At 45.5% G+C, this 72,089-nt stretch overlaps 1 protein-coding gene across 1 annotated transcript; it reads right to left on the minus strand.

The window, feature by feature from the left end:
- Positions 1-31,417: 31,417 nt before the first annotated feature.
- Positions 31,418-56,970, minus strand: LOC120045153 (protein sprouty homolog 3-like). The gene is made up of 2 exons (XM_038990080.1): positions 56,165-56,970; positions 31,418-33,975 (listed from the first exon to the last, which is right to left on the minus strand). Exon 2 carries the CDS (start codon positions 33,964-33,966, stop codon positions 32,596-32,598), a length of 1,371 nt encoding a protein of 456 aa, XP_038846008.1. The 5' UTR covers positions 33,967-33,975; positions 56,165-56,970; the 3' UTR covers positions 31,418-32,595.
- Positions 56,971-72,089: the final 15,119 nt, after the last annotated feature.

Below are 72,089 nucleotides of genomic sequence, written 5' to 3' on the forward strand. Positions count from 1 at the left end.
TCATGTGTACTCTGTTTGCATAGACTGTTCATTTTATTTAAAACTTTTCATTTAGAATTCACTTATATCCAGTTGTTTTCATAGAGCAGGACAGTTTTGTATGGAAGTCGATGGGCCTTGTAATAAATGAAAAGAGCCCATTCACTCTCTCAGCCTTAGAACGTTCGAAAGCTCCTTTGAGATGAAAAAGTTATTCTGATTCTGCTGATAGTGCGAAGAGGATATGTGTGGTGTGATTTCTGGTACACAGTCTCTGTACTACAAGGGTATGGCACAGGCTTTGGCTGAGACATCTGAGACTACTCAGTAAGAAAACACCACAGTCTGGCTCACAGCATGATGGAGACAAAAATGGCCAAGGAGTCCGAGCATGTCAAGCTTCCAACTAGTGGCAGCACTTCAGAATTAAAATGGTGACCCACCCCACTATCAGCTAATTATAAACATCATACTGCTGTCTCCCTCTGTCTCACTCCCACCCTTCCTTATCTCCCCCGTCTCCTTGGAGGAGCCAACCTAAGATCTTCTGACATGTGAAGGAGCAGCACCATCTGGTTCAATCGGGGCAGTGGTTAGAGCAGGAGGCTGGGTGGTTTTGAAGCAAGATCAGACTGGATCCAATTCTGGGTTTAGGGGTTTCTGATAAGATCCGGCTCCAGGTTTTGGGAGAGTCCGTTCTGGGAGCCTTGACGGGGTCATCCTGGCGCATGAGGAGTCGGCTCAGGACACCACTGGGCTGGCACTTGGCAATGCTGTTTATCACACGTCTTGTAAAAAGTGTCCCTGATCTGGGGACACACTGCCTGCCTCCGAGAAGCAGTCCTCTTGATTGATGTGTGTTTTCTTTCTCTTGATCAGTGATTATCTGAGATAAATCATTTAGAGCACTAGAAAGTTAATAAAGAATAATATCTAAGAACTCTTTGCATTTGAGACCTGTCTTCTGAGAAGAGGAAAGCATGATTGACGACAGATGGATAAAGGTGAAGGAAGGGTGTGTATGGGGAGATGGGAGGGAAGAGGATGAGTAGGAGGAGGAGGAGAGGTGTGGCTGCAAGGACCAGGGGAACCAGGGCCCTAATTGGTACTTCAACACCCCGAGCTGAGCAGCGCTGAGCAGAACTGTTGCTATCATAAGAAATTGATGAATTAACTGAGAGAGAGAGAGTAGGAGAGTGTGGGAGAGGCCTCTAAATCTTTTAAGAGGATAACTTACTTGGGCAAAACAGCTGTTTATGCATTATTTGTGCTGCGAGCCATTTACCAGCGTTTAGGATGAAACCAAGGCCTGGGTTGCAGGAGTTGCCCGCAGGGAGAGAACTGGGTCTGGGAAGACCCACAGCCTATCATTTACAGATAAGAAAAGATGAAAAATTAATTTGCTGTTAGTCATTTTAAAGACTTCAATATTGGCCTGTCAGTCTGTGGGTTTCATTTAGTGACAAACAGCCAAAGAGGGACCAGAGAGGAGAGGAGGGGTGGAGGGATGGAGAGGGGAAATGAGGGACGTTATGGACAGGATACCATCCCCTCCCCAAACTTCTTTCTCTTCAGGACTGTTGATGTGATGTTGGCTTCACTTTGATCTGTTTAAAGTGGGCTCAACTGAGACATATTGACGCAAGAGAATTGTGGTGTTCTGCCCAACCCCTCACACACAACCACACATACACACTTCTAAACACAAACACCCGTCATTCAAGTTTGAAGAAACATCTTGTTCTGCGAACACATTTTAAATACCCATAGATAACCTAAGATGAGCAAATGGGATTAAATAAGTAAGGCACAAAAGTAAACTAATACTGGCAAGTTTACAAACTTGATGTGCTTGTGTGTCTTTTTTTTCTCCAGCCATAGTAACTTCTTGTTGTGTGTCTCCTGATATGTCACCTGCCTCTTCCCTGTCTCCTCTCCTCTCTCCTCTCTCCTCTCCTCTCTCCTCTCTCCTCTCTCCTCTCTCCTCCCTCCTCTCTCTCCTCTCTCCTCTCTCCTCTCTCCTCTCTCCTCTCTCCTCTCTCCTCTCTCCTCTCTCTCCTCTCCTCTCTGTCGTGCTGCTGAGTGCCTGAGGGCTACAGTCAGCTCGTTGTCAGATACCTGTGATCCTGATAGAGGCTGATGGGGAGAGTTTTGTCTCTGTTTGTTCACCTAAACCACTGGAGGGGTCTCTCACAACCACATGGGAGGGACCAGACACACACACACACACACACCTGAGAAGCTCTGCAGGCGCTCGCACCTACAGTAGGGCTTAGACACTGTGAGGCAGAGGAAATACAGCTACTGGACTGAACAGATTTTGATTTCTTTGAAATAAGGACCAACAAGTATGCATTGATATTATATAATTTCTGATCAAATACTAGGCGGATACGAGCTGGAAGAGGACCGCCAAATATATAGATACTGGGAAATCATAGCAGTGTCACTGATGTGTATTACTTGGTGATACCTTAGATTGTAAACTGTCATGGTTAAAACATATAGATTCAATGGTTGTAAAGATGGCGAGAGGTCTGTCCGTTAATAAAGAAATGTTCTGATTTTTTGACACCACACTCCAAAAAGCAAGTCCTGCAGTCTCTAGTTTTGTCTTATCTTGTTTATTGTCCAGTCGTGTGGTCGAGTGCTGCAAGGAAAGACCTAGTTAAGCTGCAGCTGGCCCATAACAGAGCGGCACGTCTTGCTCTTCATTGTAATGAGAGGGCTAATATGCAAATACTAGGCATGCCAGTCTCTCCTGGCTAAGAGTTGAGGAGAGACTGACTGCATCACTTGTTATTTTTATAAGAAACATTAATGTGTTGAAAATCCCAAATTGTTTGCAAAGTCAGCTTACACACAGCACTGATACACACACTTACCCCACCAGACATGCCACCAGGGGTCTTTTCACAGTCCCCAAACCCAGAACAAATTCAAGAAAGTGTACAGTATTATATAGACATTATTGCATGGAACTCTGTTGCATCTCATATTGGTCAAATAAACAGCACACCTGGTTAAATAAAAACAGATAAAGCAATGCCTCTCCCTATTTGACCTAGATAGCTTGTGTGTTTGTATTGATATGTAGGCTACGTGTGCCTTTTTTTTAATGTAGTTATGTCCTGGAGCTGTTCTTGTCTATTAAATGTTCTGTATTATGTCATGTTTCATGTTTTGTGTGGACCCCAGGAAGAGTAGCTGCTGCAATGGGGATCCTAATAAAATACCTCGAATTGCTGAGGGATTGTTGATCGTAGATCTTAACATAGAACCAGCGCGCACTGGTTCTCCCATAGTTTGCTAAACACACAAAACAGATCAAGTTGTTAATAGACCAAACTGGGTTATAGACCGATAGATGTTGATCAGGTTGAAATAAACAGACATGTCCTGAGCTCTTTAAGGACATGGATTTAGAGGACATTGTTGAGTGAATTTCAAATGTCACATTTCCATCTCTCCTCACACGTTCCTCTTCCTCCTCTCTTTCTCTCCGTGGAAAGACTCCTCATAATGAGAGTCCTAATGGCCCCTTTGTCTGGAATATCATCATTCCTCTCGGAACACTCGGACTGTCAGAGAAATCCGGGGTGAGCTGTGATTAGCCAGCAATTTATTCTGTGGCTGCGATTGAGAGGAAGGGGCTGAAATGGTAATGTGTTTAAATGTCAGTGGAAAGGTAGGGATCTCATCAACCTTTGGTCACCCAGCAGCTTTGAATATTCTTATTGGCGCCATGTATTAGTAATGAGATTTGAAAAGTAAGTAAAATTTAACCTTCGCTGTACCTGAAAAACCATGAATATTAACAAGGCTTATTATGTGTACATGATCTGAAAGAGTTTAACCCCCGCAGGGTCTCCCCCACCCCCCTCCCGACCCAGGTTGGGGACAAGGAGAAGAGGCTGTTTGCCAAAAGGAGATGGTGTTTGCCGAGTCTCGGGGCTGGCCGTGTGGCTGCCTGGCGTGATTAAGGCTTTATCAAGGAGCAGGGCCCCTGAGATGGACAGGGATTGACACATCTATCCACATAGACAACAAAGACAGGGACAGTCAGGGGATGTTTGCTCTCTCACACACTGAGCTGTCACCACTTACCATATGCACACATCCAATCTGAATACCTTCTGTGATTGGGTGTCAGACCGCTCTGTTTTGCTCATACACTGAATATAGGAATCATCATATAAAAGACCTTGGAGATATTGAACCAGGTCCGTGTGTGTGAGTGCGTGCATGAGTGTACTAGCGCGCATGTGGCATAAAAGAGGACTGAGGGCCCCATGCTCCCGGGGGACCCTATCCTCCTCTTATCCCAGATAATGTCCACCAGCTTGGGCCTGTCTTCATGAAAGCCTGGCCTTCCTCTCTCTGCTGTGATCCTGTGCTAAGCCTGTAAAGGCCTGGGCGTTATTATCTGTCTGTTTATTGATTTGGAGAGCGATTCACTGCTGATCCTCTCTCATTAGCTGGGGATAAAGTCATAATCCTCCAACCGGGGGGTCATTCCTGTTCTACACTCTGCTGCTTTAGGGGGTTTCTCTTTTCATGGTGATACCTCATATCCTGCTGTGTCTCGTCCACTTAGAAACTTACACTGCTGGGAGACTGACACGCTGTCTGTCCCGGAGAAAAGACAGATGTAACCAGTCAAGATGCATTGGTCTAAGAATCATGACTAGTGGCTTGTTTCTGTTTCTCTCTTCTTTTTTTACTTTCTCTTTTTCCCTCTCTCTGTTTTGTTCAGTCTCCGTCTCTCTCTCCCACGCCATCTGCCCATCCCTCTCTCTCTCTTTCTTTTTCTCCGTCCAGTTTCTCCACCTGTCAATCAATCCATTTACTCTCTCTGCCTTTCCTTTCGTCATCCCAACCTTCCTCTGGAAGTCCCTGTAAACCTGCAGTTCATGAAGATGGGGATTTCTCCCTTTCCTCCTCTCCCATCCCCTCCTCTCCTCCCCCTCTCCTCCTCCGGGGGTATTGATCGTTGAGGGGCTGCACTCACAATGCGGCTAGGCTGGCTGAGCTAGGCCTGCATCTTTCAGAGGGCCAATCGATACGCTCTTTTTCTCCTCTTCAAAGCTCTTTATTCGTTGAAACAAATGGGAGGGGATGAGACGTGAGGTGGGAGAGACAGAGAGAAGGGAGATAGAGAGAGAGGGGAGGAGGAGGGAGTGGGACGTGAGGCAGTTCCTTCCCTCTTTATTCATCTCTCTCCTTTACATGTGCCCTCACTTCAGGGTTGAGATGGGGAGGGGTGGAGAGAGGGAAAGAGGGGGTGAGAGGAGTGGATGGGGGAAAGAGTTTAGGGGTGTACGAAAGGGTTGAGTGTTTTGGGTAAGAGAGTTGGGGTAGATTCAGCCTAGCACAGACAGGAATGGAGGGAGCTCCTGAGGAGAGGAACACACTCACCTGGGCTCAGCAACGGTCACGGACCACTCTCCACTCCCCTTGTCAACGTACTTCAAGCTAAACACCTTCCACTCTCAGGATATTACAGTCATTTCCATTCTTCCGCCTCCTCCTCCTCCTTCCTTTATCCTCCTCCTTTCCTCCTCTTCCACATGTTTGAAGCCAGGGGCTGCTTTCAGTTCTACTATGAGTGCTGGAATGAGACAGAGGCCCCTTTCCCCCCTCCTTTTCTCCCTCTCCATCTCTCTCTCCATCTCTCTCTCTCATCTCTCGCTCTCCCTCTTGTGTGTCTTTCTGCCAGAGAAGTGGTGTTTGGATCAAAGAGGAGTGGCGATGCGGATGCCAGCGGAAGCCTCGTGTCACGTCAGTTTAATGTTTTTATTTGGCTGTTTGAGAGCTGTGTCAATCCCCCTCTCTCGCTCAAGGACGAGAGGAGAGAGGGAATACAGCAGACAGAGGAGAGGAAAAGACACAGGGATATGTGTGCTGCTGCTGAAGATGGATTTGTAAGGTTAAACCATAACCATTAACAAACAGGCAAAAACAAAGCCCTCATTATTCTCTCTCTCTCTCACACACACTCACACACACACACACACACACACACACACACACACACACACACACACACACACACACACACACACACACACACACACACACACACACACACACACACACACACACACACACACACACACACACACACACACCACTGTACGGCCTCCCCTAGGAATAGGCTCAGTCATCAAAGAAACCCTGTGTGTGTTAGTTACAACATAGGACTACTACACAACACAACATATTCACTAATAATTGACTGAATACAAATCTCCAAAGGGTAGCACCTACACTAATGAGAGTGGTGTACAACAGAAAATGATTTTCAAATAATGTATCGCCATTAAAATCAACTGCAACCCCCTTTTTAATTGTTTATGTAAATGACTGTTGACAGCACTCAGGGTTTACGATAACACTGGGAATCATGTTTGTTGGGTGAGTTATAATAGGACCATAAAAGACAGGAATGCTTTGTGCTTTCTGTGCAGTGTCAAAACACTCAAAACCACAACTGAATCCTTCTTTCTCAGAAAAATAAATATAAAATCTAACGGCTCAGACACACCAAAAGCATTTGCCGGCCGAGAGTACTTACCACCTCTGAACAGAGTGCCGGCCTTAATTTGTGAACCTAGTGCAATTCGATTTTACATGTAGAATCGTGCGAAAATGTCAGCAGTCAGACGTCTACCAGTGGGTAGTCCCTTAAACACAGTGTGCTGAACAATCGGTAGATGAACGGGGGTTTTGGTGCGACGTGTGCGACCCTTGACAGTGATCATAATGTTAAAATGATATGTGTATTTTACTTTGTTGGCGTAGGCCTCTGTAAGATCTTCGCTGGGATTTACAGCATCAGAAACAATTATATTTTTGTGACATCTCTTCCTTTTTTATACCCAAGGTTTTCAGTAATTTGATACTCAAGTGAGGGAGATTGTTGGCTTTAATACAAATCATGTTAGAATCGTTGCTTTAAGACCTCCAGCCCCCCACCCCCACCCCCTCTACCCACCGCCTCAGGAGGACGCAGATAATGAGCCCAGTTGGGGATTCAATCATTTCTACATCTGTTGAAAAAGAAAGAAAATAAAAAGAGAGAAATCAACTATTTCTTTCCCTCCACCCCCCAAAAAAATCTAATTCATTTTAAGGATTGATAGTGAAAAAAAATTTTTTTTCACTCTGACTTTTTTGTGCTTTTTAAATTCATTGGCCTTGAACTCCCTCAGTACCTCCATGCTTAAACTCACCCAACAATTTCTCCCCCTCCCTTGTTGGAAAATAAATAAATCCTTCTGATATTACACTTCTTTATCACACTCACACACTCTTCTCCCTCTCCCCGTCTTCTGTCTCCAAGGTTTTGGTCTCTCTCAAATGTTTCTGATTTCTCTAAAACAGCCTCCTCTGAAAAAACACACATTTCTTCTTCTTCATGTCTTGTTGTGTGATGGGGTAGTGATCATCAAAATAGAGTCAGGAGGACAAAGACTCTAATCACAGGAAAACAACTCAATGAGAGGACTTCAAGTGTTAGTAGATGAAACAGTACAAAATAGACTATCACTAACAGTGAGATAAGCCACTATCACACAGCTCTTTGAAGGATGTTACATTTATGATTATGTATGCACTTGAACCATATTTCTGTTTGTGGGCTCTACTGTATGTCTTCACAATTAGAGGGTTAGAGAGCTCCTCTGGGTTGTGAGACGGATGTCTCCAAAAGCAAAAGTCAGATGGTCATCAAAAGTGTTGCAGCTCTGATGTAATGATTACAGCCCTTTGATGGAGCTGGACACGACTGAGTTACCCATCCATCAAAGAGAACCCTGTCTGTCTGTCTGAGTTTCTAATCCCAGCAGAACCAGACCCACAGAGGCAGAAATCAACTTGTTTTTCATTTTCAGATTCCACAGGAAACATCCATAGAGCTACATTACATTGGCGCGGCCATCAGGAATAATAACAATGATGATGATACTAATGCTAACTTTATTTATAAATCACATGTTATACATTACAGTACAATAGTAACTTGTATAGTAATAATAACTTAATCAAAACTGTGTGTTTGTTATCAAGAAGGTATCACTTGATCCGTGTACATGTATGAGTGAGTAGGATTCAGAACTGTCCATGAATTATTCACTCTGCCTTGTAAAAAGCAGAGGGATGGAACTGGAGAAAGGTAACAACTCTGTCAAATTCAAAGACAGACGTATAGATACAAGCACTGACCATCCATGATATCCAAATTATAATCTTAACCATGTTTTGAAGCTATAAAGTATTTGTTTACAATTACATTGTTTACAGACAATGGAGTAAAACAAGTTTATATGTTGGGTTCCGATGGGGAACAACAATTGAACGAAGCTCATTGGACATTTATAAGTTATATTCTTAAAAAATCAATAGGTAAATTACATAAATATATCATTATTGCAAATCCAAAATGGATGTAGCAATGACAGATTTCCCCTTTGACCAACTCAGCACAGGTCTGCTGAATTGATGTGTGGATGCTGACAACACAACACCAGGAGATCAAAGGAACCCTGTGGGGCTGTCTTGCGCTTCATAGAGGCTCAGTTCGCCATAACATCAACACACTGACTCACTGAGCTAATGGAGCCTACATGTGACAAGGAGAGGCAGGAGGGATGATTGAGTGAGAACAGGTATAGAGTACTCAGCTGTGTGTGTACATGTGTCTAAATGTGTTCTCTGTCATTCTTATAAGAATGAGTGCTCTCTATCCACAATATCAGAAGCTTGCTTTGGTGATAGAAATACAGTATAAGATGATAGCGCAGGAAAGTGCTATCGTGTAGCTATCATCGAGCTCTAGCCTTGACTGTGTCTAATCATCACCAACAGAGAGTTACCCGTGGCCTGGCCCTGGGTCATCCTACCAGAGAGGGCCTGTCTCCTAACGCTCCAATTCCTGTAGTCCCCCTTATCGACCCGCTGGTCTCCCTTGCCTCTGTGGTCCTCTTGGGGATAATAGGTGGATAGCACACTCTGTGGAACTACACACACAGTCTCTCTCTCTCTCTCTCTCTCTCTCTCTCTCTCTCTCTCTCTCTCTCTCTCTCTCTCTCTCTCTCTCTCTCTCTCTCTCTCTTTCTCTTTCTCTTTCTCTCTCTCTCTCTCTCTCTCTCTCTCTCTCTCTCTTTCTCTCTCTCTCGCTCTCTCTCACACACGCACACACACACACACACTCTGGGATGTGGCATCTGCTGTCAGAGCCTGTGCCTGATCAATAAGAGGCACTGAGGGAGGCTAGCTGTCACTCACACAGTGTGACATCAGCTGAGGAGGGGGTAAGGTCTGCGATACCCTAGCAGCGTCTGGAACAGGGACAGTGTAGGACAGCACACTGCAGTCCCTTAGGGCCCCACCAACTTCACTGATACTATAGGTCACACACATAACTTACTCATTGAGAATTTCACATTCACAAAAAAAGTAACATTCTGAAACAATGTCACACACAGACATGGTCACATTAATAAACACTATTCTGCTACATCAATACTGTTAGCTTTAACATTTTTATTTTGCATATACAGATAGAAACAGAATATATATAACCTATACTGTGGCAATAAAAAGTATGTGAACCCATTGAAATTACCCTGGATTTCTGCATAAATTGGTCATCAAAATTGATCTGATATTCATCTAAGTCACAGCAATAGACAAACATAGTGTGCTTAAACTAATAACATTTTTCTTGTCTATATTGAATACATCATTTAAGCATTCACTGTGTAGGTTGGAAAAAGTATGTGAACCCCTAGGCTAATGACTTCTCTTAAAGCTAGTCAGGAGTCAGCCAACCTGGAGTCCAATCAATGAGACGAGATTGGAGATGTTGGTTAAAGCTGCACTGCCCTATAAAAAACACACAAAAAATTTGAGTTTGCTTTTCACAAGAATCATTGCCTGATGTGAACCATGCCTCAAACAAAAGAGATCTCAGAAGACCTAAGATTAAGATTTGTTGACTTGCATGAAGCAGGAAAGCGTTACAAAAGTATCTCTAAAAGCCTTGATGTTCATCAGTCCACGGTAAGACAAATTGTCTATAAATGGAGAAAGTTCAGCACTGTTGCTACTCTCCCGAGGAGTGGCCGTCCTGCAAAGATGACTGCAAGAGCACAGTGCAGAATGCTCAATGAGGTTAATAAGAATCCTAGTGTCAGCTAAAGACTTACAGAAATCTCTGGAACATGCTAACATCTCCGTTGACGAGTCTACGATACGTAAAACACTAACCAAGTATGGTGTTCATGGGAGGACACCACGGAAGAAGAAAGGGGTTCACATGTCCAAAAAAAACATTGTTGCACGTCTGAAGTTTGCAAAAGTGCACCTGGATTTCCAGTAGTGGCAAAATATTCTGTGGACAGATGAAACTACAGTTGAGTTGTTTGGAAGGAACACACAACACTATGTGCGGAGAAAAAAAGGCACAGCACACCAACATCTAAACCTCATCCCAACTGTAAAGTATGGTGGAGGGAGCATCATGGTTTGAAGCTGCTTTGGTTCCTCAGGCGGACAGCTTGCTATCATCAACGGAAAAATGAATTCCCAAGTTTATCAAGACATTTTGCAAGAGAATATTAGGCTATCTGTCCGCCAATTGAAGCTCAACAGAAGTTGGGTGACGCAACAGGACAACGACCCAAAACACAGAAGTAAATCAAAAACAGAATGGCTTCAACAGAAGAAAATACACCTTCTGGAGTGGCCCAGTTAGAGTCTTGACCTCAACCTGATTGAGATGCTGTGGCATGACCTCAAGAGAGCGGTTCCCACCAGACATCCCAAGAATATTGCTGAACTGAAACATTTTTGTAAAGATGAATGGTCCAAAATTCCTCCTGACGGTTGTGCAGGTCTGATCCGCAACTACAGAAAACGTTTGGTTGAGGTTATTGCTGCCAAAGGAGAGTCAACCAGTTATTAAATCCAATGGTTCACATACTTTTCCACCCTGCACTGTGAATGTTTTCATGGTGTGTTCAGTAAAGACATGAAAACGTATAGTTGTTTGTGTTATTAGTTTAAGTAGACTGTGTTTGTCTATTGTTGTGAACTAGATGAAGATCAGATCAAATTTTATGACCAATTTATGCAGAAATCCAAGTTCTTTTCAAAGGGTTCACATACTTTTTCTTGCCACTGTATATACAAAAGTATGTGGACACCCCTTCAAAATAGTGGATTAGGCTATTTCAGTCACACTCGTTGCTGACAAGTGCATAAAATCGAGCACACAGCCAATCTCCATAGACAAACAGTGGCTGTAGAATGGCCTTACTGAAGAGCTCCGTGACTTTCAACATGGCAACGTCAAAGGATGCCACCTTTCCAACAAGTCAGTTCGTCAAATTTCTGCCCTGCTAGAGTTGCCCCAGTTAACTGTAAGTGCTGTTATTGTGAAGTGGAAACGTCTAGTAGCAACAACAGCTCAGCCGCGAAGTGGTAGGCCACACAAGCTCACAGAACGGGTGCTGTCGAGTGCTGAAGTGTGTAGCAACACTCACTATCGAGTTCCAAACTGCCTCTGGAAGCAAAATCAGCACATGACAATGCCCCCATGCACAAAGCGAGGTCCATACAGAAATGGTTTGTCGAGATCGGTGTGGAAGAACTTGACTGGCCTGCACAGAGCCCTGACCTCAACCCCATCGAACACCTTTGGGATGAATTGGAACGCCGACTGCAAGCCAGGTCTAATCACCCAACATCTGTGCCCGACCTCACTAATGCTCTTGTGGCTGAATGGAAGGAAGTCCCTGCAGCAATGTTCCATCATCTAGTGGAAAGCCTTCCCAGAAGAGTGGAGGCTGTTATAGCAGCAAAGGGGCGACCAACTCCATATTAATGCCCACGATTTTGGAATGAGATGTTCGACAAGCAAGTGTCCACATATATTTGGTCATGTACTGTACATTATACGTTCTAAAGGTACAAAGAGCCGGATACATTTTTTTAAACATGACAAATGTGTTTCTGTGAATCAATGACAGCCTCATGCTAAGCTAACACTCCAAGGCTGCGTTTACACATGGAGCCCAATTCTGACATGTTTTCCGGCAGTTGTTCTTTGACCAATCACATCAGATCTTTTCATATCAGATCTTTTTCAAAGCTGAGCTGATTGGTCAAAAGACCAATTAGTGAAAAAATGATCTGCCTGTGTGTAATGGCAGCCAAATAGGAGACTATATATATATAAATGATTTTACTTTACCACTACTGATTCTACATCTCTATAAAGTGGCAACTTATTCATTAAAATGGCCAACAGCCTACTACTGCTTTCTGAGCTGCTTGTTGATGAGGTTAAAGTGCTGCAACACTGCCACCCTGTGTTCGTCTGAGGTATTATACCCACTCAAGGCCAGTCACCATCAACACTGGCCAGAGGCAGTAAAGCAATTTCTAATGACAAATTCATCATTAACCTTAACATGTATACTAGCCCTAACTCTAAACTAAGAAAAAAAAGCCAATGCATTTGTTGATCAGTTCCGACAATAATCGACAATGTTGCCCTTTCTGTCAAGGTGCTCTAGTGCCTACAACTACATTTCCCAAACTCTGTCCTGGAGACCCCAAGAGGTGGACATTTTGTTTTTTGCCCTAGCACTACACAGCTGATTAAAATAATCAACTCATTATCAAGCTTAGATTATTTGAATCAGCTGTGTAGTGCTAGGGGGGAAAACTATTTTGGAAACGCTGGCCTACAATGATAGACTCCTGACCATTCTGTAAACTGGAGCTTCTGTCAGTAGGCCTCATAGAGAATTATAGAGGCCCCTAGTGACCAAAAGGCAGTTTTAGCATAGGCAGCGCGTGGGGCATGGTCAACTGCGTGGGGATTCCTATGGGTTGTAGCCTCAATGGCGCTCCTCATGCAGTTACAGACGCGATAATGCAGGGTTCCCCAACTAGTGGCCGGCCCGCGGGTGGTTTTATTGATTTTTAGCAAATAAATAATAATGTTTGCATTTTCATTGTTGTACATAAAAGACAGATCTGTTCCCAAGTATTCCCTTACATAATAGAGAGACACGTGATCGTATATGTTTTAGTCAAATAATAGATCTGTTTGGGGTTCTTGCGGTCAATTTACAGTCTACAAATGATTTGTAATTATGTTCCGGCCCCCCGACCTTCCACCCAAGAACAACATCGGCCCGCGGCTGAATCTAGTTGATGATCCCTGCTATAATGGCACAGATATAAAGATGAGTCCTCTATCTAGCTCTATGGCAGGCCAACATTATTGATGGGTCAGATCTGTGGTGAATGGTGGTATACACTCTGTTGCTGTCTTATATAACACCTGAATCCATGTTTATCACAGTGGTAAAATTATTGATGGATGTTGTTGATGATTTTAAAATGATGTCAATAGGCTTTCAGCACCCGTACGTCTTCATCTGTCCATTTATCAATAGTTATCAATAGTTATCAAAGTTATCGGTTGAACATTTCACAAGTTTCTGGTCCATCTGACTGCCATTGTTTTGAATTGTCAACTTGACTTCCAGATTTTTCCCACTCTAGCCTCGCTTTCGTTTATGACCAAATCCAATATGTCTGACAGCTATGGACAGAAGTGACTTTATGTAGCAAGTTAGGAGAACTAACGCAGCAGGTTATGAGAATTAACGTAGCAGGTTAGGATAATCAGGTTGAAGTTAGGAAAAGGGTTAGGGTTAGCTAAAATTCTACAGTTGTCCTTGACTTAACTAGAACATGCAACTTTTGGCCAGGTGTACTCAATCCAGACACAACCCTGACTGAAGCCTATTATCATTATCAACAATGTTCTTAACGTTTCACCTTTGGAGGGAAAGTATAACTAATTTAAAATGTTACCTTATTTATTCCCATTCTGAAGTCCAGGATTATGATGAAAACTGAGTCTGGGCAGTTCTCAACCCCACCAGGGGGAGACATATCCCACTAAAAACTTCTGTCCCGTACATGAGCTGAGAGCTACAGAAGGCAACTTCACTTCCTGGTCAAAGCTGCATGTCAACAGTCTTAAATTGACTCTCCTAATTTCCTCTCCCCAAGACCTGGACAGGTGAAGAGAGAAGGCATCCAGCACATTTCTTTCACCCATCCTGTGTTTTCAGATCAGTGCAGATAGTAAGAGGAGAGCAAATAACACCTGTAATATCAATTCCTTGAACCAACAGAGACTGTGGACAATGGTCAGATGATACTGTATTTATCCAGAATGGTTTACATGTATATTTGTTAACATACAAATATCCATGTCCAAAGAATAATCAGTGTGGGACAGACAGCAGTGATTCCCACAGTCCTCCTCTGCTCCCTCAAGGATGCAGTCCTGGAAGAAAACGCTTCAGCTGGCCTGTTAGTGTGTGTGTGTGTGTGTGTGTGTGTGTGTGTGTGTGTGTGTGTGTGTGTGTGTGCGTGCGTGCGTGCGTGCGTGCGTGCGTGCGTGCGTGCGTGCGTGCGTGCGTGCGTGCGTGCGTGCGTGCGTGCGTGCGTGCGTGCGTGCGTGCGTGCGTGCGTGCGTGCGTGCGTGCGTGCGTGCGTGCGTGCGTTTGTTTGTTTGTTCTCGCACATGCATGAAAAAATCATCTCTGCATCTTCTCTGGAACAGAATGAGGAGAGAGAGGAGAGGGGGAAGGGAGGAGGAGGGGGAGTGCAGCATGATCTTTCCTTCCTCTGGGGCCTCAGCGGTCCCCAGACAGGCAACCCCGGGCCCTCTGCGGAGCAGCTGTCAGACCCCGTGTCCTGGCTTTTCCGGCCTGGACTGTGGGAAAGTCGGCCTCCCTCTTATCCTGCTTCCTGACGGGACGCTAAATATACCCAGGCCTTTTGTTCCCCACACTTCCTAAAATACGCCACCACCACCACCACTGACATCAAACATGTTCTTTCAGTGTTCCTCCCACCAGCCTTTCGATGCTGACGCTCTTCCCTGGCTGGCACAGAGGAATGTTTTCCTGTATGGAGAGAGAAGAGGAAAGGAGAGGACAGGAGAGGGGAAGGGAGGGAGGGAGGGAGAGGAGAGGACAGGAGAGGGGAAGGGAAGGGAGGGAAGGAGAGGAGAGGAGAGGAGAGGAGAAGAGAGGGGAGGTCTGGGGGTTGGGGGGGTTAATGGGGTGGAGCGGTGGGGTAGGGGGCTGAGGAATGGAGTGGCTAGTTGAGTTGGAAACAGAGAGCAAAGAGGACCTTGTGAATTGAAGTGAGAATTGAGTTCTGATTTGGACTAAGATTTCTCAAGTGCAAACCACTTATCATTTGCATTAATGATGAATGCATAATCCAAAGACATTCTATATCAACATGGCTGGGTGAGCTCAATGGTATTTACTTTAATGACTGGGATTTTGAGCTGGTTGACTGCTATGTCCATCTTGTTAAGACTATGTTGGTCTACACGACCTTTCTGTGGGTCAGGACATGTTCCACTGTAGGCCGGTTACAGCCAGATTCTCATGGGTTAGAGTTACGCACTGGCTTCAAGCTAGAAACACACACACACCATTGCACAAACAAACACACACAAACACATAGACATAGCACGCACGCATGCACACACACCATTATACAAGCACACACATACGCACACCATTATACAGTACAAAAACACTCACATGAGTGCACAAATAACCACATTTCCTCTTCCATTTTCCTTTCTTGCCACTTGCCATAACTGGGCCACTGAACTGAGCATAGAACAGAGAAATGGAGGAGAGGAGAGGTTGAGCGGAGGAGAAGACCATGGGATTATAGTAAAGGAGAAATGACTAAATGATTTACTCTAACCCTTCCTCTGGGTGGTCAGAGAGTCTCAAACATTACAGACAAGTGAGTGTCTATGAGAGAGAGAGAGGGAGAGAGATGTGATGCTGCTTGGTGGACATCATCTAAGACATCAGTCAGTCATTCAGTAATTTGATCCGCCTCCCTGTGTTATCTCAATTTCTATTGTATCTCTACCGGACCTTTCTGCCTCCTTCCCTTCTCCCAGAGATGACTGGGTCCATTCAGATAAACCCCCTCTATATGTCAATGGTCTGTTTCACCATCTCCTTATCTGTCTCTCCCATTCACAGAATAAAGGATGCTGACTGAGTTTTCTGATAAGTAACAGTCTGGGGTTCTGGTGACTAAACCCCAGTCACACGCACACATGCACTCATTTTAAATACTTTATTTGAATCCATCAATTCAAATTAATATTAAAAAAGGATCCAAATATTTCAAAGGTCCCTGTATGCATAGACATTCAAGGTGACAGGGGAATGGAAGCTTATTGAGTGCAATAGGGAGTAGCATTTGAAAGGAAGCTTGTCTATCTATGGAAAAGGGAAAGGGGGATACCTAGTCAGTTTTACAACTGAATGCCTTCAACCACATTTAACCCAACTCGTCTGAATCAGAGAGGTGCAGGGGGCTGCCTTAATCAACATCCACAGCGCCCGGGCAACAGTGTGTTAACTGCCTTGCTCAGGGGTAGAAAGACATATTTTCACCTTGTCAGCTCAGGCATTTGATCCAGCAACCTTTCAGTTACCAGCCTAACACTCTAACCACTAGGCTACCTGGGTAACAGGGTTGACGTGTTTTGCTTGACCAGCTCGGTTTTCCACCACAAAACACATGAAAATGGCCAAAAAGATTAAAGCAGCTCACCTGCTTATACTCTATGATTTGACAATATAGATGTTCAATGTTTTAAAAAACTAAAAAAGGAATAGTTTCATCATATTAAAACGAGAGCTCAGTTCACGTAACAGGGTTGACCTTAAAATGACGGAAATTAATCACTAATCACATTAAATAAATAATCATCTTCCGAAATGACTTTGTCAAAAAAACTAAATAACTAGGACTTTACAATGATGGTGAAATATAGAGACATTTTGGTATTAAGTGGTTTAAAATCTTTCTTAAAGTGACACGGGTGATGGAGGGATGTCAAAATGCTGAATTTGGGCACTTTAGAAAGCCTTAATTCATATAAAAAACAGATGTATTGAATTCTCAATTTGGTCTATATTATTAAAGGGCACTTAATTTAATATAACAGGCTTTTAAAATGCAATATTGGTGCACCATATCTACTTAAAATGTTAACGAATCGTAAAAGGCACTCTTTTTGTGGAACAACCCAGCAGCATTTCCTGTTTCCAGCCGACAAACCACACAGGATTAGAGATCACACAGAAACACACACACACACACACACACATTCTTATAAATGTACAAAAATTCACAAATACCCACCCCCACATACACGCAGACACACACACACACACACACACACACACACACACACACACACACACACACACACACACACACACACACACACACACACACACACACACACACACACACAAACACAAGAAAACACAGAGCAGAGTACAGCCTAATTGTGGAAGAACAGAACACAGTTCCACTGAACAACATGAACATCTGGGTCTATCATAACGTCTCCGGCCTCCAGATAGGCCACCACTCCAGATAGAGGCCAGGGACTAAGCAAAACAAACTGGTTCAGAAATACTGCAGGGACCCTCAGAGGACAAGACCCAAGATCAGCTCCATCACTGTGAGAATCATCCCTCCCCCAGCTAGCTCTCTCTCTCCCTACCCTATCAGACCTGGGTTCAAATACTAGTTGTTTTCTTTAAAACTACTTAAAGCGTTTGATTGAGGCTGCCCAGAGTGGGCAGATGGGCAGGGTTTGCATTTTTGGGATTATTCCATTGGTTCCATTGCACCAGGAAAGCTTGATCAAACAGATAAAGTATGTGAAAGAAAACAAATATTAGTTGAGCAGACACAAAGTCTGCTCAACAAGCTCTCACACTCTCATGTCAGAATTAGACATTCATTCATGTTTCTCAAATGTCAAATTTCGAAGATGTTCCAAATGTCAAATTTCAAAGTGTTTAAGGTTAAGTTTAGGCATTAACTCTGAATGGTTAAGGTACGGGTTCAAGTTTGGGATAGGCTTAAAACAACACCAACAAAAACGTTATATCATGATTCAAACATGCAACCTTCTGCACCAGGTAAGCAGTTGCTTACATCCATCCATTAGCAAACCTGAAACCTACTTGAAGGTAACAAGAGCTCACTGTTGCCACTACTGGCTGTTTTTTTACGTAATCTGCTGACATCCTCAAACATGGATGGACGTCTAATCCCAATTTGTATCACGGGTGACCTGGCTGGGTCTGTTCCCTATCCCCCCGGCCACCCCAGGCCTCCACAGGCCCCGACGACAGAGAACATTTTTTTGGTGTTAGTCAGGGAGGATATTGGAGAGACACAATCAAGAACATCTGTGAGGAGTCGATACACACAAAAACTTCCTCTCACTGTTAGAGAGACACACACACACAAACACGACACACACCAATACACTAACAACCTTTAACAGCAGTCCATATTTACACCTTGTTCCAGTGAATCTCAGATATGATCCACAGGATATCATCCACATAGTCTGTGTGGCCTTTCTGCCTGACTCACAGAGCCCATCTGGGCACACACTCAGTACACTCACTGCTGGGGCTGGGGCTGTGACTATGGTGCCTACTCAATATACTTTGAGTTAGATAGATCTCCCTGTAACATACTATACGGCTGAGAAACTCACCATGAAGCATTTCATTATGGCACCCATTCAATACAATATACTGTAGAGCTGGTCCCAGTAAAATGTTACTAAGGTACCCACTCGATACAGTGTGGGACTGCACACTAAGGCAGCACTCACTCAATACAGCACTGGGCTGGGGCCAGGATCTCTGTGCGCTCCCTGTGGCAGTTCCACTGTGGAGAGGCCTGCGAGGCCAGGCAGCATGGATCAACAGGACAGATCTATGGAAAGAGCAGGATGGACCTCGATGCTGCTCTTTGATTGACTGGGGGCACAGAGACAGGTGGTAGTGCATTATGGAGAGAGGGGTAGAGGAGTACTGTACTGTACTTTGCTCTGCATAAAGAAAAGGTGTGTGTGTGTGTGTGTGTGTGTGTGTGTGTGTGTGTGTGTGTGTGTGTGTGTGTGTGTGTGTGTGTGTGTGTGTGTGTGTGTGTGTGTGTGTGTTCTTGCACATGCATGTAAAAATCATCTCTGGAAGAGAAGTGTGTGTGTGTTTAAGAGAGGGGGGGGGGGGTAGAGAGCGAGATGATAGAGGAATACTATAGAGATGAAAAGAACAAGAGATATGAAGGATAGATGAGAACAAGAGACAGAGGAGATAGAGAGATAATGGATAGAGGCCAGCAGAAAGCAAAGATGCAGAAACGGCATGAGTGATAGAACAGAAGGGAGTTGTGAATGGTGGAGCAGAAGAGAAAGAGACAGGGAGGGAGAGGAGAGTGGTGTTGTTATCCAGGCAGACGCAGCAGGAAGTGTGTTAAACCTCTCTGCTGACCCCTGACCTCTGCAGTAGCGGTGTGTGGGTAAAATAACTGGGAAAGCAAAGCCAGGAAAAAATATTACAACATATGTGTTGTGATAATTTCATTGTTTGCTCTACAACCCATTAGTTCATACGTCACGTGATATTTAAGGCCAAGAAGACAACAGTCTCACGGTGGCAGAATAAATTCAACCACACATTTGTTTCATCACAAAACCAGATAGCAACATCTGTCTGCTGCAGTCCACAAAAAATATTGCATGTAACAAAAAGTTACATGACCTACAGTATGGTCAAGCAAGTTAATGTGTCTGACATTTTCGAACTACTAAACTATTGATTTAGAACCACAGAGAGTACCCGCAAGTCGCAAAGAAAACAGAAGATGTCTCCGCTATCCCAGCACCATTTCAACTTCAACATTTCAACATCATCAAATCATCTAACCCTATGTAGGCTATCATGACGGTCACACTTGGCCAATAAAACATTGCAACCTAAATATAATTTTACTTATACTAAACAAAAATATAAGCACAACATGCAACAATTTCAAAGATTTCACTGAGTTACAGTTCATATAAGGAAGTCAGTCAATTGAAATAAATTCATTAGGCCCTAGTCTATGTATTTCATATGACTGGTAATACAGATATGTGTTGGTCACAGATACCTTAAAAAAAGGTAGGGGCACGGATCAGTAAACCAGTCAGTATCTGGTGTGACCATCACTTGCCTCATGCAACGTGACATGTCCTTCGCATAGAGTTGATCAGGCTGTTGATTGTGGCCTGTGGAATGTTGTCCCACTCCTCTTCAATGTCTGTGCTAAGTTGCTGGATATTGGCGGGAACTGGAACACACTGTCGTACACGTCGATCCTCAGCATCCCAAGCATGCTCAATGGGTGACATGTCTGGTGAGTATGCAGGCCATGGAAGAACTGGGACATTTTCAGCTTCCAGGAATTGTGTACAGATCTTTGCGACATGGGGCTGTGCATTTTCATGCTGAAACATGAGGTGATGGCGGCAGATTAATGGCACGACAATGGGCCTCAGGATCTCGTCAATTCAAAATGCCATCGGTAAAATGCTATTGTGTTCGTTTTCCGTAGCTTATGCCTGCCCATACCATAACCCCACCGCCACCATGGTACACTCTGTTCATAATGTTGACATCAGCAAACCACTTGCGCACACAATGCCATACACGTGGTCTGCAGGCGTGAGGCCGGTTGGACGTACTACCAAATTCTCTAAAACAACGTTGGAGGTGGCTTATGGTAGAGAAATTAACATTACATTCTCTGGCAACAGCTCTGGTGTGTAAGGACAGACGCCGGGGACGGGAAGCAGGTACAGGGAGTGAACATTTAATGAATAACGGACATGAAACAGCACAGGAACAGAATACGGACAGCGTCTGGACAGGGGAAAAACGGAAACGACAACAATGCTGATACAGGGAACACACCTGGAAGCAGACAGAAATAGGGAATCAACAAATTAAAGGAGTCCAGGTGAGTCCAATGATGTGCTGCTGCGTATGATGGTGACCGGTGATGAAACGCAGGTGACGTAACGATGGTGACAGGTGTGTGTAATGAAGGCAGTCTGGCGCCCTCGAGCACCAGAGAGGAAGAGCGGGAGCAGGCGTGACATGGTGGGCATTCCTGCAATCAACATGCCAATTGCACGCTCCCTCAAAACTTGAGACATCTGTGGCATTGTGTTGTTTGACAAAACTGCACATTTTAGAGTGGCCTTTTATTGTCCCAACACAAGGTGCACCTGTGTAATGATCATGCTGTTTATTCAGCTTCTTGATATGCCACACCTGGCAGGTGGATTGATTATCTTGGCAAAGGAGAAATGCTCACTAACAGGGATGTAAACCAATTTGTGCACAAAATGTGAAAGAAATACGCTTTTTGTGTGTATGGAAAATTTCTGGAATCTTTTATTTTAGCTCATGAAACATGGGACCAACACTTTACATGTTGCGTTTATATTTTTGTTCAGTATAGTTAATTACATGCTTCAGATGGTGATGATCACTGACCATTCAATAGCTTATTTCCAGTTTCAGTGTTTTCATATGCCTTCAAATTATAAGGGCAAATAATAGGTAACAAGTGTGCAAAACCCTTCAATTACCCACTGGGCACACACTGGTTGAACCAACATTGTTTCCACAGCAATGAAATTAAACCAACTTGGACTAGATGTAGAATTGAAGTGTGTGCCCAGTGGGTATGCTAAGTCATTTCAATGGGCTGGAAAGAAAGGAGCCTCACAAGCAGTCATAACTGAATGATGCATGTTTAGGATGCAAACCAAATAGGCTACACTTTGTTCAAACTCACAGCCAAGCACCTGCACCATGAAAGGAAGGGAATGCAAATGTATTGTGCATGATTTCCAAGAGGCTTCAATGTGAACAGGTGCAATGATAAACGCTCATCCCTGCGCCAGGTATGTGAACATCTTGTGTGATGTACCCAACCAGATACAGCTACAGTGCCTTGCAAAAGTATTCATCCCCCTTGGCATTTTTCCTATTTTGTTGCATTACAACCTGTAATTTAAATTGATTTCATGTAATGGACATACACAATATAGTCCAAATTGGTGAAGTGAAATAAAAAAATTACTTGTTTCAAAATATTCAAAACAAATTTAAACGGAAAAGTGGTGCGTGCATATGTATTCACCCCCTTTGCTATGAAGCCCCTAAATAAGATCTGGTGAAACCAATTACCTTCAGAAGTCACATACAGTAATTAGTTAAATAAAGTCCAACTATGTGCAATCTAAGTGTCACATGATCTGTCACATGATCTCAGTATATATATATATATACCTGTTCTGAAAGGCCCCAGAGTCTGCAACACCACTAAGCAAGGGGCACAATCAAGCAAGCGGCACCATGAAGACCAAGGAGCTCTCCAAACAGGTCAGGGACAAAGTTGTGGAGAAGTACAGATCAGAGTTGGGTTATAAAAAAATATCAGAAACTTTAAACATCCCACGGAGCATCATTAAATCCATTATTAAAAAATGGAAAGAATATGGAACCACAACAAACCTACCAAGAGAGGGCCGCCCACCAAAACTCAAGGACCAGGCAAGGAGGGCATTAATCAGAGAGGCAACAAAGAGATCAAAGATAACCCTGAAGGAGCTCCAAAGCTCCACAGCGGAGATGGGAGTATCTGTCCACAGGACCACTTTAAACCGTACACTCCACAGAGCTGGGCTTTATGGAAGAGTGGCCAGAAAAAAGCCCTTGCTTAAAGAAAAAAATAAGGAAACACGTTTGGTGTTTGCCAAAAGGCATGTGGGAGACTCCCCAAACATATGGAAGAAGGTACTCTGGTCAGATGAGACTAAAATGGAGCTTTGTGGTCATCAAGGAAAACACTATGTCTGGCGCAAACACAACACCTCTCATCACCCTGAGAACACCATCCCCACAGTGAAGCATGGGGGTGGAAGCATCATGCTGTGGGAATGTTTTTCATCGGCAGAGACTGGGAAACTGGTCAGAATTGAAGGAATGATGGATGGCGCTAAATACAGGGAAATTCTTGAGGGAAACCTGTTTCAGTCTTCCAGAGATTTGAGACTGGGACGGAGGTTCACCTTCCAGCAGGACAATGACCCAAAGCATACTGCTAAAGCAACACTTGACTGGTTTAAGGGGAAACATTTAAATGTCTTGGAATGGCCTAGTCAAAGCCCAGACCTCAATCCAATTGAGAATCTGTGGTATGACTTAAAGATTGCTGTACACCAGCGGAACCCATCCAACTTGAAGGAGCTGGAGCAATTTTGCCTTGAAGAATGGGAAAAAATCCCAGTGGCTAGATGTGCCAAGCTTTTGAGACATACCTCAAGAGACGTGCAGCTGTAATTTCTGCAAAAGGTGGCTCTACAAAGTATTGACTTTGGGGGGTGAATAGTTATGCACGCTCAAGTTTTCTGTTTTTTGTCTTATTTCTTGTTTGTTTCACAATAAAAGTATTTTGCATCTTCAAAGTGGTAGGCATGTTGTGTACATCAAATGATACAAACCTCCCAAAAATATATTTTAATTCCAGGTTGTAAGGCAACAAAATAGGAAAAATGCCAAGGGGGGTGAATACTTTCACAAGCCACTGTAGACAGTTTAAAGCAGCTCTGGTTCTATGTTCATAACTAAAACTGATAGTTATTTGCTTTGATGCGATGACAACCCACTGGAGAAAAAAAACTGGTTGAATCACATTGTTTCCATGTCATTTCAACCCAAAAAATCAACATGGGACATCAATGTGGGAAAGTAACTGGATTTGTAAAAAGTAATCAATGTAAGGGAATTTTGTCCTTTTTTCACCCAACTTTTGACCTAATTCCAATGACAACTACCTCTGACAGTCTCATGTCAGAATTAGACATGCAGGGCCTCCCGAGTGGCGCAGCGATCTAAGGCACTGCTGTACATTGCAGTGCTCGAGGCATTACTACAGATCCGGGTCCATTCCCGGGCTGTGCCACAACCGGGCCGTGTCCGGGAGTCCCATAAGACGGCACACAATTGGCCCAGCGTTGTCCGGGTTAGGGGAGGGTTTGGCCGGGGGGGATTTACTTGGCTCATTGTGCCCAGGCTACTCTTTGTGGTGGGCCGGGTGCCTGCAGGCTGACCCCGGTTGCTAGTTGAATGGTGTTTCCTCCGACAGATTGGTGCGGCTGGCTTCCAGGTTAAGATAGCGGGTTTTAAGGATCGCGGTTAGGCGGGTCATGTTTCAGAGGATGCATAACTCCATCTTCGCCTCTCCTGAGCCCATTGGGGATTGCAGCGATGAGACAAGATCAAAAGGGGGGAAATAAAAATGATTTAGACGTTCAACCATGTTTCTCAAACTTCAAATTTTGATCAGACTTAAAACAAAAAAATTTAAACGACTTTCTATCACTGGTTCGAACTTGCAAACTTTTGTAATCAGAGGCAGATGCTTACCTTTGGAATCAGAGGCAGATGCTTACACCCATCCATAACACCCTCCCAAAAAACGAAACCTACTTGAAGGTAACAGTACTCATTGTTGCCCATTGTGGCCAGTTTCCACATCATCTCCCGACATCCTCAGACATGGATGAACGTCGAATACTGACTTGTATCACGGGTGACCTGGCTGTGTAAATCAAAACTAGAGGTTGAACTGACATCTGTGCACAGTGGGAATATGATCACCTGGAAATGAGCTAATTGCCAGGCTAGGGTAGATCGCTAAAGACATCCTCCGGAATGTAGATATAGAACAGCTAAGGTCATGAAGCAGAGCCAGAGTTCCTTCCTGCCTAGGTATTAGAGTGCATTGTTGCACCATATTTGCACCTTGAGTGGTTTTGCACGCCCATTACTGTTATTTGCCCTTATGATTCAGAGGCATATGAAAACACTGAAACATCCTTTCTTGGGCAATGATGAACCAGCTAATTAATATTAGCCTACTACATCTAGATACATATTGAACTTCCGTCCTTTCAGGCCAAGTACACAATGTAGGAATTTATGGTTGGATCAGAATTGTTGTCATAATCATTGGCCAGTAGCCTACGGAGTATTAAGTATGCTTCTCCGGTGAGATACATTCAGCCACTTGTGAATTGAAGGAAAATTATGAAACACAAAGAGACGAAAGATTATTGTATACGTTTTTTTTCATTTTTTCTTGGAAGCCTGGCTTCCCTTGGCATCCATGAATACACACCTCTGGACCTCTGAGATACCATTCCCATCATCTCCTCCTCCAGCTGTCTGCACTCACACTCACACACACACACACATGCGCTGCACATGCACACCCGAACGCTCGCTCGCTCGCACACACACAAACACACACACACACACACACACACACACACACACACACACACACACAAACACACACACACACACACACACACAAACACACACACACACACACACACACACACACACACACACACACACATACACTGTCTCTTCTCTCTTCTCTCTCCTCTCAGTTCTCTGCCACAAACACATTTACTTCTCTTCCGTTTCTCAAATGCTATCATTTGGCATCCCAGTTAAAACAAATCTGTTTCTTTCCACACCTTTTCTCGCTCTGCTCATCATTCCATCTCAATATGACTTTTCTGTTCCTACACAGCCTGTCTCCTCCGTTCCTTTCCATTAAATCAACTACCAAAGTTCTGAGAATTACCATAATTATTCATCCACGTCATTATAATAATGATCGTTACACTGATTTTACACTGGAATCTCCTCGCTGCAATTATCTATTATGTTCTGTATGTGTTATTTATCTAAAAACATTCTCCCTGTGATTCTACACACACACACACACACACACACACACACACACACACACACACACACACACACACACACACACACACACACACACACACACACACACACACACAGAGAGAAAGAGAGAGAGGAGCATGTAAAAGGGAAGCTGAATCCTCTCCTGGGGTTGTGTCTCCTGATTACAGAAAGTACTGAATGAAATTAATAAGATAAACATCTGAGCTGCTGTAGAATATTTCCTGTGGATCTAATCACAGCACTGGCACAGAACAGAGGGGGGAGAGTTGGAGGGAGGGAGAACAGTTTATAAAATCAGGAGTTAGAAAATCACCCATCTCTTCCACGCACACGCAGGAGAGGGGGGAGGGATCCGCAGATGTGCAGCGACCTCTCTGCAGTTTAATCCCCCCTCCCTTTCTCCATCCTTTCTTCCCTCCATCCCTCCCCCCTCCCTCCCTGACACACATTCCACATACTCCAACTGCCAGGCACAGCAGAGAAGTCTCTTCCTCCCCCCAAACACACACACACACAGAGAGAGAGAGAGAAGAGTCTGCAGAGCTTGTCCTGTCTGATTCCCATGATATCCAGGCTAATGGGGGTGCTGTGTTGAAGGGTCTGGTTAGCCACTACCACACTTAGAGTACTGTCCAGTTATATGGTCGTCTGCAGCAAAGAAATATATTTTTAAAAAGCTCCAAATTCGAAAGGAATATTATCCAAATGCATCAGAATCTCTCATGGCTTCACGTTGAAAAATAATTACTATCCAGTCATATATTTTTTTTAAACACAGTATTTTTCAGGCCAGTACATACTAGCAACACGCATAACCACCAAACCAGACAGGCAAATTCAGGGCAGCTAAGACAACCCAAGCCAAGGACAAATTGCCTAAAATCTACAGTTTTATGTAGAGCCTTAGCTGAATGGAACTCTTTACCAATCCATATTTCTCAGGCAAAAAGTAAATCCACCTTCAAGAAAAAAATATGCGATAGACCATATGACTGGAAAGGAATAGAAAGCATCAACTGAATGTTAACTGTGTTTCCTGTCAGATATTTTAATTGTCTGTATTATCTACTTGTTGAATGTTTGTGAAGTCTTGATTTGTGGCTGTTTGTAATGTCTTGTTAATTGGTGTTGGACCCCAGGAAGATTAGCTAGCGTTACGGCATTAGCTAATGGGGATCCTAATAAAAATTACAGAAATTACACTGGGGCCCATCCTTCAGCCCCATCTCATTGCGTATTTGAGAAAATGATCCAGTGATTCTGGTGTCTGGATGACTCCCATGTCTGAAGCACTTCTCAGGGACACTGAAGGGAAGAAGGTCTGGCATGGCCATGAGAACAGTCCTGATTGAAGATGTGAATGAGAAAGATATGGTTTCCTCGCTTGGCAGTACTATTTTAGTGGAGGAGAGTAGCCTAATCAAAATGGACTGTTTCCGAGTGTCTTCCCACTCTTCCCTCTCTTCTCCCACTCTTCCCTCTCTCCTCTCTGCCCCCTCTGGGTCCTCTCTGGTGCCTGCCCCTCCACGACACCTCCACCTGTCAACAGCTCCAGGCTGCAGCCCTGAAGCTGACACACACACACGCCCACGACGCCAGGCTCAGGAGCTTGCCATGAGGTCCAGAGCAGCGGGTCGGAGGGCTGGGGTGGTAGGGGTGGAAGCTAGAGGGTTATTCCATTCAATTCAATTTCCTATACATTATTTGTACCCAGGGTGCAATTGAGCGGGTCTGAGAGTAAAAATGCAGAAAACCAACAAGATACAACAATAATAGACTACTTTTACTCAATACATACTTTACAATAAGTGAATGGGCCTGAATGAACGGACATCAATTAAAGGGATAGTATACTTTTTTAATTTTATTATAAACAATATTGTATACATAAAGAAGTGCAGTCACAACTTATATAGATAGTGTGTATGTCCATCCTAGAAGCTCCATCCACATGCCAGGTTCAGGAGTGACAGACAGGGTCTCTCTCCAACACACACATAAGGCTGAGCTATGGTCCACTGCCTGCTCTCCTCTAATAACCTGTTAGATAGTTGCTAACTGCTAACTGCACGCATGCACGCACACACACACACACACACACACACACACACACTCACACTCACACTCACACTCACACTCACACTCACACACGCACACGCACACGCACACACACACACACACACACTCACACTCACACACATACACTGGTTTAGTCTTCTAAGCAAACAGAGGCAGTGAATGTTGTGTTTGGGCTCCAGATATGCATTATTTGTGTCTGACAGCTGTATGGAGATTTGACAGACAGGTGCTTTTGTTCCTCTGTGGCTTTGAGACTGACTCCCTGGGCATCCAGGACAGTGCCTGTATAGAAACAACAAGGGACACATAGAAGATGCACAAGCAGCCGGGGTAGGGGGTCGCGCAGGGAGCAGAACGCCCCTGACCCCTAACGCCTACTCCTTTAACACAGAGGTCAAAGGTTAAGGATGGAAGTAGCATCACTCATGAGCTTGTCTCCTTACTGGCAGAGCAGAAGAGAGGATGACAGATCACAGGGGAAGCTGGTTTGAGGTTGTGGAAGTACAGCCATAGGAGAGAATGAAGGATGTTATCAGACGAAGGTACACGTTCCATGACACCGATCTTATATTTGAGAATTGTCTATTGTGTGCTTTGGTGTAAGTGTGTGTGATATGCATGTTGGTTTCAATGTGTAAAGCAAATTATCTTTCCATTAATGAATGTCTTTCTTTCCATCTAAATACAGCACGCTCTTTTACAATATAAATGACCAGTAAGCAGTACATTACTGTTTTTCTAGTGGATTATTACAGCTGTTAGCCATTGCTGTATTTGTGATATCTTTCTGGATGAAACTGGACAGTCTAGAGTAGAGAGGAGCATGTGTCTGCTTGACCAGTGTCATTTGGGTAGTCTCAATCTAATACAGTAGAAATACACAAATGGTAAAAGTGGGACAGAGGTAAGCACTTTTGTATGGAAACATTACTTATCTCCATCAAAACATCAAAAACGGTGTATGTGATGGGGTTACTATCCTCAAAAGGATTGTAAAACAAGGGAAATTGTGGAGACATTTCAGTGGGGACATGCAGGTGGGAGACGCTAAGGTCTGCTTTAATGCATTTCTATTTGTCATGATGAGCAGAAAGGAAGTGTTTTTCTCAAGTGCATGCATACTAACACACACACAAGTATTCACTCCTATAAGAAGCCATTAGTGTGAGCTGGCCTTGATGACTTATTTATGGGGCCAACAGAGTGACGTGAGGGAGTGGAGTGAAGAACCACAGACAAAGACCTGCTCCCCTTGACCATACAGTTTGGTCCATACAGCGCACACACACACACACACACACACACACACACACACACACACACACACACACACACACACACACACACACACGCACGCACGCACGCACGCACGCACGCACGCACGCACGCACACATGCACACACGCACGCACGCACGCACCAAAGAAGAGGCAGCGAAATGCAGGCCGTTTGGAAACACCTTTTATTGGTTATCTTTAGCCATGAGGGCTGCAGCCGCCACACCACTCCAAGAGATACCAAACCAAAAAGCCAACAACAGTCATCATCATCCTCGCAACATCCACCGTTAAATAAATACTTTTCTCTCATCGCAACCATTAAATAAATATCTGTGACGCATCTGTAATATCAGCAACGGAAAAGAAATATGTGTGAAATGTATATTTAATATATATATAATATATTCATTTTGATAAATTTCTATGTGTCCATATATTCTCCTTAAATTCTTTTACAACATACAAGATGCCAATTGTACCAAAGCAATATTTACTAATACGACATGGGGAGGTTTAGTGGTTAACCTGTAGCCTGCATACAGCACCCTAGAGGGTTAGTTGTTATTCTGTAGAAATGCATGTACTGTACAGTACAGTACCTACACACTGAGCCCTTCCACTCAACATCTGACCACCTGGGAGAGCTCTACACGGGCTGGACTGTGGAGGAGAGACCATTAACCTGGGCCTTGCACAGTGGCCGTGAAGTGTGTGCGTGAGTGTGTATTTGTGTGTGTCTGAATGTGTGCGTGTGAAATGAATCCCAGAGGAGATAGTGAAGTTGAGGTACAAATAACAGGTTTGGCCTATGGTCAGTGAGCTTCTCCTCCACAGTGAAAAACCTCTAAAACGGTTAGAAGTATTGACCAAGTCTGACTCAAAGTAAATGTTCAATATAATAGAAAATAATCATAGAAACATTGATCATAATAAAAAGGGAACAAAAGCAGGAATAAACATACACACATGAATAGGATAACAGTCAGTATGTACATACAAAAATATAGCAAAGCAACTTTAACAACTCGGATGAGTGTGTATGTGTGTAGGTGAATAAACGCCCAGACACACATTACATACAGTACAAGCACACACACACAGACATGCTTGACATGGCGTGTTACTTTTCACATCCCGGGTTTTGGATATCAGTGCATAAGACAACCAGACCTCCCAGACTCAGTCCCTCCCTATCCCTTTATCCCTCCATCCCTCCCCACCTGTTCTTCACCTCCCCATGTTGCTTAGTTCTGACCTCACTTCCACAGGTTAACATCAGTCTTCCTAACCTCCAGCCCCCTGTCCCCAATCTCCTCTGTCCTTTCCTTTTCTCCTTCCTCCACTTCCACAGATCTCTCCCACTCTCTCTTTTCCTCCATTTCACCTTCCACACACACCTCCCTCCATCCCTCCCTCTTTCCCCATTAGAAGCTAATTGCCTCCTGATCAACTCAGAGGAGGAGGACTGTAACCTATTAGTTCATTGAGTGGGTGGGTATGTGACTAGGGGTCGGTGGGTGGGCCTGCCTGGGGTTTATCAAACTGGCCAGAGGAATCTGTCAAGAAGAGAAAAGCCCTGTCAAGGTATATACTGTATGTCGTTGCAAAATGCCTCATGTGTTGTGGACGAAGTGGTAAGGATTGAGGACGGATCTGTAAAGAAAGTGAAATTTCTTATCTGGCTTCCTGTCCTAACTCCTGTGATGTCCCTCTGTATTTGGACTGTGGGGTAGCGCTGTCTCTTTGGTCCCTTTGCACGGTGGATAGCAGCAGTCCAGATGGAGGGAGGAATAGAGGAGGGGGGAGGCTTGGGGAGGGTAACTGAGGGAGGCTGAGGGATGGGTAGACTAGAGGCAGCGGGTAAGGAGGGGTGAGGCGGGGGAGATGAAGGCGGTGAGGGGTCGGGGAAGGCTGGCGTCAGCCTGCCGTGGAGAAGAAACCTGACCAGACTCTGGGTCCTCTGAAGCAGCTGCTCTAAAAATAAAACAGGAGGCTTCTGCTGACAGCAAACACCGACAGGCCAGACACACACTGCTGCAGGAAGGGGACATGTGGTCCCACACACACATACACACACACACACATATATACTGTACATACACAGGCAAGAACACACACTAACATACACAGACCCACATACACACTTACACGTAATCATTAGTGTACATACACAAACATGCGCGTGCATGCACACACACGTATACACACACACATGCCTACACACACTACCTGGTCATAACAGAGCCCCCCCCCCCCCCCCCCCCCCGGGTTAGTCTGTTCGTATGACAGACAGCTGGGGAACACTACAGACGATCCACCTCTATATCTCATAGTGCCTTCCATATCAAATGTGTTTAATCACTTTAGATTCACCTAGTACATCATGGTCCGTTTTTGGTGTGTCAAACAGTAATAAATTTTTCAATTTTAGAGTTTTGTTCCACCATTAGGATAGGGTCTTTGCATCAGCCTCACACAAAATGTCAGCCATGGGCGCTCATTGACACATCTTGTATGTCCATTCTGTTGGTCGGCTCCAGGATGCCTCTTCAGAGCGACAGGGAGGGAGGGAGGGGATGGAAGGAGGCACACCCTGTAGACTCCCTGTAGACCACCCAGTCTCTGTATATCTCATGCCTGGAATATACATTTGCCAGAGACTCCTTTTATTAATGGCTGTGTTGGGATTTGTTCTAGTAGCTTACTCACTGTACTCAGAGTCACACATGGTCCGCTCTCTCTGTCTCTCTCTCTACCTCACTGAGGAGGAAGTCCAATAAATAATAAATAGGTCAAGTCTAACAGAGCGAACCCCAGTCCATCACACAGCACAGTGAGGATCCCCAGTCCATCACACAGCACAGTGAGGAACCCCAGTCCATCACACAGCACAGTGAGGAACCCCAGTCCATCACACAGCACAGTGAGGATCCCCAGTCCATCACACATCACAGTGAGGAACCCCAGTCCATCACACAGCACAGTGAGGATCCCCAGTCCATCACACAGCACAGTGAGGAACCCCAGTCCATCACACAGCACAGTGAAGAACCCCAGTCCATCCCACAGAGCAGAGCCACAGTATGTACGCTATGCTGGCCCACAAAGTAAGAGGAAGGTAGAGGCAGTATGCCCACACTGTAACACAGTAAGGTTAAGGTTGGCAGTCAGTTCAGCAAAAATCACCAGGCGGTTTTCAGGTTTCGGCTCAAGTCTCCACATGTACAGTACAGTACAGTTACAGTGAAGTACAGTAAAGCTTTTGGTCATTTCTCCTCAGGCAGGAGGAGAAGTATGGAAGGTACGTAAGGTGAAAGTTCACGGTAGGTAGGTCACGGGTGGGTGGCGGGTCGATGGCGTTGTCATGGCAACAGTGTTTGTTGTCAAAGTAATGTTGTCATTGAGACTGCGTTGTCTAGGCGATGGCTGACTCCCGCTGCAGCCCTGTCATACAGGCTTTTCGAGGGACTTGCTGCAGAAGGGGGTGTGCCCAGGGTTGGGGTTGGAGGTGGATATCTTGCGGCACACGGTGTTGGTGTTGCTGCAGCGGCAGCCGGGGCGGGTGGCTCTGTCGTGGGCCCGCTGGCACAGGGCGAGGCACAGCCTGGCAGGTGGGTAGCAGCAGAGACAGGGAAGGCACAGCGACAGAAGGCCCAAGGTGCCCCAGCGGGTGCAGGCGTGGGAGGATGTGCAGGCGCAGGGCCGGTCAGCACAGTTGTCCTCGTCATCCTGAGCGGAGCAGTGGTAGAACAGGCCCTTGACGCAGCACAGACAGGTGCCATACTCCACAGCACTCTCAGCAGAGCAAAGGCAGCGCTGCCCACAGGCCCAGCAGGACGGCAGGCTTCGCGGGGCGCAGCACTCCTGACACTTACACCTCCCACAGAGCTCACAGATAAACACGTGCAAGCCCAGGTCCTCTCCCTCCACCAGGCCTTTACCCAGAGAAGTCTCAGGCTTGAGTTCTCCTTTAGGCTGGGAGCGCACCACCGAGGCCAGGCCAGAGTGGGAGGGCGTCAGGCCCACCAGGAGTCTCTGGTCGGAGGCAGCACTGATCCGGGACATGGCTGAACTGGTAGTACTGGAGCGACTCAGATGGGCAAGGTGGGCGTGTTGCTGCTGGCTCTGGCTCCGGGGGAGAGGGTACCCCTGAGGGTAACCATGAGAGTAACCTTGAGGAGGGTATCCGTGGGTGATGGGGTAGCGGTCATCGTGGGCGTAGAAGAAGCCAGACTGGGAGGCATGGTCCAGGGTCACGGGGCGCTCCACGTAGTCGTTGTTGGCGCGGATGGAGCGGATCTGGTCCAGGGAGAGGACAGGCACCTGCTGGAGGTCCAGCCCATCAACGTCCCTCCTGACTGGTGGAGGGCCATGACCCGGGAGAGGGTCCATCCTGATCCTGGGAGAAGGAGCACCAGGGAGGGGGTCGGGACTGGTCCTATGAGAAGGAGCACCAGGGAGGGGGTCGGGACTGGTCCTAGGAGAAGGAGCACCAGGGAGGGGGTCAGGACTGGTCCTAGGAGAAGGAGCACCAGGGAGGGGGTCGGGACTGGTCCTAGGAGAAGGAACACCAGGGAGGGGGTCGGGACTGGTCCTGGGAGAAGGAGCACCAGGGAGGGGGTCGGGACTGGTCCTGGGAGAAGGAGCACCAGGGAGGGGGTCGGGACTGGTCCTGGGAGAAGGAGCACCAGGGAGGGGGTCGGGACTGGTCCTGGGAGAAGGAGCACCAGGGGGGGGGGTCGGGACTGGTCCTGGGAGAAGGAGCACCAGGGAGGGGGTCGGGACTGGGGCGGGGGGCTCGCACCTCTCACGGCACATCAGAAAGACCTGGAATAGAAGAAGAGAGGCATTTTAGAACATTGTTACGTTTTATCTCACAACAAATGAAAGAAACGTAGACTTCTTTACCCCTTAAAGACAACACATGAACCAGCTAATTACTCTTTATAACCTTCTCTTTACCACCCCCAACACATGACCCAGCTCATTACTCTTTATTACCTTCTCTTTACCACCCACACCACATGAACCAGCTCATTACTCTTTATTACCTTCTCTTTACCACCCCCAACACATGAACCAGCTCATTACTCTTTATTACCTTCTCTTTACCACCCCCAACACATGACCCAGCTCATTACTCTTTATTACCTTCTCTTTACCACCCACACCACATGAACCAGCTCATTACTCTTTATTACCTTCTCTTTACCACCCACAACACATGAACCAGCTCATTACTCTTTATTACCTTCTCTTTACCACCCCCCAACACATGACCCAGCTCATTACTCTTTATAACCTTCTCTTTACCACCCCCCAACACATGACCCAGCTCATTACTCTTTATAACCTTCTCTTTACCACCCCCAACACATGACCCAGCTCATTACTCTTTATTACCTTCTCTTTACCACCCCCAACACATGACCCAGCTCATTACTCTTTATTACCTTCTCTTTACCACCCCCAACACATGACCCAGCTCATTACTCTTTATTACCTTCTCTTTACCACCCCCAACACATGACCCAGCTCATTACTCTTTATTACCTTCTCTTTACCACCCCCAACACATGACCCAGCTCATTACTCTTTATTACCTTCTCTTTACCACCCCCAACACATGACCCAGCTCATTACTCTTTATTACCTTCTCTTTACCACCCCCAACACATGACCCAGCTCATTACTCTTTATTACCTTCTCTTTACCACCCCCAACACATGACCCAGCTCATTACTCTTTATTACCTTCTCTTTACCACCCCCAACACATGACCCAGCTCATTACTCTTTATTACCTTCTCTTTACCACCCCCAACACATGACCCAGCTCATTACTCTTTATTACCTTCTCTTTACCACCCCCAACACATGACCCAGCTCATTACTCTTTATTACCTTCTCTTTACCACCCCCAACACATGAACCAGCTCATTACTCTTTATTACCTTCTCTTTACCACCCCAAACACATGACCCAGCTCATTACTCTTTATTACCTTCTCTTTACCACCCCCAACACATGACCCAGCTCATTACTCTTTATTACCTTCTCTTTACCACCCCCAACACATGACCCAGCTCATTACTCTTTATTACCTTCTCTTTACCACCCCCAACACATGACCCAGCTCATTACTCTTTATTACCTTCTCTTTACCACCCACAACACATGAACCAGCTCATTACTCTTTATAACCTTCTCTTTACCACCCCCCAACACATGACCCAGCTCATTACTCTTTATTACCTTCTCTTTACCACCCCCAACACATGACCCAGCTCATTACTCTTTATTACCTTCTCTTTACCACCCACAACACATGAACCAGCTCATTACTCTTTATTACCTTCTCTTTACCACCCCCAACACATGACCCAGCTCATTACTCTTTATTACCTTCTCTTTACCACCCCCAACACATGAACCAGCTCATTACTCTTTATTACCTTCTCTTTACCACCCCAAACACATGACCCAGCTCATTACTCTTTATTACCTTCTCTTTACCACCCCCAACACATGACCCAGCTCATTACTCTTTATTACCTTCTCTTTACCACCCCCAACACATGACCCAGCTCATTACTCTTTATTACCTTCTCTTTACCACCCCCAACACATGACCCAGCTCATTACTCTTTATTACCTTCTCTTTACCACCCCCAACACATGACCCAGCTCATTACTCTTTATTACCTTCTCTTTACCACCCACAACACATGACCCAGCTCATTACTCTTTATTACCTTCTCTTACCACCCCCAACACATGACCCAGCTCATTACTCTTTATTACCTTCTCTTTACCACCCCAACACATGACCCAGCTCATTACTCTTTATTACCTTCTCTTTACCACCCCCAACACATGACCCAGCTCATTACTCTTTATTACCTTCTCTTTACCACCCCCAACACATGACCCAGCTCATTACTCTTTATTACCTTCTCTTTACCACCCCCAACACATGACCCAGCTCATTACTCTTTAGTACCTTCTCTTTACCACCCCCAACACATGACCCAGCTCATTACTCTTTATTACCTTCTCTTTACCACCCCCAACACATGACCCAGCTCATTACTCTTTATTACCTTCTCTTTACCACCCCCAACACATGACCCAGCTCATTACTCTTTATTACCTTCTGTTTACCACCCCCAACACATGACCCAGCTCATTACTCTTTATTACCCTCTCTTTACCACCCCCAACACATGACCCAGCTCATTACTCTTTATTACCTTCTCTTTACCACCCACACCACATGAACCAGCTCATTACTCTTTATTACCTTCTCTTTACCACCCACAACACATGACCCAGCTCATTACTCTTTATAACCTTCTCTTTACCACCCCCAACACATGACCCAGCTCATTACTCTTTATTACCTTCTCTTTACCACCCCCAACACATGACCCAGCTCATTACTCTTTAGTACCTTCTCTTTACCACCCCCAACACATGACCCAGCTCATTACTCTTTATTACCTTCTCTTTACCACCCCCAACACATGACCCAGCTCATTACTCTTTATTACCTTCTCTTTACCACCCCCAACACATGACCCAGCTCATTACTCTTTATTACCTTCTCTTTACCACCCCCAACACATGACCCAGCTCATTACTCTTTATTACCTTCTCTTTACCACCCCCAACACATGACCCAGCTCATTACTCTTTATTACCTTCTCTTTACCACCCCCAACACATGACCCAGCTCATTACTCTTTATTACCTTCTCTTTACCACCCACAACACATGACCCAGCTCATTACTCTTTATTACCTTCTCTTTACCACCCCCAACACATGACCCAGCTCATTACTCTTTATTACCTTCTCTTTACCACCCCAACACATGACCCAGCTCATTACTCTTTATTACCTTCTCTTTACCACCCCCAACACATGACCCAGCTCATTACTCTTTATTACCTTCTCTTTACCACCCCCAACACATGACCCAGCTCATTACTCTTTATTACCTTCTCTTTACCACCCCCAACACATGACCCAGCTCATTACTCTTTAGTACCTTCTCTTTACCACCCCCAACACATGACCCAGCTCATTACTCTTTATTACCTTCTCTTTACCACCCCCAACACATGACCCAGCTCATTACTCTTTATTACCTTCTCTTTACCACCCCCAACACATGACCCAGCTCATTACTCTTTATTACCTTCTGTTTACCACCCCCAACACATGACCCAGCTCATTACTCTTTATTACCCTCTCTTTACCACCCCAACACATGACCCAGCTCATTACTCTTTATTACCTTCTCTTTACCACCCACACCACATGAACCAGCTCATTACTCTTTATTACCTTCTCTTTACCACCCACAACACATGACCCAGCTCATTACTCTTTATAACCTTCTCTTTACCACCCCCAACACATGACCCAGCTCATTACTCTTTATTACCTTCTCTTTACCACCCCCAACACATGACCCAGCTCATTACTCTTTAGTACCTTCTCTTTACCACCCCCAACACATGACCCAGCTCATTACTCTTTATTACCTTCTCTTTACCACCCCCAACACATGACCCAGCTCATTACTCTTTATTACCTTCTCTTTACCACCCCCAACACATGACCCAGCTCATTACTCTTTATTACCTTCTCTTTACCACCCCCAACACATGACCCAGCTCATTACTCTTTATTACCTTCTCTTTACCACCCCCAACACATGACCCAGCTCATTACTCTTTATTACCTTCTCTTTACCACCCCCAACACATGACCCAGCTCATTACTCTTTATTACCTTCTCTTTACCACCCCCAACACATGACCCAGCTCATTACTCTTTAGTACCTTCTCTTTACCACCCACAACACATCTGGGAAGCTGGAAATCAACATGAGCTACTTTCTAACAGCCAGCCTCAATATTTCACCTCCCTTGTTTGGTGGTGGACATACAATACAGTGTACCTATACTGCAGTCAGGTAAACCAGGTAAACCTGGTCTGAGCACTGTGAGGGAGTTATATAAACTGGACATAAATAGTCCCAATATCCACATCCACATGATTATCCACACCATCATGACCATTGAGATTCTCCAGTGCTGAGTGTATAACTATTATTAGCCAGCCAGGACCAAATGGACAAAGCCATTAGCCTGGCCTGTAATTTAGCATCTGTTCACTTACACAGCTCTCTGGCGCGCACTCACTCACTCACACACGCACACACGCACACACACACAGCTGCTGGCTCCGAAGATTGGCATCGGATTCGCCTGTCTGCAAGTCCGAAGAGGTTGACACAGAGACAAACAGCAGTGGATTGTGGGAAAACATTGCAGTGTGCTAGTTGCTATGGGTGTTGCTGAGGTCCTAGGTTGTCATGGTCCTTTTGTTTTGTTTCAGCCTTATCCTCCACAAACAGGAACAACGTGGATGTTGGAATGTAGATGGAAAACATTAGCATCCTGGAACTGACACACAAACATGTCCGCTTGTTTCATTACAGTGACATACTGTAGTAGGGAACATTTCTGCGTTGTGTGGATAAAGTTTTTCCATATTCAATTCTAATAATACAGTATGTGAGTTTTAGTGAAGATGTTGCACCTACAAAAATAACCCCTGAAATATCTGTTATAACCCCTACATCTAAGGACAACAGATTCAGCAGGATCTTCTGGTATGTGTTCAACAGGCTATTATGTGCTGTATTAATATGCTGTATCTGGTCCTGGTTTTTAGGGCCTTTTTCTCCTCTCCTCCTCTTGTCGCACCCTTGCCAAATGGCCTGAGGGGATAGTTCCCTTCCTTTCTCTGTGAGAGGCCATCCAGACCTTGCAGAGAGATAGACAGAGAGAGAGAGAGAGACAGAGAGAGAGAGAGAGACAGAGAGAGAGAGAGAGAGAGAGAGAGAGAGAGAGAGACAGACAGAGACAGAGAGAGACAGAGAGAGATTGAATGAGTGGGTGAGGGAGAGAGAGAGAGAGAGAGAGAGAGAGAGAGAGAGAGAGAGAGAGAGAGAGAGAAGAGAGAGAGAGAGAGAGAGAGAGAGAGAGAGAGAGAGAGAGAGAGAGAGAGAGAGAGAGAGAGAGAGAGAGAGAGAGAGAGAGAGAGAGAGAGAGAGTTAGGGGAAGGGAGATAGAGAGAGAGAGAGAGAGTTAGGGGAAGGGAGATAGAGAGAGAGAGAGAGAGTTAGGGGAAGAGAGATAGAGAGAGAGAGAGAGAGAGAGTTAGGGGAAGGGAGATAGGGAGAGAGAGAGAGTTAGGGGAAGGGAGATAGAGAGAGATAGAGAGATAGGGGAAGGGAGATAGATAGATAGAGAGAGAGATAGAGAGAGATAGAGAGATAGGGGAAGGGAGATAGAGAGATAGATAGATAGAGAGAGAGATAGAGAGAGAGATAGATAGAGAGAGAGATAGAGAGAGAGATCGAGAGTTAGGGGAAGGGAGATAGAGAGAGAGAGATAGATAGAGAGAGAGAGATCGAGAGTTAGGGGAAGTGAGATAGAGAGAGAGAGAGAGAGAGAGATAGAGAGAGAGATGGAGAGTTAGGGGAAAGGAGATAGAGAGAGAGATAGATAGATAGAGAGAGAGATAGATAGAGAGTTAGGGGAAGGGAGATAGAGAGAGAGATTGAGAGTTAGGGGAAGGGAGATAGAGAGAGAGATAGATAGAGAGAGAGATAGATAGAGAGAGAGTTAGGGGAAGGGAGATAGAGAGAGAGAGAGATAGATAGAGAGAGAGATAGAGAGTTAGGGGGAGGGAGATAGAGATAGAGAGGGGGGGTAATCAGGCCAAATGGAGAAGCATTTTAAACAGACAGCCAAATTAGAAGATTAGATGGAGGAGAAAGACAGGAGCATCAGGCAGACGAATGGAGGGACGGATGGAGGGATGGACAGAGGGACAGCAGACGTAGCCAGGAACGGAAATCCATAGTCAGGAACAGCAATTAGAGCTAGCAGAGTGTCTGCCCCCGGCCGGCAGCCTTCCGGGGAGCTGCCGGCAGAATTCCTGGCAGCGAGCAGGCAGGCGGATGCTCTCGCAAAAGGTATGATACCATCCAACCTCACACAGACACACTATAAAAACACATAGATTACACATACACACGTTTTGACACACTGAGAAAGACACACATTTACAGAGACTGCGACAGATGCACACAAAAGTGCAGAGAATCACACACACACATCTACACACTCCCACAAACACATACACATTGCCGCCCCAGTCCGCAGCCATAAAGTGAAGATAAGGCATCCCAGGTCAGAAATATTTATTTAATTAGGCAGAGGAGGAAAGAGAAGTCCTGGAGAGTAATCACATAAAATAGAGTGGGGCCCATCCACTACACAGCCATCATACCATCCAATACACAGCCATTACACCATCCACTACACAGATATCATACCATCCACTACACAGCCATCATACCAACCACTACACAGCCATCAGACCATCCACTACACAGATATCATACCATCCACTACACAGCCATCATACTATCCACTACACAGCCATCAGACCATCCACTACACAGATATCAGACCATCCACTACACAGATATCAGACCATCCACTACACAGCCATCAGACCATCCACTACACAGCCATCAGACCATCCACTACACAGCCATCAGACCATCCACTACACAGCCATCAGACCATCCACTACACAGATATTAGACAATCCACTACACATCCATCAGACCATCCACTACACAGATATCATACCATCCACTACACAGCCATCAGACCATCCACTACACAGCCATCATACCATCCACTACACAGCCATCATACCATCCACTACACAGCCATTCATACCATCCACTACACAGCTCAGACCATCCATACACAGCCATCAGACCATCACTACACAGATATTAGACAATACTACACATCATCAGACCATCCACTACACAGCTATCAGACCATCCACTACACAGCCATCAGACCATCCACTACACAGCCGTCAGACCATCCACTACAAAGATATCAGACCATCCACTACACAGCAATCAGACCATCTACTACACAGATATCAGACCATCCACTACACAGATATCAGAACATCCACTACACAGATATCAGACCATCCACTACACAGCTATCAGACCATCCACTACACAGCCATCAGACCATCCACTAAACAGATATCAGACCATCCACTACACAGCCATCAGACCATCCACTACACAGATATCAGACCATCCACTACACAGATATCAGACCATCCACTACACAGCCATCAGACCATCCACTACACAGATATCAGACCATCCACTACACAGATATCAGACCATCCACTACACAGCCATCAGACCATCCACTACACAGATATCAGACCATCCACTACACAGCCATCAGACCATCCACTACACAGATATCAGACCATCCACTACTCAAATATCAGACCATCCACTACACAGATATCAGACCATCCACTACACAGCCATCAGACCATCCACTACACAGCCATCAGACCATCCACTACACAGATATCAGACCATCCACTACACAGCCATCAGACCATCACTACACAGATATCATACCATCCACTACACAGCCATCAGACCATCCACCACACAGCATTCAGACCATCCACTACACAGCCATCAGACATCCACTACACAGATATCAGACCACACTACACAGATATCATACCATCCACTACACAGCCATCAGACCATCACTACACAGAATCAGACCATCCACTACACAGCCATCAGACCATCCACTACACAGCCATCAGACCATCCACTACACAGATATCATACCATCCACTACACAGCCATCAGACCATCCACTACACAGCAATCAGACCATCCACTACACAGCCATCATACCATCCACTACACAGCCATCAGACCATCCACTACACAGCCATCATACCATCCACTACACAGCCATCATACCATCCACTACACAGCCATCAGACCATCCCACTACACAGATTCAGACCATCCATACACAGCATCAGACCATCCACTACACAGCCATCAGACCATCCACTACACAGCCATCAGACCATCCACTACACAGCTATCAGACCATCCACTACACAGCCATCAGACCATCTACTACATAGCCATCAGACCATCTACTACACATATATTAGACCATCCACTACACAGATATCAGACCATCCACTACACAGATTTTAGACCATCCACTACACAGATATCAGTCCATCCACTATACAGCCATCAGACCATCCACTATACAGCCATCAGACCATCCTCTACACAGCCATCAGACCATCCACTACACATCCATCAGACCATCCACTACACATCCATCAGACCATCCACTACACAGATATCATACCATCAATACAGCACCATCGACCATCCACTACACAGCCATCATACCATCCACTACACAGCCATCAGACCATCCACTACACAGCTATCAGACCATTCACTACACAGCCATCAGACATCACTACACAGCCATCAGACCATCCACACACATATATCAGACCATCCATACACAGATATCAGACCATCCACTACACACCATCAGACCATCCACTACACAGACATCAGACCATCCACTACACAGATATCAGACCATCCACTACACAGCATCAGACCATCCACTAACAGCCATCAGACCATCACTACACAGCCATCAGACCATCACTACACAGCCATCAGACCATCCACTACACAGATATTAGACCATCCACTACACATCCATCAGACCATCCACTACACAGCTATCAGACCATCCACTACACAGCCCAGACCATCCACTACACAGCCGTCAGACATCCAATACAAAGATATCAGACCATCCACTACACAGCCATCAGACCACCACTACACAGATATCAGACCATCCACTACACAGATATCAGACCATCACTACACAGATATCAGACCATCCATACACAGCCATCGACCATACATACACAGATATCAGACCATCCACTACACAGATATCAGACCATCCACTACACAGATATCAGACCATCCACTACACAGCCATCAGACCATCCACTACACAGCCATCAGACCATCCACTACATAGATATCAGACCATCCACTACATAGATATCAGACCATCCACTACACAGCCATCAGAACATCCACTACACAGATATCAGACCATCCACTATCAGAATCAGCATCATACACAGCCATCAGACCATCCACTACACAGCCATCAGACCATCCACTACACAGCCATCAGACCATCCACTACACAGCCATCATACCATCCACTACACAGCCATCATACCATCCACTACACATCCATCAGACCATCCACTACACAGCCATCAGACCATACACTACACAGCCATCAGACCATCCACTACACAGATATCATACCATCCACTACACAGCCATCAGACCATCCACTACACAGCCATCAGACCATCCACTACACAGATATCAGACCATCCACTACACAGCTATCAGACCATCCACTACACAGCCATCAGACCATCCACTACACAGCCATCAGACCATCCACTACACAGCTATCAGACCATCCACTACACAGCCATCAGACCATCTACTACATAGCCATCAGACCATCTACTACACATATATTAGACCATCCACTACACAGATATCAGACCATCCACTACACAGATATTAGACCATCCACTACACATCCATCAGACCATCCACTACACAGCTATCAGACCATCCACTACACAGCCATCAGACCATCCACCTACACAGCCGTCAGACCATCCACTACAAAGATATCAGACCATCCACTACACAGCCATCAGACATCCACTACACAGATATCAGACCATCCACTACACAGATATCAGACCATCCACTACACAGATATCAAGCATCACTACACAGCCTTCAGACCATCCACTACACAGATACAGACCATCACTACACAGATATCAGACCATCCACTACACAGATATAGACCCACTACACAGCCATCAGACATCCACTACACAGCCATCAGACCATCCACTACATAGATATCAGACCATCCACTACATAGATATCAGACATCCACTACACAGCCATCAGACCATCCACTACACAGATATCAGACCATCCACTATACAGATATCAGACCATCCACTACACAGCCATAGACCATCCACTACACAGCCATCAGACCATCCACTACACAGCCATCAGACCATCCACTACACAGCATCATACACCACTACACAGCCATGATACCATCCACTACACATCCATCAGACCATCCACTACACAGCCATCAGACCATACACTACACAGCCATCAGACCATCCACTACACAGATATCATACCATCCACTACACAGCCATCAGACCATCCACTACACAGCCATCAGACCATCCACTACACAGATATCAGACCATCCACTAACAGCTTCAGACATCCACTACACACCATCAGACCATCACTACACAGCCATCAGACCATCCACTACACAGCTATCAGACATCCACTACACAGCCATCAGACCATCTACTACATACCATCAGACCATCTACTACACATAATTAGACCATCCACTACACAGATATCAGACCATCCACTACACAGATTTTAGCCATCCATACACAGATATCAGTCCATCCACTATACAGCCATCAGACCATCCACTATACAGCCATCAGACCATCCTCTACACAGCCATCAGACCATCCACTACACATCCATCAGACCATCCACTACACAGATATCATACCATCCACTACACAGCCATCCGACCATCCACTACACAGCCATCATACCATCCACTACACAGCCATCAGACCATCCACTACACAGCTATCAGACCATTCACTACACAGCCATCAGACCATTCACTACACAGCCATCAGACCATCCACTACACATATATCAGACCATCCACTACACAGATATCAGACCATCCACTACACAGCCATCAGACCATCCACTACACAGATATCAGACCATCCACTACACAGATATCAGACCATCCACTACACAGCCATCAGACCATCCACTACACAGCCATCAGACCATCCACTACACAGCCATCAGACCATCCACTACACAGCCATCAGACCATCCACTACACAGATATTAGACCATCCACTACACATCCATCAGACCATCCACTACACAGCTATCAGACCATCCACTACACAGCCATCAGACCATCCACTACACAGCCGTCAGACCATCCACTACACAGCCGTCAGACCATCCACTACAAAGATATCAGACCATCCACTACACAGCCATCAGACTATCCACTACACAGATATCAGACCATCCACTACACAGATATCAGACCATCCACTACACAGATATCAGACCATCCACTACACAGCCATCAGACCATCACTACACAGAATCAGACCATCCACTACACAGATATCAGACATCCACTACACAGATATCAGACCATCCACTACACAGCCATCAGACCATCCACTACACAGCCATCAGACCATCCACTACATAGATATCAGACCATCACTACATAGATATCAGACCATCCATACACAGCCATCAGACCATCCACTACACAGATATCAGACCATCCACTATACAGATATCAGACCATCCACTACACAGCCATCAGACCATCCACTACACAGCCATCAGACCATCCACTACACAGCCATCAGACCATCCACTACACAGCCATCATACCATCCACTACACAGCCATGATACCATCCACTACACATCCATCAGACCATCCACTACACAGCCATCAGACCATACACTACACAGCCATCAGACCATCCACTACACAGATATCATACCATCCACTACACAGCCATCAGACCATCCACTAACACAGCCATCAGACCATCCACTACACAGCATCAGACCATCCATACCACTATATTAGACCATCCACTACACATCCATCAGACATCACTCACAGCTATGACCATCCACTACACAGCCATCAGACCATCCACTACACAGCCGTCAGACCATCCACTACAAAGATATCAGACCATCCACTACACAGCCATCAGACCATCCACTACACAGATATCAGACCATCCACTACACAGATATCAGACCATCCACTACACAGATATCAGACCATCCACTACACAGCCATCAGACCATCCACTACACAGATATCAGACCATCCACTACACAGATATCAGACCATCCACTACACAGATATCAGACCATCCACTACACAGCCATCAGACCATCCACTACACAGCCATCAGACCATCCACTACATAGATATCAGACCATCCACTACATAGATATCGACCATCCACTACACAGCCATCAGACCATCCACTACACAGATATCAGACCATCCACTATACAGATATCAGACCATCCACTACACAGCCATCAGACCATCCACTACACAGCCATCAGACCATCCACTACACAGCCATCAGACCATCCACTACACAGATATCAGACCATCCACTACACAGATATCAGACCATCCACTACACAGATATCAGACCATCCACTACACAGCCATCAGACCATCCACTCACGATATCAGACCATCCACTACACAGATATCAGACCATCCACTACACAGATATCAGACCATCCACTACACAGCCATCAGACCATCCACTCACAGCATCAGACCATCCACTACATAGATATCAGACCATCCACTACATAGATATCAGACCATCCACTACACAGCCATCAGACCATCCACTACACAGATATCAGACCACCACTATAAAGATATCAGACCATCCACTACACAGCCATCAGACCATCCACTACACAGCCATCAGACCATCCACTACACAGCCATCAGACCATCCACTACACAGCCATCATACCATCCACTACACAGCCATGATACATCCATACATCCATCAGACCATCCACTACACAGCCATCAGACCATACACTACACAGCCATCAGACCATCCACTACACAGATATCATACCATCCACTACACAGCCATCAGACCATCCACTACACAGCCATCAGACCATCCACTACACAGCCATCAGACCATCCACTACACAGATATTAGACCATCCACTACACATCCATCAGACCATCCACTACACAGCTATCAGACCATCCACTACACAGCCATCAGACCATCCACTACACAGCCGTCAGACCATCCACTACAAAGATATCAGACCATCCACTACACAGCCATCAGACCATCCACTACACAGATATCAGACCATCCACTACACAGATATCAGACCATCCACTACACAGATATCAGACCATCCACTACACAGCCATCAGACCACCACTACACAGATACAGACCATCCATACACAGATATCAGACCATCCACTACACAGATATCAGACCATCCACTACACAGCCATCAGACCATCCACTACACAGCCATCAGACCATCCACTACATAGATATCAGACCATCCACTACATAGATATCAGACCATCCACTACACAGCCATCAGACCATCCACTACACAGATATCAGACCATCCACTATACAGATATCAGACCATCCACTACACAGCCATCAGACCATCCACTACACAGCCATCAGACCATCCACTACACAGCCATCAGACCATCCACTACACAGCCATCATACCATCCACTACACAGCCATGATACCATCCACTACACATCCATCAGACCATCCACTACACAGCCATCAGACCATCCACTACACAGATATCATACCATCCACTACACAGATATCATACCATCCACTACACAGCCATCAGACCATCCACTACACAGCAATCAGACCATCCACTACACAGTAATCAGACCATCCACTACACAGCCATCAGACCATCCACTACACAGCCATCAGACCATCATACACAAAGCATAGACCACACTAAACAGCCATCAGACCATCTACTACACAGCCATCAGACCATCCACTACACATATATTAGACCATCCACTACACAGCCATCAGACCATCTACTACACAGCCATCAGACCATCCACTACACATATATTAGACTATCCACTACACAGCCATCAGACCATCCACTACACAGCTATCAGACCATCCACTACACAGCCATCAGACCATCTACTACACAGCAATCAGACCATCCACTACACAGCAATCAGACCATCCACTACACAGATATCAGACCATCCACTACACAGCCATCAGACCATCCACTACACAGATATCAGACCATCCACTATACAGATATCAGACCATCCACTACACAGCCATCAGACCATCCTCTACACAGCCATCAGACCATCCACTACACAGCCATCAGACCATCCACTACACAGATATCATACCGTCCACTACACAGCCATCAGACCATCCACTACACAGCCATCATACCATCCACTACACAGCCATCATACCATCCACTACACAGCCATCATACCATCCACTACACAGCCATCATACCATCCACTACACAGCCATCAGACCATCCACTACACACCTATCAGACCATCCACTACACAGCCATCAGACCATCCACTACACAGCCATCAGACCATCCACTACACAGCCATCAGACCATCCACTACACAGCCATCAGACCATCCACTACACAGATATTAGACCATCCACTACACATCCATCAGACCATCCTCTACACAGCCATCAGACCATCCACTACACAGCCATCAGACCATCCACTAAACAGCCATCAGACCATCCACTACACAGATATTAGACCATCCACTACACAGCCATCATACCATCCACTACACAGCCATCATACCATCCACTACACAGCCATCATCCCATCCACTACACAGCCATCATACCATCTACTACACAGCCATCATCCCATCCACTACACAGCCATCATACCATCCACCACACAGCCATCATCCCATCCACTACACAGCTATCAGACCATCCACTACACAGCCATCAGACCATCCACTACACAGCCATCAGACCATCCACTACACAGATATTAGACCATCCACTACACAGCCATCATACATCCACTACACAGCCATCATACCATCCACTACACAGCCATCATACCATCCACTACACAGCCATCATACCATCCACCACACAGCCATCATCCCATCCACTACACAGCTATCAGACCATCTGATTGTTAAGAAAAGCCTGCTGCTTGGCTTTTTCCATGAGTTCATCCTGTAGAGTCGGCCAGGGCAGGGCTTAGGGTATAAATGTGTGGCTAAGCCCTTCACCACTGAGCCAGAGATGGGCTCTCGTCTCCGGCTTCCACCACCCCAGACCACAAAGCAAAACCATTTAAACTGTTCTTGGTATCATCACAGATCCCGTACACCAGGTCAGAGGATAAAGTGCAGGCTTTTGCTCCAACCCTGCTCTAGTTCACCTGACTTTAGGGCTATTCAGGGTCCTGAGGAGCTAGCTGGCTAGCATCAGATGTATTATAGTAGGCCTGGAACCAAACCCTGCAGATGGGTAGCCCCGGAGGAGGAGGGTGGGCATCCCTCTGTTGTAACTCTAGACTGACAACACTGATGAGCTAACAGATCATCTGCTTTATTTCCTCTTGGACACATATCTTCATCTGCTCTGATTTCTCTTAAGGAGCTGTCTGTCTGTTGATTTCTGTGTTGTACTGTATGAATAAACATGCATTGATTTCTTCATTGCACAATAATCAACATTAATCAACAAAATAACTTCTCTAGATCTAGAAAGCAAATAGTCCTAAAATATGCTTTCTAAGAATGACAGCTGTGCAGAGTGGATACTGTTGACTCATTCCGTACTTAGTCAACATTTACATGTTGCATTTACAGCAGCATTAGAATTACTGGCTGTTCTTTCCCCCCACTCAAGGGGTCGGAAGCCCTGTCTGTCCTTGAGGAGGCTGTTGCCTTGGTAACCATGTTTGGGAAGTCAACTCCCACTACCCAGAATCCTCCCCTCTCCCCCTCCACCTACCCACAGGTTTCCACCCCACACTACACCTAGCCACCAGCTGCTCCTGCCCCACTCCTATCCCCCAGTCATATCTCCAGGGTACAGTGCTGGGGTTGGGCTGGGGTACAGGGCTGGGGCTGGGGTACAAGACTGGGGGTACAGGGCTGGGGCTGGGGTACAAGGCTGGGGGTACAGGGCTGGGGCTGGGGTACAAGGCTGGGGGTACAGGGCTGGAGCTGGGGTACAAGGCTGGGGGTACAGGGCTGGAGCTGGGGTACAAGGCTGGGGGTACAGGGCTGGGGCTGGGGTACAAGGCTGGGGGTACAGGGCTGGGGCTGGGGTACAAGGCTGGGGGTACAGGGCTGGAGCTGGGGTACAAGGCTGGGGGATATGGCACATGTTGTCAGCACATGGTGAGAAAGCATAGATACAGTAGCATGAGGAAAGGTACATGTTTGCTGGTCCTTCAGGTAGCCCAGATCTGTTTCTTCAATACAATGTCCAGCCAAGACATGGCTCCTCTCCTCTCCTCGGCTGTTCTGAGTTATTCCTCCCTGCTGTATCTGCCTGGCTCTGGGAAGTCTGGGAAGTCTGTTTTATGTGTCTGCTCCTGCTTTTATCCTCTATGTTTGATGCAAACCCACCCGGACCCATTGCTCACTCCAGCATCATTCCCTCATATCAACAGCTTTTCCACTCATCTGTTTATCCCTTCACCTCCTCCTCACTCTGTCGTCTTATGTACCCCTCACACACCTTTTAGGGCCTCAGATGAAGAAAAAAAAATAGGAGAAGGAAATCAAGACCTGAGCGCTTTTCAGGTCTGGGCAGGAGGCACATTGATACAGGGGCCGTGGAATACACAGATAGAGAGAGGGAAGAGAGAATGAGAGAGAGAGAGCCAAAGGACAGTAAAAAAGACAAGGGGATTGAACGAGTTGAGAGGAAAAGATTAGAGAGAGGATAGAGTGAAGGAGAGAGCAAGGCAACAGAGAGAGGATAGAGTGAAGGAGAGAGCAAGGCAACAGAGAGAGGATATAGTGAAGGAGAGAGCAAGGCAACAGAGAGAGGATAGAGTGAAGGAGAGAGCAAGGCAACAGAGAGAGGATATAGTGAAGGAGAGAGCAAGGCAACAGAGAGAGGATAGAGTGAAGGAGAGAGCAAGGCAACAGAGAGAGGATAGAGTGAAGGAGAGAGCAAGGCAACAGAGAGAGGATAGAGTGAAGGAGAGAGCAAGGCAACAGAGAGAGGGAGAAAGAGGATGAAGGTAAGAGGGGAGGAGAGAGGACAAATGGAAGAGAGAAATAGTGAGAAAGAAAGCAAGTGAGAAAGAGAGAGGTGGATAGAGAGAGAGAGGGAGATAGAGGGTAGGCGAGAGAGCTCAGGGCTGGTGTTTACTGGGCTAGCCTGCCGTCAGAGGTAACCTGAAGACATGGCAGTGCGCTGGGGGGGGTATCAGCGGTGAGTGAGCCCTGCCTTGCAGCTCTGGCCTGGGTCTCTCTCTCCTGCTCCCCTGCCCGCTGCCCTCTCTGGCACAGTAATCCAATCTGCAGCAGGAACAGGATGACGAATGGAGAGAGCTACACAGTGAATATTATTCATAACAATCACTACATAGGACCCTGCTCCTCTTAGCTCAGCTGAGTTAGAGAGGGAGGGGGATGAACTCCAAGCCCACAACTGGAGTGCAAACAGAAAGAAAGAGTGATGGGGAGGGGGGAGGGGGTAGGGGGGGAGTTGAAATAAAAAATAAAAAGGAAGCGGGAGACAGATGTGTTGGAAAATTAGGACAGTCATGGACTAATGTTCATTTACTGTATATCAAATATATAAACACCCACACACACACACACACACACACAGACACAGATACACACATAGAACCCACACACAGGGGGTCAAAAGACAGTCTAGATGGCGTAGTATCATGGCGTTAATAGCAATATGAATATCATAATGTAGAGCTATTTTCGCCCATCACCAGTGACCCCTGACCCACCACCAGCATTCCTCCCTCTATCCCCTTGGCACCTTCCCTACGCTATTAGAAAAATGGTTCCAAAAGGGTTCGGCTGTCCCCATTGGAGAACCCTTTTTGGTTCCAGGTAAAACTCTTTTGGGTTCCATGTAGAACCCTTTCTACAGAGTGAGTTCTACCTGAAACCAAAAGGGTTCTATCTGAGAAGGAAAGGAAGGGAAAGGAAAATCTAGTCAGTTGCAGAACTGAATGCATTCAACTGAAAAGTTTATTCCGCATTTAACCCAACCCCTCTGAATCAGAGAGGTCCGTCCCTCCCTCTCTCTCTCTCTCTCTCTCTCTCTCTCTCTCTCTCTCTCTCTCTCTCTCTCTCTCTCTCTCTCTCTCTCTCTCTCTCTCTCTCTCTCTCTCTCTCTCTCTCTCTCTCTCTCTCTCTCTCTCTCTCTCTCTCTCTCTCTCTCTCTCTCTCTCTCTCTCTCTCTCTCTCTCTCTCTCTCTCTCTCTCTCTCTCTCTCTCTCTCTCTCTCTCTCTCCCATACACTCTCTCTCCCCTTCTCCTTTTCCCTTACTCCTGCTCTCTCTTTCCTCCCTTCCAGATTTGCATATTGGCAGTTGAGGCCTACAACAACTTACCCTAACATATGAATTGGGGCCCTGGGTGTGTGTGTGACTGGCTGGCTGGTTCCCTTGTGCGTGAGTTGTCAATGGGACCCATGGGCCACACTCTGGCCCCTCCGGGAGCGCAGCAGGATTGAATGACAATAAACTGTATGAGATTCCGGATGTGCCGAATCTGACCCCCAGGAAGGACTGAAATAGACACTGCAGACCAGCAAGTCCAGGCAGGAGAGAGAGAGAAAGAGAGAGAGAAAGGAAGGTGGGAGGAGGGAGGAACACCGAGGGATAGGAAGACCACCTTAGAGAGAGAGAGAGAGAGAGAGAGAGAGAGAGAGAGAGAGAGAGAGAGAGAGAGAGAGAGAGAGAGAGAGAGTGAGAAGAGAGGGTGACATGAATAAAGATAAAGCAGAAGAAAGTGAACAGGAAAAACAATTGGAGAGGGGGGGGAGACTGGAAGTAGCTAGAGATAAGAAAGATTAGAAACATTGAAGGAGTTTAGGCATAGAGAGAAACCACAGTGTGTGCGTTTGTGCGTGCATGTGTGTGTGTGTAACCCACCATCTTGTGTAAGTAGGGGTGAGAAAGAGAAGTCACCCCTCACAGCACCCTGTCTGGCACAGTGAGTTATTTCACCTTTCCACAATGGGCCAATGGTCTCAAACAGCTGTACCAGTCACGCCATGCAACCCTCTCTCTCTCTCTCTCTCTCTCTCTCTCTCTCTCTCTCTCTCTCTCTCTCTCTCTCTCTCTCTCTCTCTCTCTCTCTCTCTCTCTCTCTCTCTCTCTCTCTCTCTCTCTCTCTCTCTCTCTCTCTCTCTCTCTCTCTCTCTCTCTCTCTCTCTCTCTCTCTCTCTCTCTCTCTCTCTCTCTCTCTCTCTCTCTCTCTCTCTCTCTCTCTCTCTCTCTCTCTCTCTCTCTCTCTCTCTCTCTCTCTCACACGTGTGCAACTTCGTTAACTTCTCTAATACAAAACCACTGGAAAAAAAGATGCTTTTATCAACTTGATCAACTACGCACACACAAAAATCGAGCGCATTCAATTTGCAACAGATTCTTAAAATTGTGATGACTCTAATCTAATATGCATGTATTTAGCTTACATCCACCTCTCTTTTCCAACAGCAAACCTTGGAACATAGAGACATTTTATATATTTAACAAACAAATAAATAAATAATGCATTCCAGGAGAGCACTCTTTCAAACAGTAAAGGACTGTGAGGTTTCTCATCCGACCGTTTGTGGTTGATGTGCATTAGCTCTTCTTGCCTAGTGTTAGAAAAAAAACTCTCTTCACTCCACTCATCCCATCCCTCCATCCCTCCATCCCTCTATCCCTCTATCCCTCCATCCCTCTATCCCTCCATCCCTCCATCCCTCTATCCCTCCATCCCTCCATCCCTCTATCCCTCCATCCCTCTATCCCTCCATCCCTCTATCCCTCTATCCCTCCATCCCTCTATCCCTCCATCCCTCTATCCCTCTATCCCTCTATCCCTCCATCCCTCTATCCCTCTATCCCTCTATCCCTCCATCCCTCCATCCCTCTATCCCTCTATCCCTCCATCCCTCTATCCCTCTATCCCTCTATCCCTCTATCCCTCCATCCCTCCATCCCTCCATCACTCGTTCACCCATCCGCCCCTCCAGTCGCGCCCAGCGGATATGGGTATTGACATATAGTATCCGACCTTGAAAACAATCAATGACAACCCCACATGTCCCCATCCCACTTACACACACCACACCAAACTATCCCAGTTACAGTAGACACACCATAGTGCACCGCACCAAATCATTTACTCACACTGCACCAAATCATTTACTCACACCACACCAAACCATTTACTCACACCACACCAAACCATTTACTCACACTGCACCAAATAATTTACTCACACCACACCAAACCATTTACTAACACCACACCAAACCATTTACTCACACCACACCAAACCATTTACTCACACCACACCAAACCATTTACTAACACCACACCAAACCATTTACTCACACCACACCAAACCATTTACTCACACCACACCAAACCATTTACTCACACCACACCAAACCATTTACTCACACCACACCAAACCATTTACTCACACCACACCAAACCATTTACTCACACCACACCAAACCATTTACTCACACCACACCAAACCATTTACTCACACCACACCAAACCATTTATTCACACCACACCAAACCATTTACTCACACCACACCAAACCATTTACTCACACCACACCAAACCATTTACTCACACCACACCAAACCATTTACTCACACCACACCAAACCATTTACTCACACCACACCAAACCATTTACTCACACCACACCAAACCATTTACTCACACCACACCAAACCATTTACTCACACCACACCAAACCATTTACTCACACCACACCAAACCATTTACTCACACCACACCAAACCATTTACTCACACCACACCAAACCATTTATTCACACCACACCAAACCATTTACTCACACCACACCAAACCATTTACTCACACCACACCATACCAAATAAGTTACTCTTACCACACAAAACTATCCCAGTTACAGTACACACATCACAACATACCACACAACATCACACCACTCTTCCAGTTATGCAAACCAGTTACACACCATACCACACCACATCACATCAAACCAGTTACACACCATACCACATCAAACCAGTTACACACCACACCACACCAAACCAGTTACACGCCATACCACACCACATCACATCAAACCAGCTACACACCATACCACACCACATCACATCAAACCAGTTACACACCATACCACATCAAACCAGTTACACACCACATCACATCAAACCAGCTACACACCATACCACACCACATCACATCAAACCAGCTACACACCATACCACACCACATCACATCAAACCAGTTACACACCATACCACACCATATCACATCAAACTAGCTACACACCATACCACACCACATCACATCAAACCAGCTACACACCATACCACACCACATCACATCAAACCAGGTACACACCATACCACACCACACTCTCCCAGGTAGACACACCACATCACATCAAACCAGCTACACACCATACCACACCACACTCTCCCAGGTAGACACACCACACCACATCAAACCAGGTACACACCATACCACACCACACTCTCCCAGGTAGACACACCACACCACATCAAACCAGGTACACACCATACCACACCACACTCTCCCAGGTAGACACACCACACCACATCAAACCAGGTACACACCATACCACACCACACTCTCCCAGGTAGACACACCACACCACATCAAACCAGGTACACACCATACCACACCACACTCTCCCAGGTAGACACACCACACCACATCAAACCAGGTACACACCATACCACACCACACTCTCCCAGGTAGACACACCACACCACTATCCCAGCGGCATAAAGCTTTAAACAGTAAGGCCAGAGAAGGACCTACAGAAAGCAGACCACTTCTACACACGGTTAAGTTGAATATAAAGAATACATGTGAGAGTCTAGTAAAAGAGTAAAGCTCTTTGGATATCCGCTTTTAGTGTTTTTCCTCATAAAATAGAGATGGGTTGGTACGGGGGGGGCTGTTTGTACCTACCTCTGAATGGGGGGAGATCCATGCTGCAGTGGGATGGGGCGTCTTGGGGTTGGGGAGGGGGGGGGCAGTTCTCTCAGTTTTGTGGGGCCACAGCGCCTTCCTTCCCTTCCCTTCCTTCACTTTGAGTCCCCTCCGTAGGCTTTTCAGGAGCGTCCCTGTAGTGCAACCAATCCCACAACTCCTAGGGTCATTCCCTGCAAAGAAGAAGCAGCAACCCAGCCCTGACGACAAGCAGCCTCTCCACGATGCCTTGTCAGGGGCACAGAGGTCCCTGGTCCACAGTGTGCTGATCACTGGAGACCAGAGGGCAGAGTACCATTAGAAATATCCCAGAGAACACAAGAACAAGTAACAGCCAGGTCCTCTGCTTCAGAATGAAAAAAATAAGGTTATATTAAAAAAATAAGGTTGTGAAAAAAAGTTAACAAATTAAAGTGAAAAAGTTCCAAAATTACAGGACACAGAGATATTCTAGTAGTATGGCTCTGTTGTCTCTCTCTCTGCTATCCCTGGAAGCGTAATGACTGAGTGCTGGATAGTCCCTCTCTCCCTCGATCTCTTGTTCTCTCGCTCTCTGGCTCTCTCTCGCTATCTCTCTCTAACGCTCTTGGGTCAGTCCTTCCTGTCTGTACGTTTATCCTCTCATTCTCTGCAAGCCGAGAGTGTGTGTGTGAGGGAGAGCGTGAGAGACACAGACACAGAAAGAGGGGGAGAGATGGAGGGAGGGAGGATGAGAAACAGAGAGAAAGAGAGCAGGAGGGGGCTGGACATGAATGGTAGAGGGAGGCAGGGGAGGGTTCTGTTCAGGATGGGGGTTACATGTTTGCTGCAGATAGTTAATAGCTAAGTGGCATCATCAGGCTGAATCTCTCAGTTGCTCTCCCTCAGGCACTGTTCCATATGAGTCTATGAGCAGAGCCTTGATAGAGGGAGAGAGAGGGAAGGAGAGGGGGAGAGAGAGACAGATAGAAAAAGAGAGAAGGGAAGAAAAGGGGAGAGTGAGTGCAAGAAAGAGAAAAAAGGAGGGAGAGAAAAGACAGAGGGAGTGAGAGAGGGAGAAAAAGGGAGACAGGGAGGGAGAGAGAGGGGAGGTGAAAGAGCATGTGATGGGCAAGGGATGAGCAAGAGGGAGGAAGAGCAAGAGGGAAAAAGAGGAGAATAGAGGAGGGGAATGCAGGGGTTAAGTCATAAAAAGCCTCACGAGGCTGACAGTATCACAGCGTAGAGAGAGAGAAAGAGAGAGAGGGCGAGAAAGGGAGAGAGAGATGTTTAGAGTGTTGTGGGGGAGCCACAGGAACTATCAAAAGCCCTTACAACACACACAGGTCAAACACCCCTGTCACAAAGCTGCCACTCAACCTTTATACAAGACAAGTCACTGATTCTGTGCCACTCTGTGTGTCCTCTCACCTACATACACAGCTCTGAGAGCCTCTTTCAAAACCTTTTCAGGTCACACTTTATTTGGACGGTCCGGATAGTCCATCTGTAGATGCTCTACAAATGGTCATTCTATCAACAAACTATATGTTGATAAGCAACTGCTTGCTAAGTTTATGGTTCGGGTTAGGTTTAGAATAAGGGTTAGGGTAAGGGTTAAGAATAGGGAAATGGTTAGAGTTAAGTTTAGGGTAAGCATAAGGTTAGCATAAATAGATAGTTAGTTGAAATGTTACTGATAGCTTGTAGATAGTCTATAGAGCATCTACAGATGGACTATCCAAATAGTGTTACCCATTTTCAAGACAAAAACATTAGATATATTTTTCAGTGTTTACTTATTTCGTTAACTTCCTTATTTCCGGTCTCATCCTGGAAAGCCTTGTCAGCAGCACTCTGGGTAATATTGAAAGCTGTCAACGTCAATATTGATGATGTATATTTTTGCAGTCAAATGTATATTTCGGACTCTTCCGTTCCACCAGCCCGGTCTTACTCAGCAGGTTCTCTGCAAGATCTCTGTGGCTGACTATTTTCTGCCATATAGACATTATGCATATACTGTATACATCCCTACACAGTCATCTAAATGGTAAACGGACACTGTCCTGGAACAAACAGCACTGCTTCCTGCTGGGGGAAACACCTGAGAGGGGTGAGAGGATTGAAGGGTAGTTTATTGGTCTTTCAGCATTATTACAAGTTCTTTAAAACAGTTGTCATTAAAAACACTGAATTACTTTTCTGTTACAATAAAAACCATAAATGTTAAATAAATACAACAAATGTAAAGTGCAAAAAATCTCTAAGTGAAAATTGAAAATCCGTAAACAGTAAATTTCACATTTTTCTCTAGGCATTATGAACAAACTAAACAATCTCAAACACGTCCCATCTGAAACAGAATCCAAGCCTCTGCTCGTCCCGTAAGCAGAATACTTCAGGGTTATCGCCACAATGTTACAAAAAGAACATGTCTCAGATCGTCATACAGAGCGCAATAAAACACTACATGGATTTAGTTTCCGATTTACCTCTGGGTAGCCTGAGTACCTCTGGGTAGCCTGAGTACCTCTGGCCAAGGATGACCTTACAGGCCTGTTTCTGTGTGCGTTCCAGCCTTTCAGCCTGGTCGTTGGTCAGAGAACTGCGCCAGACCGGGGCTGCATATTGAAGTACGGGACACCTTTGTAGATGGAAACCAGTTCTGGGTCTAGGACACCAAATTTCTTCAGACGCCGCAGAATGAACAGATTCCTGTTGGCAGAGCTCAGCATGTGGTCCACTTGAGTGTCCAATTGTAAATTATTCTGGATGGTGACCCCCAGGATTCTTACTGTGTCACAGACTTCAAGGGTGTTTTGGTCAATGGAGAGTGTCAGTAGGTTGGGTGGATGCTTACTGTGGGTGACATGCAGAACTTTACATTTCTTTGGGTTTAGTTTCATTCTGTGCTCCTCTACCCAGATGTCAAGACCATTTAGGGTCTGTTGGAGGGTATAGGGTAGTTGAGGTGTCTACGTCTGATCCAGATTCACGTCATCCACGTATTTCCAGTGTTTTTATGTTTCCTGGTGGGCACTGTCGATCAGTGCTAGTAAGACTATAGGCCCAGAAAGCGGTAGAGAGGAGTCTTGGGTGATTTACTCTGTTCTGAGCCAGGATAGGACTGAAGGGATGGAGGGAGTATAGAGGAGTGAATGTAGGGATGTAGGGATGTAGTTTTGGGCCAGGACAGGATCAATCTAAAACGGCCTGGTTAACGACCGGCACACAGCTGACAAAGTCATTCATTTCTGCCGGCATTCTGCACACTGTGTGTTTGTATCCCACTGTCACAGTTCCACAGGAATACACTGTGAACACTCTGTTGCAGAACCCCAGAGCTGGAGGTCAGTTCAGCCCGCCTGGCGCTCAGGATCAGGTTACACAACACAATGCAGTACAGCACTGACACTAACACACACACACACACACAACCACAACACACTGTAGTCCAGCACTGACACACACACACACACACACACCACACTGCAATCCAGCACTGACACACACACAAATGCAGACACACACACACAACCAAATGCAGTCCAGTGCAAAAACATACACACACACACACACACAACAGTCCAGCTCTAACACACACAAAACACTCCAGCTGTGAGCGCTCCATAAACCCAGAGTGTAGCAGTAGGATTGCAGTATTTCGCAACTCTCACCTCTACTGTATAGACCTACCTAAATGCCTGTACAGCCACTCTGGCTATGTTAAATTCAGTTATACTATAGAACCCACTCTGGCTGTGTTACATTCAGTTATACTATAGAACCCACTCTAGCTATGTTAAATTCAGTTATACTATAGAACCCACTCTAGCTATGTTAAATTCAGTTATACTATAGAACCCACTCTGGCTATGTTACATTCAGTTATACTATAGAACCCACTCTGGCTATGTTACATTCAGTTATACTATAGAACCCACTCTAGCTATGTTAAATTCAGTTATACTATAGAACCCACTCTGGCTATGTTAAATTCAGTTATACTATAGAACCCACTCTGGCTGTGTTACATTCAGTTATACTATAGAACCCACTCTGGCTGTGTGACATTCAGTTATACTATAGAACCCACTCTGGCTGTGTTACATTCAGTTATACTATAGAACCCACTCTGGCTATGTTACATTCAGTTATACTATAGAACCCACTCTAGCTATGTTACATTTAGTTATACTATAGAACCCACTCTGGTTGTGTTACATTCAGTTATACTATAGAACCCATTATGGCTGTGTTACATTCAGTTACACTATAGAACCCACTCTGGCGGTGTTACATTCAGCTATACTATAGAACCCATTATGGCTGTGTTACATTCAGTTATACTATAGAACCCACTCTGGCTATGTTACATTCAGTTATACTATAGAACCCACTCTGGCTGTGTTACATTCAGTTATACTATAGAACCCACTCTGGCTGTGTTAAATTCAGTTATACTATAGAACCCACTCTGGCTATGTTACATTAATTTATACCATAGAACCCACTCTGGCTATGCTACATTCAGTTATACTATAGAACCCACTCTGGCTATGTTACATTCAGTTATACTATAGAACCCACTCTGGCTATGTTACATTCAGTTATACTATAGAACCCACTCGGGCTATGTTACATTCAGTTATACTATAGAACCCACTCTGGCTATGTTACATTCAGTTATACTATAGAACCCACTCTGGCTGTGTTACATTCAGTTATACTAGAGAACCCACTCTGGCTGTGTTACATTCAGTTATACTATAGAACCCACTCTGGCTGTGTTACATTCAGTTATACTATAGAACCCACTCTGGCTGTGTTACATTCAGTTATACTATAGAACCCACTCTGGCTATGTTACATTCAGTTTACTATAGAACCCACTCTGGCTATGTTACATTCAGTCATACTATAGAACCCACTCTGGCTGTGTTACATTCAGTTATACTATAGAACCCACTCTGGCTATGTTACATTCAGTTATACTATAGAACCCACTCTGGCTGTGTTACATTCAGTTATAAACTGGGTGGTTTGAGCCCTGAATTCTGATTGGCTGAAAGCCATGGTATATCAGACCATATACCACGGATTTTACTGCTCTATTTACGTTGGTAACCAGTTTATAATGGCAATATAGCTCCTCGGGGGGTTGAACAGCCCTTAACCGTGGTATATTAGCCATATACCATACGTCCTCTGGCCTTATTGCTTAATTATACTATAGAACCCACTCTGGCTGTGTTATTTTCAGTATTACTATAGAACCCACTCTGGCTGTGTTATATTCAGTTATACTATAGAACCCACTCTGGCTATGTTACATTCAGTTATACTATAGAACCCACTCTGGCTGTGTGACATTCAGTTACACTATAGAACCCACTCCAGCAATGTTACATTCAGTTATACTATAGAACCCACTCTGGCTATGTTACATTCAGTTTACTATAGAACCCACTCTGGCTGTGTTACATTCCGTTATACTATAGAACCCACTCTGGCTGCGTTAAATTCAGTTATACTATAGAACCCACTCTGGCTGTGTTACATTCAGTTATACTATAGAACCCACTCTGGCTGTGTGACATTCAGTTATACTATAGAACCCACTCTAGCAATGTTACATTCAGTTATACTATAGAACCCACTCTGGCTATGTTACATTCAGTTTACTATAGAACCCACTCTAGCAATGTTACATTCAGTTATACTATAGAACCCACTCTGGCTATGGTACATTCAGTTACACTATAGAACCCACTCTGGCTGTGTTACATTCCGTTATACTATAGAACCCACTCTGGCTGTGTTACATTCCGTTATACTATAGAACCCACTCTGGCTGTGTTACATTCAGTTATACTATAGAACCCACTCTGGCTGTGTTACATTCAGTTATACTATAGAACCCACTCTGGCTGTGTTATTTTCAGTATTACTATAGAACCCACTCTGGTTATGCTACATTCAGTTATACTATAGAACCCACTCTGGCTATGTTACATTCAGTTATACTATAGAACCCACTCTGGCTGTGCTACATTCAGTTATACTATAGAACCCACTCTGGCTATGTTACATTCAGTTTACTTTAGAACCCACTCTGGCTGTGTTACATTCCTTTATACTATAGAACCCACTCTGGCTATGTTACATTCAGCTATACTATAGAACCCACTCTGGCTATGTTACATTACGGTATACTATAGAACCCACTCTAGCAATGTTATATTCAGTTATACTATAGAACCCACTCTGGCTATGTTACATTCAGTTTACTATAGAACCCACTCTGGCTGTGTTACATTCAGTTATACTATAGAACCCACTCTGGCTGTGTTACATTCAGTTATACTATAGAACCCACTCTGGCTGCGTTACATTCAGTTATACTATAGAACCCACTCTGGCTGTGTTACATTACGGTATACTATAAAACCCACTCTAGCAATGTTACATTCAGTTATACTATAGAACCCACTCTGGCTATGTTACATTCAGTTATACTATAGAACCCACTCTGGCTGTGTTACATTCAGTTATACTATAGAACCCACTCTGGCTGTGTTACATTCAGTTATACTATAGAACCCACTCTGGCTATGTTACATTCAGTTATACTATAGAACCCACTCTGGCTATGTTACATTCAGTTTACTATAGAACCCACTCTGGCTGTGTTACATTCAGTTATACTATAGAACCCATTCTGGCTGTGTTACATTCAGTTATACTATAGAACCCACTCTGGCTATGTTACATTCAGTTATACTATAGAACCCACTCTGGCTATGTTACATTCAGTTATACTATAGAACCCACTCTAGCAATGTTACATTCAGTTATACTATAGAACCCACTCTGGCTATGGTACATTCAGTTACACTATAGAACCCACTCTGGCTGTGTTACATTCAGTTATAATATAGAACCCACTCTGGCTATGTTACATTCAGTTATACTATAGAACCCACTCTGGCTGTGTTACATTCAGTTATACTATAGAACCCACTCTGGCTGTGTTACATTCAGTTATACTATAGAACCCACTCTGGCTGTGTTACATTCAGTTATACTATAGAACCCACTCTGGCTGTGTTACATTCAGTTATACTATAGAACCCACTCTGGCTGTGTTACATTCAGTTATACTGTAGAACCCACTCTGGCTATGTTACATTCAGTTTACTATAGAACCCACTCTGGCTATGTTACATTCAGTTATACTATAGAACCCACTCTGGCTGTGTTACATTCAGTTATACTATAGAACCCACTCTGGCTATGTTACATTCAGTTATACTATAGAACCCACTCTGGCTGTGTTACATTCAGTTATAAACTGGGTGGTTTGAGCCCTGAATTCTGATTGGCTGAGAGCCATGGTATTTCAGACCATATACCATGGGTTTTACTGCTCTATTTACGTTGGTAACCAGTTTATAATAGCAATATGGCTCCTCGGGGGTTTGAACAGCCCTTAGCCGTGGTATATTAGCCATATACCACACGTCCTCTGGCCTTATTGCTTAATTATACTATAGATCCCACTCTGGCTGTGTTACATTCAGTTATACTATAGAACCCGCTCTGGCTATGTTACATTCAGTTATACTATAGAACCCACTCTGGCTGTGTGACATTCAGTTATACTAAAGAACCCACTCTGGCTGTGTTACATTCAGTTATACTATAGAACCCACTCTGGCTATGTTACATTCAGTTATACTATAGAACCCACTCTGGCTATGTTACATTCAGTTATACTATAGAACCCACTCTGGCTGTGTTACATTCAGTTATACTATAGAACCCACTCTGGCTATGTTACATTCAGTTATACTATAGAACCCACTCTGGCTGTGTTTCATTCAGTAATACTATAGAACCCCCTCTGGCTGTGTTACATTCAGTTATACTATAGAACCCACTCTGGCTGTGTTTCATTCCAGACTTTTGCTCCCTCCCCTCTGTCTTCATTCCCTCCCCCCATTACTCCTTCTTCAAGGGAAGTGAATGCAGGCATAGTGGAAAGGAGAAACTTTCTAGAATGAAATGCAGCCACAGTCAAGCTCCCTTCATACCCTCCTCACCCCCTCATTCTGTACAACATTCATAAACAGATTCAGATTCATAAACAGCCATCTGTATCTAATCTGATTTAATGCCGACCTTCCCTACTCCCACCTCTCCACGTGTCCCTCCAATCCCTGGCTATAGTCTCTGTTCAGCCCTGTGCCGATGAAGCAATACACCCTACCCCTCCCTAGCCCCATCCCCTCTCCCCATCATCACTCCCTTTAGCTCCCCCCACCCCTCTCCATCTTCATCCCTACTCCCCCTCCCTAGTCCTATGTCTGAAGCAATCGCTCCCCCCTCCTCTCTTCTACCCCTCCTCCCCCTCCTTTGCGCCTCCATAATTGTTCCTGATATTTCGCCAAAGTATCCGTGTTCCATTAACTGACCAGGGCTTGTTGATTGGCTCCGGCCGCCCCCTGAAATAGCAGGGCTGGCCACCAGCCAAACTCCCATTTCCTGTCGGTCTGAGAGGCTGCAGGCAGCCGCTGGGGCTCAGATGCATTTCCTGACTGACTAGGTATAAAACTTTTATTAATGGCCAGGAGTGCATCAGCAGCTAGGGCATGCGAGCCGAAATGTGGACTGAGAAAGAGATAAAGAAAAAAAGAAAGAGAGATGGAAGAGTGAGAAGAGAGATGGAAAAGATGAGAGGTTAAACGTGACTGTTTTAAAGAGATGGAGAGAGGGAGTGAACCTGAGAGGGAGAGAGAGAGAGAGAGAGAGAGAGAGAGAGAGAGAGAGAGAGAGAGAGAGAGAGAGTTTAGAAAGATAAAGAGGAGACAGACAGTCCATAATTACATCAGATGGAAGAAAGATGAGCCTACCCAGCAAACCAGAATTGGTTCTGTGAAAGTTCCCACCACATTCGTTAGGTCACAGCAAATGTTCGGATAACACAAAAACTGTCCAGTCATGCTGATGATTCTAGAATGTTTGCATAAAACATTCAACCTGATGTTGCTAGCAAGCTTCTAGAACACATTTAATATGTTCTTTAAAGGTTCCCAGAGTGTTTGATTAAGTTGTGGGAACAGTCTGGTGGGAACATTGTGTGGAAATCACAAAATATATTTTTCCAAAACACAAAACTGTCCAAAAATCATTAACCAGAACACATGTAGTCTGTTCTATAAAAGGTTCCCAGTATGTTTCTTCAGGTTGTGGGAACATTGGGGGGAGATGATTTGAGATAGGTTCAAAAAACAATAAAACAGTCCAGTTGTGCTGGCATTCGGATAATGTTTGTATCAGGGTGCACAAAACATTCCTCTGATGTTGCAAGACTTTTGACAGAACAGCCTTTCTGAGTTCCTAGAACATTTAATTATATTGTGGGAACAGTGTGGATACATTGCAAGAGATAGGTTCCCAAAACACAAAATATGCTCAGTTGTGATGACATTCATACAATGTTTAAGGAAGATTGCACAGGACATTCCTATAATGTTGTAAGAATTTTGACAGAGCACCTGGTCTGTTCTTTAAAGGTTCCCAGAACATTTAATTAAGCTATGGGGATTCTCTGGGATGTTGCAAGAATATTCTTGCGATATTCACATAGGTTGCACATAACATTACCACAATGTTCCACAATTTCCAAATCAGTCTGTTTTCATGAAGTTCATAGCATATTTGTGTTATGTTTAACATAATATTAAATTGATGTTCACTCAATATACATTTTACCTTGTATTGGAGGTCCTCAGAACATTTCAAGAACATTTAGACAACTGTATATCTAAGTTTGACCAAATACCACCACAACATTCTCAGCATGCAAAAATGTAGCTCCTTGAAGCATAAGATAACTGATTGGAATACACCCCCATTACGTTTCTTTCCAGACTTAATGTCAATTCTCATTTGAAGGTGTCAGAGACACATGGCATTTTCATTTAATTCATAAGACATTTGAACAGTATCTAATCATTCAATCACAACCATATTTTTTACACTTCATACTATATGTTGACTATAAATCCTGCAGGGTTTGAACCTAGGAATGTTGGTTCCCAAAGCAGGTCTTTAATCCTCTGCACTACCAGGGAAGCTCTCAGATCTTCTTTTTTTTCAGGATATAGCCATGGCATTATGGACAATCAAGAATTCCATGCTTTTTTTGTCTTCTTAGACATACAATTGAAGTCAGAAGTTTACATACACTTACAGTAGGTTGGAGTCATTAAAACTCGTTTTTCAACCACTCCACGAATTTATTGATAACAAACTATAGTTTTGGAAAGTCGTTTATGACATCTACTTTGTGCATGACACAAGTAATTTTTCCAACAATTGTGTACAGACAGAGTATTTCACTTATAATTCACTGTATCACAATTCCAGTGGGTCAGAAGTTTACATACACTAAGTTGACTGTGCTTTTAAACAGCTTGGGAAATTCCAGAAAATGATGTCATGGCTTTAGAAGCTTCTGAAGCTTCTCAAATTGACATCATTTGAGTCAATTTGAGGTGTACCTGTGGATGTATTTCAAGGCCTACCTTCACACTCAGTGCCTCTTTGCTTGACATCATGGGAAAATCAAAAGAAATTAGCCAAGACCTCAGAAAAAAAATTGTAGACCTCCACAAGTCTGGTTCATCCTTGGCAGCAATTTCCAAAATGCCTGAAGTTACCACGTTCATCTGTACAAACAATAGTACGCAAGTATAAACACCATGGGACCACTCAGCCGTCATACCGCTCAGGAAGGAGTCGCGTTCTGTCTCCTAGAGATGAAAGTACCTTGGTGCAAAAAGTGCAAATCAATCCCAGAACAACAGCAAAGGACCTTGTGAAGAAGCTGGAGGAAATAAGTACAAAAGTATCTATATCCACAGTAAAACAAGTCCTATGTTGACATAACCTGAAAGGCCACTCAGCAAGGAAGAAGCCACTGCTCCAAAACCGCCAAGAAAAAGCCAGACTACGGTTTGCAACTGCACATGGGGACAAAGATCGTACTTTTTGGAGAAATGTCCTCTGGCCTGATGAAACAAAAATAGAGTTGTTTGGCCATAATGACCATCATTATGTTCGGAGGAAAAAGGGGGAGGCTTGCAAGCCGAAGAACACCATCCCAACCGTGAAGCACCGGGGTGCTTTGCTGAAGGAGGGACTGGTGCACTTCACAAAATAGATGGCATCATGAGGATGGACAACAAAGTCAAGGTATTGGAGTGGCCATCACAAAGCCCTGACCTCAATCATATAAAAAATTTGTGGGCAGAACTGAAAAAGCGTGTGCGAGCAAGGAGGCTACAAACCTGACTCAGTTCCACCAGCTCTGTCAGAAGGAATGGGCCAAAATTCACCCAACTTATTGTGAGAAGCATGTGGAAGGCTAACCGAAATGTTTGACCCAAGTTAAACAATTTAAAGGCAATGCTACCAAATATTAATTGAGTGTATGTAAACTTCTGACCCACTGGGAATGTGATGAAGGAAATAAAAGCTGAAATAAATCATTCTCTCTACTATTATTCTGACATTTCACATTCTTAAAATAAAGTGGTGATCCTAACTGACCTAAGACAGGAATTTTTACTAGGATTAAATGTCAGGAATTGTGAAAAACTGAGTTGAAATGTATTTGGCTGAGGTGTATGTAAACTTCCGACTTCAACTGTAACTAACCCAGGGAAATTCGGGGATAAGACAAAATGTTTTCTGGGAAAGTTCTTGCAACATCACGGGAATGTTTTACACAAACATTGCATAATCATCAGCACGTCTGGACAGTTTTTGTGTTAGAAGAACATTTTCTGCAACCTAACGAATGCTCTGGGAATTTTCACAGAACCAATTTTGGTTTGGGGGAAAATACTATTGGTACATTAGATTTCCAGGTAATGTAATAACACAATAAGAACTTTTAGAGAATGTTCTGTGGTGGTTGTTACAGATATTGTGCACAACATTTTAGTGAATGTTAGGAGAACATTCCAAGGATATTTCATATATTTCAACAACAAAAAATCGTATCATTATTTGAATGTTTTTGAGATGTTATCATCCTAATGCTAGATAAACCCTAACTAGAACGTAATGGGAATCTTATCTAAGGTTGTGGGAATGTTCCCGGTTCGCTGGGTAGTCATCTCTTCCATAGGAGAACAGAGAGAGTGGAGGGATGAGGGATCTTCCTGACAGAGTGAAACAGAGAGAGTGGAGGGGCGAGGGCTCTTCCTGACAGAGTGAAACAGAGAGAGTGGAGGGGTGAGGGCTATTCCTGACAGAGTGAAACAGAGAGAGTGGAGGAGTGAGGGCTCTTCCTGACAGAGTGAAACAGAGAGAGTGGAGGGGCGAGGGCTCTTCCTGACAGAGTGAAACAGAGAGAGTGGAGGGGTGAGGGCTCTTCCTGACAGAGTGAAACAGAGAGAGTGGAGGGGCGAGGGCTCTTCCTGACAGAGTGAAACAGAGAGTGTGGAAGGGCGAGGGCTCTTCCGGAAAGAGGGAAACAGAGAGAGTGGAGGGACGAGGGCTCTTCCGGAAAGAAGGAAACAGAGAGAGTGGAGGGACGAGGACTCTTCCTGACAGAGTGAAACATAGAGAGTGGAGGGACGAGGGCTCTTCCTGACAGAGTGAAACAGAGAGAGTGGAGGGACGAGGGCTCTTCCTGACAGAGTGAAACAGAGAGAGTGGAGGGGTGAGGGCTCTTCCTGACAGAGGGAAACAAAGAGCGGAGGGGTGAGGGCTCTTCCTGACAGAGGGAAACAAAGAGCGGAGGGGTGAGGGCTCTGCTTGACAGAGGGAAACAAAGAGCGGAGGGGTGAGGGCTCTTCCTGACAGAGGGAAACAAAGAGCGGAGGGGTGAGGGCTCTGCTTGACAGAGGGAAACAGAGAGCGGAGGGGTGAGGGCTCTTCCTGACAGAGGGAAACAAAGAGCGGAGGGGTGAGGGCTCTTCCTGACAGAGGGAAACAAAGGGCGGAGGGGTGAGGGCTCTTCCTGACAGAGGGAAACAAAGAGCGGAGGGGTGAGGGCTCTTCCTGACAGAGGGAAACAAAGAGCGGAGGGGTGAGGGCTCTTCCTGACAGAGTGAAACAGAGAGCGGAGGGGTGAGGGCTCTTCCTGACAGAGTGAAACAGAGAGCGGAGGGGTGAGGGCTCTTCCTGACAGAGGGAAACAAAGAGCGGAGGGGTGAGGGCTCTTCCTGACAGAGTGAAACAGAGAGCGGAGGGGTGAGGGCTCTTCCTGACAGAGTGAAACAAAGAGCGGAGGGGTGAGGGCTCTTCCTGACAGAGTGAAACAAAGAGCGGAGGGGTGAGGGCTCTTCCTGACAGAGTGAAACAGAGAGCGGAGGGGTGAGGGCTCTTCCTGACAGAGGGAAACAAAGAGCGGAGGGGTGAGGGCTCTGCTTGACAGAGGGAAACAAAGAGCGGAGGGGTGAGGGCTCTTCCTGACAGAGGGAAACAAAGAGCGGAGGAGTGAGGGCTCTTCCTGACAGAGGGAAACAAAGAGCGGAGGGGTGAGGGCTCTTCCTGACAGAGGGAAACAAAGAGCGGAGGGGTGAGGGCTCTTCCTGACAGAGGGAAACAAAGAGCGGAGGGGTGAGGGCTCTTCCTGACAGAGGGAAACAAAGAGCGGAGGGGTGAGGGCTCTGCTTGACAGAGGGAAACAAAGAGCGGAGGGGTGAGGGCTCTGCTTGACAGAGTGAAACAAAGAGCGGAGGGGTGAGGGCTCTGCTTGACAGAGGGAAACAAAGAGCGGAGGGGTGAGGGCTCTTCCTGACAGAGGGAAACAAAGAGCGGAGGGGTGAGGGCTCTTCCTGACAGAGGGAAACAAAGAGCGGAGGGGTGAGGGCTCTTCTTGACAGAGGGAAACAAAGAGCGGAGGGGTGAGGGCTCTGCTTGACAGAGGGAAACAAAGAGCGGAGGGGTGAGGGCTCTTCCTGACAGAGGGAAACAAAGAGGGGAGGGGTGAGGGCTCTTCCTGACAGAGGGAAACAAAGAGCGGAGGGGTGAGGGCTCTGCTTGACAGAGGGAAACAAAGAGCGGAGGGGTGAGGGCTCTGCTTGACAGAGGGAAACAAAGAGCGGAGGGGTGAGGGCTCTGCTTGACAGAGGGAAACAAAGAGCGGAGGGGTGAGGGCTCTGCTTGACAGAGGGAAACAGAGAGCGGAGGGGTGAGGGCTCTTCCTGACAGAGGGAAACAAAGAGCGGAGGGGTGAGGGCTCTTCCTGACAGAGGGAAACAAAGAGCGGAGGGGTGAGGGCTCTTCCTGACAGAGGGAAACAAAGAGCGGAGGGGTGAGGGCTCTTCCTGACAGAGGGAAACAAAGAGCGGAGGGGTGAGGGCTCTTCCTGACAGAGGGAAACAAAGAGCGGAGGGGTGAGGGCTCTTCCTGACAGAGGGAAACAAAGAGCGGAGGGGTGAGGGCTCTTCCTGACAGAGGGAAACAAAGAGCGGAGGGGTGAGGGCTCTTCCTGACAGAGGGAAACAAAGAGCGGAGGGGTGAGGGCTCTTCCTGACAGAGGGAAACAAAGAGCGGAGGGGTGAGGGCTCTTCCTGACAGAGGGAAACAAAGAGCGGAGGGGTGAGGGCTCTGCTTGACAGAGGGAAACAGAGAAAGTGGACGGCCGAGGGCTCTTCCTAACACAGGGAAACAGAATGGGAAAAAGAGACTGGGAAATAGACATGAGAAAAGAGTGACATGACATGATAGCTGTCAATCAAAGACATTCTCCAGGTCAAAAGCTCAAATAGAAAGACCTGGCAGTGATGGGCGCAGAATGGTAGGGGCTAGGGGAGGCTGGGGTTAGGGAGTAGAGGTAATGATCACAGAAGGTGGTGAGGGTTGAAGGCCAATGAGGGTGTGTGATATGGTAGGGGCGGGGTACAGACTAGAGAAACAGAGTTGAGTTAGAGGAGTTTGAGGGGTGATGAGGGTGTGCGTGGTTTGGCATTTGAAGCATATACAGTGCATTCGGAAAATATTCAGACCCCTAGAATTTTTCCACATTTTGTTACATTACAAACCTTATTCTAAAATGTATTACATCGTTTTTTCCCCTCATCAATATACACACAATACCCCATAATGACAAAGCAAAAACATGTTTTTAGACATTTTTACTAAATTATATATAAAAAAAATTAAATGTCACATTTACATAAGTATTCAGACCCTTTACTCAGTACTTTGTTGAAGCACCTTTGGCAGCGATTACAGCGTCGATTCTTCTTGGGTATGACGCTACAAGATTGGCACACCTGTTTTTGGGGAGTTTCTCACATTCTTCTCTGTAGATCCTCTCAAGCTCTGTCAGGTTGGATGGGGATTGTCGCTGCACAGCTATTTTCAGGTCTCTCCAGAGATGTTCGATTGGGTTCAAGTCTGGCCTCTGGCTGGGCCACTCAAGGACATTCAGAGACTTGTCCAGAAGCCACTCCTGCGTTGTCTTTGCTGTGTGCTTAGTGTCTTTGTCCTGTTGGAAGGTGAACCTTCACCCCCAATCTGCGGTCCTGAGCACTCTGGAGCAGGTTTTCATCAAGGATCTCTCTCTACTTTGCTCTGTTCATCTTTCCCTTGATCCTGACTAGTCTCTCAGTCCCTGCCTCTGAAAAACATCCCCACTGCATAATGCTGCCACCACCATGCTTCACCGCAGGGATGGTGCCATTTTTCCTCCAGATGTGAAGCTTGGCATTCAGGCCAAAGAGTTCAATCTTGGTTTCATCAGACCAGAGAATCTTGTTTCTCATGGTCTGAGAGTCCTTTAGGTGCCTTTTGGCAAACTCCAAGCGGGCTGTCATGTGCCTTTTACTGAGGAATAGCTTCCGTTTGGCCACTCTACCATAAAGGCCTGATTGGTGGAGTGCTGCAGGGAGGGGCAGGCGCCAATGACCCACTG

The sequence above is a fragment of the Salvelinus namaycush genome, chromosome 3 (assembly GCF_016432855.1).
Source record: "Salvelinus namaycush isolate Seneca chromosome 3, SaNama_1.0, whole genome shotgun sequence".
In the NCBI taxonomy this organism is placed as follows: domain Eukaryota; kingdom Metazoa; phylum Chordata; class Actinopteri; order Salmoniformes; family Salmonidae; genus Salvelinus; species Salvelinus namaycush.

Bases quoted from the DNA above. Each gene is read 5' to 3' on its own strand.
- LOC120045153 (XM_038990080.1), bottom strand. From the start codon at position 33,966: ATGTGCCGTGAGAGGTGCGAGCCCCCCGCCCCAGTCCCGACCCCCTCC.